The 60,232-nt window shown below is 52.1% G+C and overlaps 1 protein-coding gene across 1 annotated transcript; it reads left to right on the top strand.

The window, feature by feature from the left end:
- The first annotated feature begins 9,478 nt into the window (after positions 1-9,478).
- On the top strand, positions 9,479-49,490 carry LOC142360043 (MAP kinase-interacting serine/threonine-protein kinase 2-like). Its single transcript, XM_075412341.1, is given in 24 exon segments — positions 9,479-9,644; positions 15,055-15,154; positions 15,946-15,982; positions 20,402-20,446; positions 22,545-22,633; positions 22,746-22,842; positions 24,036-24,175; positions 25,087-25,259; positions 26,009-26,112; positions 28,884-28,996; positions 41,410-41,461; positions 43,551-43,589; positions 43,683-43,830; positions 43,977-44,074; positions 45,062-45,141; positions 45,667-45,740; positions 45,830-45,934; positions 46,265-46,320; positions 46,472-46,567; positions 48,091-48,291; positions 48,385-48,549; positions 48,656-48,699; positions 48,969-49,117; positions 49,120-49,490. Coding segments are annotated over 24 exon segments (2,490 nt in total). The 3' UTR covers positions 49,239-49,490.
- The last annotated feature ends 10,742 nt before the right edge of the window (positions 49,491-60,232 follow it).

The following is a 60,232-nucleotide window of genomic DNA, read 5'->3' as shown; positions in this document are numbered from 1 at the left end:
ACGGTATGCCATTGTATGGTCCTTAGGGTAAGCTACGGCATTGAGGTGTCTATGGTATGTATGGCTTTGTTTGGCGTGTATGGTATTGTATGCATGGTAGGTATGGTATTGACACAGGAGAAGAGTCAGAGATCACTCAGATCTGAGCTAGCAGTTAATTCATTCAGTTCTAATCACTACATTTCGGTATGCAAAATATTTAATAAAATACAGAAGGACTGGTGGTCAATACTCTGCTATCATCTGCTACACTGGAAGTCAGTATGGGAAACAACGACTATTGCGTAAGCTTACTAAGTGTATCTTAAATGTCACATGCATGCACAAAATGTCACTTACCAAGCCACCGGTGTGTGGGTCAGGTCAGGGACCTCTCAGCCCCGAGGGGTGACCTTGGGAGATCCAGGGGAGGTCACGGCCATGCAGCCAGCTGCTGTGGAGGGAGAGCTCAGCGGACCCTGATGACTGCAGATACTTAACGGCATAAAGTGGTTGATTTGTGGTCAGATTTTCTGCTGCGTTCATGCAGTTTCGGTCCCTTCTCAGGCAAGTCTCCAGCCAAACCACTTTTTTTGGTTTGGGTGCTGAGCTCCCACTGACCGCTCACACAACAGGAGTAACTTTGGCCAGGCCAACTTGCTGAGCATCTGCGTGGACCAGAGTTCAGTTAGGTCAGACAGGAGGAGGGCATCCGTCACAGGTAGGGATGGTGTGGTCTGGTGTGGTGTGGTAGGGTACGGTATGGCACTGTATGGTACAGCATGGAAATGTATGGTACAGCATGGTATGGTACAATATGGCATGGCACTGTATGGTATTTTGCTTTGTGTTATACGCATTGCATTATAGTTTGCATTGGGTTGTATGTATTGTATGATATTTTGCACTGTATGGTACGGTATTAATTGTATTTCATGCATTGTGTGTGTTGTGTTGTACACACTGTATTGTATGGTGTGGCAGTTATTGTTTTGTATTGTGTTCTGTGGCATATTGAATGTCTTTGTGTTGTATTTTGTACCGTATGGTATGTATTCTACAGAGTGTATTGCACTGTGTATCGTATGTATCATATGACGTTATCGTATTTATTGTATGTATTGTATTGTATTGCACTGTTTGTGCTCTTGGATTGTATCTACTGTACTGTATGCGTTGTATTTTATGAACCGTGTGGTATTGTAGGGTATGGTATGTACGTAGCTTACTCTATGCAGTGAATTGTATGTACTGCACTGCATTGTCCTGTATGGTATGTATTTCATGATATGTATTGTATGGTACGGAATGGTGTGCTATGTACCGTGTGCTACATATGGTATGGTGTGTCTTGTATGGCATGTATGGTACGTATAGTGTTCTGTATTGTATGTAATGCATTTTGTGTTGTTTGCACTGCACTGTATATTTTGTGTTGTTTAGTGAATGACATGGAATGTATGGTATGTGTTGTGTTGTAAGGGATGGTATTTATTGTACCGTATCTGTGCATTTTCATGTCCTGTGTGGTATTTTGTTATTTTACGTATTGTATTATCATACAGTATTTTTTAAATTTGATGTATTCCACTGTGCATTCTATAGTATTCTGTGCATTGTATTTTGCATTGCTTTGGTATTATATTGAAAAAACGGTACTGTGTTTTGTATTGTTTTGTATTGTCTTGTATGTACTGTATACCATATTGTAGGTATTGTATTGCATGTATTGTATTTTTTCTTGCATTGCCTTGTGTGTATTGTATGTGTCCTGTCCTAATGTATGGTATAGTATTTATAACAGTTTATTCATTCTAGAGTATTTAGTTTTCTAAGGTATTTTGTTTTATAATATGTTGCATGTAGTTTACTCTATGTAGAGTATGCATTGCACTGTACAGTATGTATTGTATAGTATTTATTGTTTTGCAGCTATTGTGGGTATTGTGGGTATGGTAGGTATGGGACTGCGCTATACAGTTTATTATTGTCTGTATTGTATTGTACCCTGAACGGGATGAACCTTTTCCAGAACCACCCAATGCTCCTGCAGACCCTGCAGCCCTGGGTCCATCAGGAGCTGGAGCAGATCTTTGACAACAGGGGGTTGGAGGCAGCCATGGTGGAAGACACCATCATGGCCACGTTGACCAAGATGCCCCCGGCCCCGCTGCCTCCTGAGGAGGGTCTCTGCCTCCCCCGGCAGCCCTGCGATATCCGGCACAGACGAGCTCCTCGGCACCTCATCCACCGCTGTTGGTGGGCACCCGCCAGCCACCCCGCTGCTCCTGCTGCCATCCCCACGGAGCAAGAAGAGCCCCAGGAGGAGTCCAGGGAGGCTGTGCCCAGGCTCTCCACTTCCAACCGGGACAGGGAACTCTCCTGGGGGGCCACGGCCACCCTGAAAGATGAGCACCAGCAGCTCTGAGGACTCTCCAGCCAACAAGAGGCCAGCACCACACCAGGGACACTGGAGGGGCCCTCACCAGACGACCAAACCGGGACTGGGCCATCAGCTGCGGCACGCGCTGGCCCTCAAGGGCTCCCAGCCCCCCAGATGCAATTATCCGAATAAAAAAATTTCATTAAAACGACAGAAAAAGCCTCAGTGTTACCAACAGTGCAGATGGCATTGCTGTCTTCACCCTTTTTAGCTTTCTTTTACAGGGAGGGGTGGGATGTGAATACTGAGGGGTCCTTCTCTGTGTGCCAGGCAGTGTTTTGTTGTTCTCCCCCAAGGCAAATGCTGCTCAGCTCCAGGCCTGCAGCTCTCGGCTGGTCCCTGGGCCAGTGTCTCCAGCCCAGGGGTCTCCAGGGCCAGCCTGTGCCTCATCGCTCACCACCCAGCCCATCCCCCTCTTCCCCACACCCTCTGCCCCCACATCTCGGGGCACTGCTCCCCAACCAGCCTGCACTGCTGGGTGCAGCCTCGCGACGGTGGCACCCAAACCCCAGCTCCTGCACGGAGTCATGATGTGGTGCTGCTCTCTGCACCAGCCCAGGGTCACACCCTGCCCCAACAGAGCCCCAACAAGTGCAGCCCAGGAAGCGCAGAGTCCTGCCCCTGGGGAGGGACAACACCAGGCACCAGCACACGCAGCAGGCTGCCCGGTGGGGAAAAGCCAGGGAGAGGTGCCCGTGCTGCTGCCCTCCAGCCAGCCTTGGTGCCACCAGCATTGCTTCTCCTCTGTGGAGAAAGGGCCCGGCATGGGCAGATGCTCGGCAGATGGATGCTGGGCAGCTGAGTGCACTGCAATAGTCTGGTTTGGAGAAAAAGAGCCTGAGGGGCCACCTCACCACTCTCCACAGCTTCCCGAGGAGAGGATGTGCAGAGGGAGGTGCTGAACTCTTCTCCTGGGGATCCAGCGACAGGATGCGTGGGAATGAGACGGAGGAAGAGGAAGGCAGAGGAGGAGGGAAGAGGAACAGGAGAAAAAGGAGGAATGAGAGAAAGAGGAGGAAAAACAAGGCAAAGAAGAACAGGAGAAGTAGCAGGATGTGGAAGAACAGGAGAAAGAGGAAGAGGATGATGAAGAACCAGAGGAGGAGGAGCAGGAGGAGGAAAAGCAGAAGGAAGAACAGAGAAGAGAAAGAGGAGGAGAAGGAGGTCAAAACATCTTCAGATTCACTCTAGAGTGGCAGCACATCAAAATCCTTGGAGGAAACACATTCTGCATTTGTTTGTCCATGGGCATTCGCTAACCCCAAGCCTACTGGGGAAGCCGTTACTCACGGGAGTCATTCAGCGCCGTGGCCATCGCTCCTCTGGGCACAGACAGGAAAGCTCTGGGTGACAAAGGCTCTCAGGTCGTGCTCCAGAAACAGCAGAGCAGCACCAGAAGATCCCCAGCACCTGATCATACAGACACAATTCCAACTCAGTGACACCATTACTGAAAACAAAACACCCAGAGCAGCACCTGCCATTACAACTCCTTCAGGGCAGCTTCAGCTGCTGCAGAGCTGCAGGCTGACGACCTTCCCACCACTGCCACAGGCCCCCACAGCAATAACGACTGGCAAAAAGCACCTCTGCCCGCGGCCCACACCCACCCGGCCTCCAGCGGCAGCACAGCTCAGCCCGCAGCTCTGAGGCACCAACCAGCCTGTGCTCACAGCCCGTGCCACCCACGGGACGGTCTGTGCAGAGTCAGCTCACCATGGCCTGCGAGAGAGGGGGGCGGGGGGGGGGGGGGGGGGGAGAAAACTCTGGGGAAAAGGGAAGGTGTGGGCAGGAAACCAGAAATCCCTGACAGGGCTGGGAGGAGAGGCCCGGGCCGCCTGTGCCCGCCCACTGGCCACAGCTGAGCCAATCAGCGGAGCTGTGAGGACAGGCCCGGACTGCCTGTGCCCGCCCACTAGCCATGGCTGAGCCAATCAGCGGAGCTGTGAGGACAGGCATGGGGCTGCCTTTGCCCGCCCACTGGCCATGGCTGAGCCAATCAGCGGAGCTGTGAGGAGAGGCCTGGGCTGTCTGTGCCCGCCCACCAGCCACAGCTGAGCCAATCAGTGGAGCCGGAGGCGGTCTGTCAGTCCCAGCCGGGCTGGGGCAGGGCCGGGGGGGGGCAGAGGCTGAGGGGCCTGAGGAGAAAGAGGTGAGAGATGGGGGGGGGGGGGGGGGGGCAGCCGGGGCGAGGGAGAGCAGGGCTGGGGCAGGGCCGGGCTGGGGGAGCAGCAGCAGCAGCAGCAGCAGCAGCAGCAGCAGCAGCAGCAGGGATCTCCCCGTGCGGAGGGGCCGGGGGAGGGAGCTGGAGCCCTTCTCCCCCCAGGCCCGGCCATGGCCCCGTTCCCAGCCCTGCGCCCCAGGGCTCAGCTGGTGGTGACAGACCGGGGCCTCTGCTGTCCCCAGGCTGTCGTGTGGGGCTCGTGCTCGTGGAGCACCCCTCTCTGCTGACAGCCTGTCATAAACGGGGATTTCCAGACATGGGAGTGGTTTCTCCCTCCTGGTGGGAGCACGCCCCAGGGCTGAGCTGTCAGAGAAGCCAGTGGGGAGCGCTCCTGGCTGGATGCGGCTCCCTTGGCAGATGTTTGTGCCTGAGTCTCGGCCCCGAGGTCTGATTTGTGCCTTTCCCCCCACCCAAGCTGTGCTGCTGGCTCTTGGGAAATGGGGGTACCGAGGGTGGGTGGATTTATAACAGCCGGGATGCTCCAGTCAGCCTGTCAGGGATTTTTTACTTCCTGGTTCCTGCAATAACAGTGAGATTTCACCCAGGAAAGTACGGTGTTTAGCTTTGGTTACTCCTTGTGTGGATTGTGTCAGTCCTCAGCCAGGTGCACAGTGGCTGTCAGAGGAGGAATGAGACTGTTCCAGGGTGAAATGAGCAATGGGGATCTCAAGCCTGTTTTGTTTAAGGCAATCAGGTGAAAAACTGCGGTTAGAGCTGTCTGCGTTGCTTACCCTTCTGATTGCAGTGCTGCCCTCTACTTCTCTGTAATACTCACTTCTACTACTCAGTTCCGTCAAGTTTAAATTTCTGTAAATTGGTACTACACTTTGCCATTGCTTCTACTTGATTCATCATCCATTTGAAAATTCCCTGTTCAGGTCTCTCTGCTTTCTTCTCTCGCCTGTCCCCCAGAACGGTATTTGACTGCAGGGCCTGCAGAGTCTGTGTTTCCTCCTCATGGTGAGGAAAATATGGACATGAAAAACAAAGAGGTAGTGATTGTGAGAAGACGCCTGCCTTTGTGCTCATTTTCACATTCAAGTCCCTGTTGTGTGTTCTTAAATGATGTGGGTTACTCTAAGTGTTAGCAGCCCCTTGTCTGCATCCCTGTGCTCAGGAGGTGCATCAGAAGCTCTGTCTGGGCATTGCTGGTGTCAGACAAGTAACCGTAACCCTTTCTGAAAAATAGCTGCTGGGTGAGTTATTTCCTAGGCCGTAACAGAAGGGTTTCTGGTTACATCTGCAGGAACTCAGGAGCAAACCCTGCTGACGGAAACCCTCAGAAGAAAGGGAAGACAGGAGAGAGAAGAGCAGGTCAGTAGAGTTGCGCTGCTTTACCCCAGATGGTGTCACACCTGCTGGCACAATGACTGTGGGTATGGGTGCTCTCAGGGTGTTTTCTGATCTTTTCCAGTGTTCACCACCAGAGAGGACCTATGGCCCTAGGGGAAGGACGGCTCCCCCTTCTTTGTGCACCCCAGGATCTCATCGTGATGCATAACCTCCTGTGCAAACAGAAGTAGCCGATAGTCGAGTTCTTTAGGGAGGCTGTTGTGGGCAGGAGGAAGATCCCGGGAGCAGACTTCATTCAAGTGGTCAAAGGGGTATGGAGGGAGCAGAACGGGAGTGAACTGCTGCCACTGCCCGATGTCCTTGTGTGCAGACCTGGGGTGGTTCCAGTGGGGGAAATGGTGGCGGTTTAGCAAGGGGCACTTTCTCTTGTCTTACCCTTAGAGGACAACTCCCACAGTCTGGAAAACTGGAGGGGAAAGGGAGAGCAGGGATATGAGAAGTGGGATGTCATTGAGGGCCAGTTGTGGGAGTGAGGGTCCCCGTTGCCTTATGGTCTCCAAAGAGAGTCACTGCTAAGTTCTGCAGCTGCCTGGATCCTGCTGCAGACACTGAACTGGCATCATGTTTCCCAGTGTCGATACTCGACCTTTTCCCCACCAATCTCATATATATATTCCCATTGTGCTGCCATCAGCCTGTATCTGTGCAGCACTGTTTACTCTGAGCCTCCCTTCCCACAGGGTGCAGGGGACAGAGCTGTGAGGAGCACACTCAGGTCAGCGAGGGTTCAGCAGTGCAGGTGTTAACTGATAGCCTAGTCCAAGCCAAAACAAGCCATCTCACATCCTAGGGGGCTGGGAAGTTTGGCGTGTTAACAGCCAAGAGGTCTGCAGAAGGCAGCAGAAGCCTGTTAAAGCCCAGTAAAGTTGTAAATGCTTAAACCTCACCAGGTTTCTTTGTGCTGTGCTTCCCTGCAGAACACCAGAAAATCTCACCCTGCCTACCTCTGGGGCAAGCCTTGATGCTTTTGTGATCACACTGCCATTTTCTGTATTGGCTGTCCGACTGAAGTTCCCATGAGAGACAAGGACCTGGAGAATGTGGTCATTTTGTTGACTTCCTTGAAGCGGGGGACTGTTATGAGCAGTGTGAATCTGAGGGAAGGTCAGAACCTGTGGCAGGAGATCAGAAACGGACAATGCAGAGAGACCAGAAGAGGTGAGAGGAGCACAGTGTGCTGGGAGAGCATCTCAGTAACGTTCTTGATGGGAGATGCCAGAGTGGGTCCTGAATATGGGTCCCTGAGACCCTATGGCAGCCTGTAGCAGAGTGGCCAGGAGGGGACTGCTGGGGAAGAGCTTGAGAAGCCAGGGCATGTGCAATGCTGCAGTCAGCCCGATGGCCAGAGACAGGTCACTCAGTCCTTCAGGCTGGGCTCAGAGTCTGCAGCCTGAGGTGTAATGTCCTCTTCTGGAGTTTGGCAGTGAGCATCGATCCTCCAGCTGATCAGCACCAGACCCTTTCTGCAGCTGTTGGCAGCAGCTGGAAAACAGAGGTGCAGAAGACTTTGCTTTTTAAAACCTGACTCAGACCAGAAGACTGGTCATGGTACCTGTGCTGTCTTTACCTGCACTTTTCACATCTTGGAGAGAAGAGGCGTTTGGCTGCCCGTTTGTAGTGCTGTTTTGCAGGTTAAACATACTCTGTTAGCGTGGAAGAGAACTGGGCGTAGACAACCAAAAGCTTCAGGCAACTGCAAAGTTGAGATGGGGGCAGTCTGTGATATTTCTGTCCGGATCAAAAGCTCAGGGGTGTTTCCATTCAAACAGTGGAGTCTGCTGGGAGCTCCAGTCTCCTGACTTCCAAACCCTGTGTCGTAAACAGTGACCAGCCACGATGTTTCTTTCTGCCACTCTCTAACGCAGTGTCTCTGGGCTTTTCCTTTGGTTGGTTTTTAATCTCTGGTAGGTGTACAAGCTCAGTTCTATCCAGCCTCTTGCAGACCTGCAGCCTGCCTGCCTTCTGCTGGGGGCCAAGCCAAAGGGGTGAAGTCTCGTGCTCGTACCAAGTCCGAAGCAAAGTTCAAGCACTGAGAAGTTCCCCAGTCAGCCCTGAGCCAGAGTGCAGCTACCTGAGCTGCGACGGGATGGAAGAGCCTGGAAAACAATTCATCGGCGCGAGGCGATGGAAGAAGGTGCGGTGAATGTGGCACTTGGGATGAAGTGACACGCTGGGGTTCGTGTCTGGGTTAGTACTGTACCTGCACACTGACTAAGGCCTTGGTGTCTCGAGTTTGGGTATGGACTCTTGCAGAGTACCAAGTTAATCTGTCTGTGAATAACCACGTTGTCTCAGGGTCGGCAGGGCCTGATAAACTCCATCCAGGAAGAAATCGACGGCGAGATGGCTTATCACAATAGGTTTTGTGTAAGGGCTTCTGGAGCATCTCCCTTCCACGTTCAGTGGATCTGGGGCATAGCAAGGTTTTGGAAAAATCTGTGGAGGAGTACCCGTTGCCGTTAGGCGTAGGAACAGATCTGTGGAACATGCCAGGCATAAGATTCCCCTTTTCATCTGTGTGCTCCTAAGACCAGAACTGTACCTTTCCATCCATTCTATTAATTTTAAGGGTCTGTTGGCATTTGCAATTCGCAGCCCTGCAGAGCGGGTAAGCTGGTCCATAGGTTGGCTCTCCAGGCAAATGCAGGTGTCTCCTTTCAGACTACAGACAAACCCCTCCTGGCATAAGGGCGGTATGCTTGCTTTCTTCAGTGAAGATTCATAATGCAGTACCTGTCCTGGTCCCACTGAGACTTTAAGGGGACAGATAGCAAGGAGAGGTGGTTTCTGGTAGAGGGTGGGCTTTGGTGCATATCCAACAGCCAGGCTTGTTTGCCTCTGCTGCTGGAGTTTGGACTGTGGCTATGGCCGACTTCTGGAATGAATACGTATAATCCGTATTCCGCCACAGGCTTATAAGCCAGGCTACCATGTGAAAACCTAGGCTTCCAAATCCCCGTTAACAGGAGAAACAAACAGACACAAAGAGCAAAAACCTCTATCCCTTGGTTAAAGAGGAAATGCGGAGGGTTTCCGGACTCTGGCAGCCCAAAAGGCATTGAAAGATGTAAACCCAGCAGTCGTGGAAGCTCCCTCGTTAGCCCTGCCAGACTACAACAAGCCTTTTTTATTATATTTAGGTAATATGGCTCTCAGAGGTGTTAGGAGGAAGAGGGCGGGACTCCCCGCCCGTGTCACGGGGCCTTTTGTCACAATGTGCTGGGTCACATGAGGCGCGGGGGGTGGTTGCCGTGTGCCATTGTGTGCACAGTGACGTGCTTGCGGCTGTCGGCCGGGAAACCCCTCACTGGAACCCTGAGGCAGGGGTTCTGTTGGTGCCGTCGCCAGCGGTCGTGCCTGGCAGCGCTGGGTGCACGAGAGGGAGCCAAGGCTGAGCCGGGGCCGTGGAGGCCTCTCCCCGTCGTCCTCCCGCCCACCAGCAGACGCCGTCGCGGAGCAGGCACCGCCTGGCCCCAGCCATGCCTGGCGTGCACTACAAGTTCTCTGCCAAACTGGACTTTGATACCATCAGCTTCCACGGCCTCCACATCTCCCTGCATGACCTCAAGCGCCAGATCATGGGCCGCGAGCAGCTGAAGGCATCCAACTGCGACCTGCAGATCACCGACGCCCAGAGCAAAGAAGGTGAGTGGGGCGGCGGGCACGGGGCCTCGGGGACCGCCCGGCTGGTGGAGTTGCAGACCACCGCATGGGGCTGCAGCCTGCGGGAGCCCCGCTCTGCTCTTTGCAGCTCAACTCAGCGTAGCGTGAGTCAGCCTGGGGCTCGTCCCGCCAGCGTGCGGGGGATCAGGAGGGCCAGCGGCACCGGGGATACGCGGGGTGGGCAGCGGTAATGCCATTCAGCCACGACCGGTAGCTGTGACTTGTGTTGAGGCCTCACAGAGCTGTTTGTTTGGGGTTGCTGTTCTGACGACGGCCTTTGGATCCGTGCTTTAGAGCAGAGCTAGGCATGGAGGAATATGTGGTTGATGGGCGACATTTAGCGCTCACAGAAGCTTTGGTGTCCTGGAATTCTTCTAGGTAAAATGCTAAAAAGGTTTGGGAGGATATCTGTGGGGATAATCAGGACCTGTTTTAAAAAGTGGGGGTGTGGGGGGGTGGCGTGCCCTCTTCCCTGCTTCCTGTAGACGCGTGTTCTGTAAAGGCAGAATTCCCTTCCAAAAGCCTGTTCTCAGGAATGATGCATTTTAACTTGCCTCTATTAAATTTGATGTGAATTTCATGACCTGTCTTTTATAACAGATGTTTTCACATTATTGTGGAAGAACTGCAAACTCCGTGACTCAGGTTTCTGTAACATTCTGACTCAGAACACTTGGAGAATGTGCTGTTCTGCTTATCAGGCAAAATCAACAAACTGTAACACCAAAATGGGCGTCTGAACTGGCCTTAGATGAATAGTTTTAGGGAAGAACAGTGCTCTTGGCAGACTGTCTCTTGAAGTCAGCCGTTGCTGGAGTTCAGTGTTGCAGCACGCACTTGAGAGCTGTAGTAGTGCCACGATGTGATGTCTTCAGAAAACCTCGTGCTAACTCTGAGTGAAACCATTTGGCCTCACAGCTGCTGTCTTCAAGACTGCGCAAACTGAGCATTTCAGAGCAGACACTTCAGCAGCTTTTAAGGCTTGCCCTTCCCCGTGCCGTTTTGTTGATGTGCTAGTGTGGGGGATTTCTTTGGTTACGCCTCAGCGTGCAATTAATTCCTGGGCTGCCAGGCAGCATTGCTGTGTGGAGCCTTCCTAAAGGGTTTGGAGTTCCCCGTTTCCCTGGGTGAACTGAGGGTAAGCCGTGTGCCCATTCCAAAACCATGATGTTTCAGTGGAGCCCATGCAAGGTCTGTCTGGGAAGGAGCTGCTCGGGCTCTGTCCCCAGCAGGGCTGGGACCTCTCGGGGCTGTGCGGTCAGCGAGGTCAGTGTCCCTTGGCCAGGGGCTTAGGGCAGGTGTCTTTTAGTTCATTACCACGGGGTGTCCAGCTCGGCTTTCGCTTTCCCAGTCACACGCTGAAGTGGCAAGCCATGCCAATAAGGCATTAAGGCATCAGGCAGTCTGTGTAATCAGATTAATGACTGAAAGTATGTTAGATTTTATTGACTCATCCTTTCAAAGCAATGCAGGTGCTCTTTTGGAGCACAGTACTGTATAATCATAATGCAAATCAAAGTTCCATGAAGCATCTGGCCTACTGCACTAGCTAATTCAAGCAAGGATGAGATACCAACTGTGGTTGGGATCCTCTTTTGGTGGAAGCTGAAAATGCAGAAATAGCAGTCCAGTCTATTAATCAGGATGTTTCGAGGCAGTGCCAGCGACACAGAGGACTGGTTTGTCACAAAGTGTGCAAGTGGTGCTGATTAGAACAGAGTTGAAAAATGAGATGAGGAGAAAGCATATTTTTAAGCAGCAGGGAGAAAATGTGTTCTTGGGAAGTACCCTGTTTTCTGGTCGAGGCAGTCTGGCATGTCAGCAGTCATTTTGATCTCTTACTCTGCAGATCGCTTCCCCAGTCACGTAACAGCTGGTGAGCAAGACATCCAAGCCTAATAAAGGCTTTTCTTTGTCGTTTCGCATGTAGGCTTGCCTTCTGATGACTTCTGCTGAGCTTCTGTCCTTTATCGGAGTGAAAATACTTCTCTAGACAGTGCTCAGAGAGATGCCTTTGCAATGCTGTCAGCATCAAAATGGTGGATTAAAGCAGGCCATAAAAGAAAGTAGGAACTTTTTTCAGTAACCTGTTTATACCGTATATATGACCCAAATTATTAAAACTAGCAGATTTTTAGAATTATAGGTGAATTGAAAAATGGAATTTTTAAGTGGTGCATTAAATGTGAAGCAGTATAAATTTCAGAGCGTGGCTTGAGTTGTTTGTACTTTTTTGCAGGAAGAAGGTTGTGGATACTAATGCAGTTGTTAATTTAAGCTTTCTAAGTCATCATGAGGCAGCAGTCAAAGTAGCTGTTAACTTGCCTGCCTCCACTCGTTCCTTGAAATACTTCTTTCCTGACTGTTCTGTCTCTTCTGCTCCTGACTTTACTATAACATCCAAATCTTCCTTTGCTTTTGCAAGCTTGCTGAATTGAATCCTTAGTTTTAATCTCAGGTCAGATTGAGAAAAGCCCAGTAGCCACTCACTGTCCGTCACTGGCAGTAAAACAAGTTTTGTGCTCAAAGGGAGTAGGAATCACCCATGTTGTTACCTCCAGCTTGCTGAGTATTTCTGTTGGAGCTCTGCTTGGACACGTGTGAAAAGTCGCCTTGTTGCGCAGGAGGTCACTGCTCACTTTGCAGAGGTTGAGGTGTGTGGTGAGGCCGAGGGACGCTACTTTGTAGGTCCTGGGAGTTGCCAAGTCTCTGCCAGGGGATGCTGCTGCCCTCGGGGAACAGGTTCCTGCTGGGAGATGCCAGTAGGCAGATTACAAGGAATGGCTGCTGACAGTGCTTTAAAATATTTAGTCATATCCAGCTATCCTCATATATTCAGTCTCTTTCTCGGAGAGGTGCTACCCTTTGTAGTCATCCGCAGAACAACCACCATCCTCAGTCCGGCACAGGCACAGCAAACTCCTGTCTTTTTGTGGAGCCGCTGTTGCTTATCCTCCGTCTCTGGAATCTCAGTCCAGTGGTTTGTGGTGTGGACCAAAAGGAGTGCTCTGTGTGACTCCGTTCAGCAGGTAGAAGCAGCTGCTTTGGGCTTTGAGAACTGCAGCTGGCACTATCTCCTGGCAGTGGTTTGTCTGGGCCCGACAGCTGTTTGAGCTCCTGCTCCATCACACAGCCCCAGGGCAGGCCTTTCTTGACAGTGGCTGTGTGGTGGTGAGATTTTCCTTTTGAGAAGAGCTCCAGCTGTTGGCTTCAGGCTAGCACTTCTGTAAAAGCTTCTGTTTTTGTCATTAGTAGTCCTTTCTCCTATGATTTGAAACTGCTCCAAAGTCCCGAGGAAGCTTGCTGTTCAGCTCCGTAGGGGTTAAGATCGGAAATTAGTTTTGTCTCAAAGATTTCCCAGTTTTCTGAAGAAGGATTCCATCATTTGGAAATAGAAGTAAAATTTTCATTTCGTTGTTGAAATACTGTCTTCTGATAGGTATGTTTTGGTCTGAGAGAGGTTCCTGCCTGTAGGAATAATATGCTGAAAAATGGAGTGTAAATTGTGAAATATTCCTGTTCTGTGTGTGATCACTGAGTAAAACCACCCTGACGGAGCTTGACTAGACATACATCATCTTTGGTTTTCAGAGTATCGTTCCGATTCGTCTGTCAGGGTAAGGGCTTTTGATATTGAAGACCGTCGGCAGATTACAGGGAATGGCTGCTGACAGTGCTTTAAAAGATTTAATCTTATCCAGCTTGTGTAAGAACAAGATAAACACTGTTCTCGTGGAGAGGCCTTTGCATTTTAAGCTTATTCAGTCGAAGTGTCACAGGTAGTGTTTTTTTTTGTTTGGGCTTTATATAAAAGGTCACAAGGCTTCCCTCCTCTGCAGAAGACTAGCGTGGTGAAAGCCAAGGCAAAGCATGGAGAGCTTCAGGCACACTCTGTTTTCGAAAGGCTGTTAAAGCCTGTCTTTGCAAGTGATTTAGTTTGAGTGTCTCTGCTCTGCGAAAAGTGAATCGAAAGAATTCACATCCCTTTGGTTAATTCAAACTAGACGATTAGCTTAAGAGGGGAGAGACAGCTTTACTTTGAGCCAATTCTGCCTTCCTTGTGAAAGCAAGCTGAAAAAAGCCCCAACATTTCTGTGATTCAAATCCTAGCACTGCAGTTTCATTACTGTCCTGGTTTTAGCTTGGATAGAGTTAATCTTCCTCCCAGTAGCTGCTGTGCTTTGGATTTAGTAGGAGAACAGTGCTGACAATGCGGATGTTTTCAGTCATTGCTATGAAGTCAGGGACTTTTCCAGTCTCCCATGCTCAGCTGACGAGCAGGTGCGCAGGAGCTGGGAGGGAGCACAGCCAGCCCAAGCTGGGCAGCGGAAATATTCCATGCCAGGGATGGCACGCTCAATTTGTAAGGGTGGCTAGCAGGGGGGTAGGCATCCTTTTTCTTTAATTCGCTTTTCTATGAGTTGGCATCCTCTCCTGTCTGGGAGTTCGAACTTTTGCAGGAGTTTGGTCTTCAGCGGGAATTTTGCAAAATTCATGAAATCTGCAAGTTCCAGGTTCTGTGATCGCTGCTGGGGAACTGGCTGGGAATCGGTCATTAGGTGGTGGGAACATTGTATTGTATAGAGTTTGTTTTGCATATTCAGTAGCAGTAGTAGCTGTAGTATTTCCTTTGTTGTCTTATTAAACTGTCTTTATCTCAGCCCCTGAGTTTCCCCTTCTGTCCATTTCTGCTCCCCATCACACTGGGGGGGAAGGGGAGGAGTGAGCGAGCGGCTGTCGGGACCTCGTTGCCGGCTGCTGCGTTAAACCCCAACAGTTTCCGTTGAAATGTGAAGCACTGCCCAGCTGATAAGTGTGGCTGTTGACGGATTAAGCTCGCAGAAGCAGAGTTGGCAGGCTCTCCTCTCTGTTCTGTCAGTCCTGAGCACTGGCAGCAGAAGGAAATCACTTTTAGTGAACACCTTGGAAGGCAATGGCACAGAGCTTCATGCTTTAGCCAAGCGCCTGTTTTGTTGCAGGGCAAGCCAGTCAGATGTTACAATCTGGTTTCTGCAGGGGAGACCTTGTTTTTCTCCAAAGATCTACTGGTTTTGTAGCCTACCAGAAGCAAAAGCAACTGAATCTCCATCAGGAAAGAACTTCATGCATTAGCAGACTCTCTTTTTGTGACCTCTGAGACCCTTTTGTTGTTGGCATTGAAACTACTTTTAAAAAAAAGAAAAAGATTTTGCTGCTTGTGTTTGATGATCAAACCCAAAGATTACTTGAAATGTACTGTTAGTGTGTTTGAGACAACAAAAGCGTGATGTTACATATAAAATGTTGCTTTCATAGCTGTAAAGGTATTCTCTGAAGTGCTATGTAATTACATACGAATATACATTCCTATGAATTCACAAAGGTTTTTTTTCTGAATTCATGTTTTTTTCAGAATACACTGACGATAATGCCCTGATTCCGAAGAACTCATCAGTTATTGTCAGAAGAATCCCTGCCAGAGGACTCAGAGCTATCAGCAAAACACATGCTGCGTAGGTATCTGTAAAGCATTGCCTGCTCGGTTAGGGGTTTCAGGGTGTTAACTTGGTTTATGGACGTCAGTTCACAGAGGCGTTCAGGTTGTACCTCTCCTGCTAAAGCTGCTGTTAGGTTTTGGTGGAATGAGGTGGATTTTAACCTGTGTCCACCAAAGCAGACAGACATTTTTAGGCCTGCTGGGACATGGGGTTCAAACTCCAACAATGGTAACTTTTAAGATGATGCTGTTGGGTTTGTTCTTGGGCTTGATTGTTCTGAGACCCAAGCTGTAGATCCCGTTTCCTCTGTGTGGAGAGATTCCTTATTCTCTGTGTTTGCTTTTACTGCTTTTGTAGTAGAGAGAGAGAGGCATTTGCATTGTAGTGTAAACTTACCATCTGCTCCATCCTCCAAAGAGTCTGATTCTCAGTGTTTGACTAGTTCTTGCATTTGGGGGAGGGGGGTGGGATATGGCAAGTGTTCTTACGCCCCAAATCTGGGTATTTTTGCACACGAGCCTATAGAGGAAAGACCAAGGCTTGCCAGCTGGTGACCCGTGCAAACAAGAAGTTTAGAACTCTTAGAGTAATTTGTGATGAAGTAGACATGTGACTTAGGGGTTTTGTTTTAGTTGCGCTGCATGTCCCAAGAGAGACCAGTTTCTGGATACAAATACATTTCGACATTCACTAGACTATCAGAACACATTGTTTTGGTTTTCAGGTTCTGTAATCTGCTTTCACTGCTTTAAGCTGGGTACAAGTGCTTTATTTTAACTTCTGATCACCTTTATTTCTTCTTCCAGAAGTCGAACTGAGCCAGGGAGTGGAACATCAAAAGCAGTACGTAAAAAACCAATCTCACACTTTTTTTCTGTAAAACTGCATTTAATTCTAAACGGTGTAGCCTTGTGCTAATTTTCCACACATTGCCTTAAAACATGGTATATGCTGTAAATGCACTGTATTCGATTCAGCATAGTAAAAGCTGAGGAATGCCATCACTGGCACAGTTCTAATGTGAATATTGGTATTTGTGCCTACTGATGCATTGTATTTCATATTGAATATGCTGGAATACTTCCTGTATGATTTTGTGTTGCACAGATAATGCAGGATCGTTTTTAGATCACATAGGTTCGAGGTTTGCACAGCTGAGCGTGGTGCCATGTTCTACACCTGTCTGTCTGTAGCTGGTTAAATGAACGCTTGCATAGCTTGTTGTGTGCTTTTTGTTTCTTGCAAGAAGAATTGTTTGGAGTGTATTTTTTTCCATTTTCACGTTGTATCACTTAGCTTTTGTTTTTAAATACCTTTTTTTTTGCCTAATGTTTTTTGACAATGTTATCAAAAACCATGGAGAACCTATTATTGTTAAACCTGGTGTCCTGTTTCTTACTTCTACCTTGGGGGTTCAAACAAATACAAACCCCAACTTACCTGATATGTTTTGAGGCCAGTTCTTGCAGCTAAATGATTTCTTTTCACGTCCTTAAAAAGTGGGTATTTGTTCTTAAGCCTGTGTAATTGAAATGATATTGTTTGGGCCCCGCTGAGTACATCAATGTCTTTCATAGATTGGCGTGAATGTAAATGGGATTATCACGTTCTGCATCTAATCTTTCCACTTTATCTGATGAAGCAGTTTAGTTTCACAGTTTGCCTGCAAATGAAAGCATATAAAGCAGAATGTACAAATTCTGGCAGCAGGTTAGAGCCTGGTGCTTTTGTGGGTAAGAGCCCTGTCCTTTTTCCTAACTTCTGCCTGCTGTCCGTTTTTGGGTGTGGGTGACTTCAGGGTTGGACGCTGCTTTAATTTCCCAAAGGTTCAGCCTTTCTTTAGTATGCCACCGCTTTGAAGATATATTTGGAAAAGGGGCAGCATTGCTCTTCAGGTTTCAAAGCACTGTCATTCTGCTGCTGAAATAGAAACAAGTAACACAAGGAAATATCGAACTGGTAATGGTCTAGACCTTGATTTGCCATTTGGCTCGACGACTATGTGTAACTATGCATGTCAAAATAGCCCTTATGGTAAAAAACTTACTATGTGGTGATTTGTATTTTTCATCTTTATTTGAAGTATGACTGCTTTTTCTTCACTAGAATCATGTGAGGCATTACACTAACCCTGGATCACTGGATCTGATCACTTGATTAGCTGTTAGGATAATTTAAATCAGAAACTCATGAACTCTGGGTCTATGTTTTCTGAAGCATACAGCCTCTGATTTCCTTGCAATGGTATGCAATTAACTTCATATGGAAAACTTTTTGTATGTAGGTCTGAAAACACCAAGTCTAAACCTGACTTCTGCAATTCTACCACTGGTGGGTTCAAATTCCTTTTTGGACATCAGTGCCTCTCTATTGTGACTTTGAGTAAGTTGAACTGGCCCTCGTAGTAAATTTCATGCATTTACATAAACCACGTTTATGGTATTTGATATAATTCAGATGGGGTTTTATTTCTTGAAAACAGTATTTTTCTCTTTGTTTACTGCCATGCCTATAAAGACAAGTCCCAAGCTCATAAATAAAGTTCACATTCTTTTAGCCTCGCGTGTTCCCTGGCATGTCCGTATTACCTTTCCAAGGAGCATTTTCCCATAAACTAACAGAGACGTCTCAGAAAAAAACAACAAAAAAACAACCAAACAGTCCTGGAGCGGGAGAGAAGACTTAGTGTGAGATAGAACTAATGAAAGGTAGTGAAGGACAAAGCAAAACCATGCCCTTCTTGTTCGCTCTGACTGTCCCTGATTTGGGTTGTCAAGCCAAGGTGCAAGCCGTGCGTCTCTCTTTACAAGTCCCCTCTCCCTCTTGCACTGTAAAAGCGCTGCAGCCTCAGGTGCTGCTAGTGCTGGAGACACAACTAGCTTTATTCTTAAAGTTAGCTCAGGTCTTAGTCTAAAGTGTGGGGTTTGGGGTTTTTGTTTGTTTGTTTGTTTTTAATACACATATTTCTGTACACATTTCCAAGGAGAACCTGCATCTTAGTGTGGTAGGAAGAAGTCACTGGACAGCTTGTCAATTACTGTAGAACAGTAAAGCAGCAAAATTAAAAGGAGTTACGATGTTTTTTAGAAGAGCATGCACAAGAACTTATACTTTGAACATTTCTTCCTTGTCTTGCTCTTCTGTTAGCTATCATTCTACACTTCCAAATGTGCGCTGCTGTCCCACTGTTACTACAGCCAGAGCGAGGAAGTGGATACTTTTTGATTTAGTGTTCCTATTTCAGACTGCGAGGATCTCGAGGTGGTATTTGTCCTCAGAGGCTGCAGAAATGCAGAGAGTCCTGGCCATTGTCTGAGCACTGTCAAGCACAACGGTGATCCTTCCTGGCTGAAGTTTGAGTGCAGTCAGGCTATCAGGTTTTAGGAAAGCACTGTAATCTAAATGTAGCCCTCCAGCAGTGAGGTTAGCCTTTTCCTCCTATTTTCTGTGCCCCTTCCCACTCGCTTTATGTCAGTTCCTTTTTAGCCTTCTGTTGGAAATGGGAGTTAATATATTGACTGTTGATTTTGGGTGTTTGGGGTTTTTTTCAAATTCTTCTGCAGTATTTTCTTAAGGTTGTATACAGCTTTCGCAGAGATGTTTTTTCTACTTGACTGATTGGAGGAACTGGCAGGAAATACTATAGTAGAAATTTCAAGGGAAAAAAGGCACAAGATTGTGGGATCATTGGAAGATGGCTGTTGGACAAACATAGTAAATAGTACCCAAGTTACCTATTTTCTGATTTTGAGAACTGTTTAGTAGAAAGGAGTGCTATTACCTCCTTTAAGAAATTAGACCATATCCTGCAGGCCACATAACAACTGCTTCCTGGCAAAAAACGCAAACTAGGTAATAGTTTATGAACAGCTGTGTTTCAATTACTGGTCAAGAGGAGACTGTTCAATGCTAGACTCCAACAGAGAGCTTTCCTAATTTCTTGTTTGCTTCTGAAAAACCACAGAATTATAATGGTTGTGCTTCTGTGAGAGAACATAGGCCTGTCTTTCCACATGTAAAAAGCAGTGTCATGTGGAGCGTGAAGCTTCAAAATACACGATCAGGCTTCCTTTTTAACAGAACTAGGTACGAAATGTTCTGAAGAGAAGGGAAGTCGAATCCTCTGGTCAGACTTGAGATGGAAAGACGGTCTCTTTTTGCCGTTCTGCATGTGATTTGAGTGTCTTTCTGGCATCATTTTACCAGTGTAAGCTGTACTGCTGCTGGTGGCATAATGGAATTCAATATCCTGGAAAAACAACCAGATAAGTGTTACCCTTGGAAAAACTGCACTTTGATGTTAGTTCTCAATAAACACCGCAGCCCTCAAGCGGCCTGAGGACTTCATTCCTGCAGCTGCTCCAGTAGGTATCTGGGAGAGAGGAGTGTGGTTGCAATGGAGAGAAAAATTCCAGGATTGTGCTCTGAATCCATGCTTTCATCATCATTAAAAACTGGTTTTGGTCTGACAGCAAGGAGAATAAGATTAAATTCTCACACTTTCCAAACCAATTTGGGCAGTATGGCCCGTGGTCTAATAAAATACAGGAAATCAGTTTTCTCAGTTTTTATAGGCTACTCTGTCATGGGAAACACATTTATTTCAACACTTCGAGCAGTTTGTTTTTTTCTAGACAAAGTGGTGGGTTACTTTTATGGCTAATGTTTCGGATTGGTGCTTTTATTGGGGTTTTGTGGGGTACGGTGAGTTTGGCATTTTTACACTTACTGGCAGGAGGGGCAGCGTTCATGTCTCAGGGCTGATATGCCTGGACTTTGTTTTGACAGGCAGCTACTGTGTGCTTAGAAGCCTAACCTTGTGCATTTATGAATGATGAGACATTAACCGATTCATTTAAAAACTACACTGAAAAAAAGTTTCCTGAAGTGACGCTTCCTTCTCAAATAAACTTAATTTTTTTAAAATCCCTTTTAGCTGAATATTGACAGCTGCCTTACTCCTTTGACTTTTAAGCAGTGTTGAGCATTTGGCAAGGGTCTCTCTCCGAGATATTCTGGAGGAATGAGTAGATCTCAAGTGGCTTTGGTTGTTTTAGTTTCTTCTCCTTCATCACATCGGCACTCTCAGGCTGTCAAAGGTTTGGACTTTGTTTGGAACAAGTACAAATCACACCAAGTTGGAAATGCCTCTTTCAGTGACGCTCAGAGGATATAGTGCAGACTTTCAGACTACAGCAGAGGTTAACTATTGTTGTGTTTTGGTTGTAGAACTTCAAAATGTGTTTCATTTTTTGTGAACAGGTTGATGACTCTTCTGCATCTCTTCCTCTGGCCCAGCTTATTAAGGTACATATATATTCTTGTCAAATCCTTAAAAATCAAAAGAGTTTCCTTCATATTTTTAAATCTTATACTGTGATCTATAGCTGGATCACTGTTTCAATCTGAACACAACATTACTTTCATTTATAATAGTTTAAAATATTTATTTGAATCTTAAAATATGAGTATCTTTTGACACTGTCCTTTAAAGAGAAGCTCCCACTTTGGGAAGGTAGAAGGTGAGCACCTTGTCAGACTCAACGTGATGTGGCACTATTACTCATCTTCAAGACACAAAGAAGAAGAACCTCAGATGCCGTTTACCGTTTCTAACACTTTTCATTAATTTTGCATTGGAAACTACCACAATTCTCAGCGAAGAATTCAATTCCTGTAAGTTGTGGACATTTCAGTGGGGTTTGCAAGAACCAAAACAGAGGCGTTTCTGTAACACAGACAACAGCGCTGTCGCGAAACCTGTCTGTGGTTCTGTAAACTCCTGTGAAGTTTGGCTCTAAAATGTGAAACACTGCCCAAGTGGTGTACACATTTCAGCTTTCTGGAAAACGCAAATATTTCCAAAAAGTGCAGGAACATAAGATAAAGCAGCTCAAAACTGTTACGTACTTGACCTCTTCAGTGCAGACCGGCTTAGCATGGAGGCAGTGTGTTACAGTCAAAAGTTTTCTGGTTTATTATTACTGTGTATTAAAGGGCATACTTGAATTGTGGTCTATTCCTAGAAATATTTTGTGGGTTTTGGATGTCTTCTGGAAACTCTTTGGGTTCCAACAAATTAGTCAGGTATCCATAAAGTTTTCTGTAAGAGTTCATGGAAATGATTTCAAAGATGTTGGTCTGGATTATGTTACTGTTCAGAAAAAATTGTGTGTATGAAACAACCATTTAATACAACGCTGAAACGAGTGGGCACTTTTCTGAATGAACGTGTATAAAACCAAACCCACGAGTGACTGATCTCAGTGATAGGTGCTTGAAGGTCCAGACCATTTACAGTCGCTCCCTTAGAGCCTGCTTGTATCTGGAATCACAGAATCACAGAATAGTAGGGGTTGGAAGGGACCTCTGTGGGTCATCTCGTCCAACCCTCCTGCCGAAGCAGGGTCACCCAGAGAAGGCTGCACAGGACCTTGTCCAGGCGGGGCTGGAATATCTCCAGAGAAGGAGACTCCACAACCTCCCTGGGCAGCCTGTTCCAGGGCTCCGTCACCCTCAGAGGGAAGAAGTTCTTCCTCGTGTTCAGACGGAACTTCCTGTGCCTCAGTTTGTGCCCATTGCCCCTTGTCCTGTCACTGGGCACCACTGAAAAGAGCTTGGCCCCATCCTCCTGACACCCACCCTTCAGATATTTGAACAAAGAGGACTTTAAAACAAATCAGCTGGCTTCACTGATTTGAAGATCTAGTTCTGCATAAGGCTCTATTACAATTTGTCTATTAAAAGGGCACAATCAACTGGAAGAAAGTGCAGGTTTTTCTTACAGTAGTTCAAGAAGTTAGCAGGGGGGGAGCTTGGTCAAATTTCTACTGAAAAGAATCTTTTGTCTTGCTGAGTGACTTTAAAAAACTTGATTGTTTTTAATGCTTCCGTGTCTGAAGCTGAATTTCATCAAGCAGAAACAACTGCCCCGACTCTTCAGCTGGGTGTCCTTTCAATGCCGTAAAATGGAAATAAGGATACTTGCATACGTCTTTCTCAGTGAAATGTGCAGTGGATGTCTTCTCCTTCAAATAGTCTGGGGCTTAAAAACCGGTTTAAAAACACTGAATACTACAGGTTTTTCTACGCACAGGTTCAGTCCACTCGGAATAGAATTGGATTGGTTACACAAGTCCTTCTGTAAGGCCCGAACAGAGCCTAAGGACTGGAGTGCCCAAGAATGCTCCTGTCAAGTAGATTGACAGGTACACAAAGACCATGCTGTGGCGTGAGGACTCCCCAGAACATCTCCAGGACAACTCTCTTTTGTAGAAGCAGCTGTCTTCATGCCCCCCACCTAGCGCTGTGCTGTTCTTTGCAGGATGGGATGAGTGATGTTGTCTTTGCTGTGTGGGCTGAAATGTGTTTCCAGTGTGTGTGCCAATAACTGTCTGCTCAACAGACTGCCAACCTGGCTGCGGCCAATGCTTCTGAAGAGGATAAAATAAAGGCCATGATGGTGCAGTCTTGCCAGGAGTACGATCCCATCAAGTAAGAGAATGCCAAATCTTTTCTTTGGAGATTATGGAAAGGTTGTAGAGATGTTTGTTTTAGCAAGAGAGACAAAGCATACCTTTTTCTTTTTTTCCCCAAAAATCTCCAGTTACATGAAAAGACCCGTGGGTCCACCTCCATCATCATTCCCTTGCCGTTACTATGGAAAACCAGGCCACTATAGAAGGAACTGCCCGACAAGTGGGGTAAGGTGGTGGGGGACTGTTGCGGTGGGAACGAGGACTCGATCAATATGATCCATAACAGTCACCTTTATTAGCAGAGAATCTTTATTATATGGACAGCACTCGGTACAGCACTCAGTTATGACTGGTCACTATTCATAGAGCGTCTATTAATAGAACACCCGGATTATATAGGCAGAACTTGACTATGATTGGTTACTATTCATAGAACGTCTGTTTACCTGCAGCCAGCCTTGGGGCATCTGTTTATCCACAGCCGGCCTCTCGATGGCCTTGAGGCCTGTGCTGCTGCAGAGCGATCAAGTCCATATTCAGAGTGTCTGGGCTGCTCACAATATGTCCCTGTTCTTCCAGAAATCCCACAGGGGACTTCTGGTGTTGCTCGGGTTTTCATATTTTCACCTTGGCAGTCACAGGGCAAATGCACGAAGACTCCTGTTAAGAATTGTTTCTCTTGGGGTGAAGTACAGAGGTTCTAGGGCAGTGTTGCAAAGCTCCTCAAAATTCAAGGGAAACCTGGAATGATAAAAGCAAAATTTTCTTTCTTCTGGATCATAGACATTAAAGATGAGCACAGATCTTTCTTGGTTAATTTTCATGCCTATTTTTATCTATTTCACTATTACTGTAAATTTTTCTGGTTTGAGCTCTTTTTAATGACAGTTCATGGTTTCCAGTGTTCCGTATAAAACCAAGATGATTCTGTTGACCCCATCCACTGAATATTTGCGTGTTTTAATTACACAAGTCTCTGCTTGAGTTTTCATGCCACTGAACGTTAGTCACTGACTGTACACGCGTGAGGTGTGAATCCAGCCCTCGTATAGGGACGGAGAACAGAAGTTTCTCCGGTGACTGATTCAGGGCACGGAATTGAGCTCTGGCTCTGAGCTGCGCTTTGGAGGAGGAGCGGGTTTGTGTCTCTCCCCTGCGTGGATGGTGAGCTCAGAGATATTTCACGCTTAAGGAACCTGAAGTTAAGCCAAAGAATGTTGACTGAGTGCAAACCACTGCTCAAGCCTTCGGAACATCCTGGCTATATTCATTTAGGAAAAGAAGTATTTTAGCTGAGCAACCCCTACGCTAGGTGAAAGGAGAGGATTACAGGCTTTTGCTGCTTCAAATCAACATTGAAAGGTCATTTGAAGTGTGGGCCTTAAGATGAGATATGTCTGCATTTCTTTTCTGAACAGGACAAAAATTTTGTGCCTGCTCCCAGAATGAGAAGGAGCACAGGAATTCCGAGGAGTTTCCTGATTGAGCTGAAAGATCCCAACACAAAGGGCGCGATGCTGACAAAGACGGGAAAATACGCAATACCAATTATTAATGCGTACGTATGGCCTTAAGTGGACTGACCAAAAGGAGAAAAACCACGCGTAAATGTCTGAGTGGTAATGCAACCATGTTGGCCGGCATCTGTGATTACGAGGGAGGAAGCATTGTCGTCGTATCTTCACCTTAAAATCTGTGATACTTTCTAGTATTAAAATCGCGGGATCCTGCCCCTGGAACTTGGGTCAGCTTATGGCATTTCTGTATTTCTGCAAAACATTTCAGTAGTGTTGACAGTGGGAGTCGTTCTCTTGGAAGGCTCATTTTGCTTCTGGTTTATGTTTCAAAGGCTTCTTGCAAAATTTAACAAGTGGCTGTTGCACTGAGGTTTCCGCCCCCTCTGACTTTGAGCAAATCCCACATGTGAAAGAGACAAAAGTTCTCCTCTTGCTCTAAACTAAGAAAATACTACTACTGTGTACTGACAGGAGTGGCTGTTTTAAAAAGCACTTGGTAGCACTTCTGCTTTTCTGTCGTGGATCTCCTTGGGTGGAAGCTGTAACACAGACTTCCTTTGTTTATAAAATGTAATTACTCGGAGACTAACTTTATTGTGAGCCTGCATTTACTCTTACCCCCTGGAAAAAGAGAGGTGGGATTCATTTCACCTGCTCTCTAGCTGTCAAAAAATCATTTTTCTTGTCTGAGCTAATTTCTTAGTGGATCCAACAAATGGGAGAGTTCTGCAGAAGGAAAATTGTTCCCCCTCCCCCTTCTAGTCTTGTGGCTATAGAAAAGTAGTTGAAACTGAATGCCTACATTTCAGAAGGCTGATGTGGAGTGAGAAGAATTCCATCTATTACCTTCCTTTGATAAAATCCACAGCTTGGAGAAGTTTTCCTTTACCCGCCTTTAACTTTTTTCCTGTTTCCTTACCCCCTGCCCCCCCCCCCCCTCCCCTTCCCGCAGGGAAGCTTACGCCCGAGGCAAGAAGGAGAAGCCTCCCTTTGTGCCAGAGGAGCTGCCCTGCTCCTCCTCCTCCTCCGATGCCCTTCCGGATGAGCTGCTGTGCCTCATCTGCAAAGACGCAATGACTGATGCAGCCGTTACTCCCTGCTGCGGCAGCAGTTACTGTGACGAGTGTGAGTGTTACTGCCTTGTTTGTTAGCTCAGTGCATCGCGTCTGATCTTCTGAAGCGGAAAGAGGAGATAACAAAACTACTTGGTTACCCGTTCTGTTTGATACTTAGGGATACCCTGAGTCGGGAAGGACTCTTCTTGTACAAAGGGGGAAAAAAGACAGAAAGCTTCTTCCCCTTTTCACCTGTCCAGTTGAATCCTCTTCACGCGCGGAGGGACGGCTATGAGAAGAGTGCACACCTGTGCAGGTGCTGACAGCGTTAGATACCCAATGCATTTAGTCTGTCCGCAGCCCTTTCTCTCGTAGAACGTTACATAGCCAGCTCTGGTGACTTTCTGCAGCCTGCAGCAAACGGATCACTGGGCATTTAATGACCATTCTGCTCCACGGGAAAGCTAGCTAAACCCTTCAGAATGCAAAGATCCTCATGGTCTTTTGAGATGTGTTTTCTTCATTAACCTTGAGGAGGGTGACTTCTCACTGTACGAGACAAGGGAAAACAGACCAGTCAAAACATCAAGGCACAGCCTGCTCTGCATCTTCAGATGTGACAACAGTGAAATACCAAAACTGTACAGTTCTTTGCTGCGTACTAGAAATCTTCTGCACTCTGGAACCTTTATAGCTTCATGCTCTGAACTGAAGACCATAGTAACTCATTAACTGTATGGTGTTTTTACAGCTGATTAGAACCCCCAGCATTTCCGTAGCTTTGCTAAAAACTATTTGGATGATTCTAATTTTTCACAGGTATTAGAACAGCATTGCTGGCATCTGAGGAACATACCTGCCCAGCGTGTCACCAGGCAGGCGTTTCTCCTGATGATTTAGCTGCCAACAAGTTCCTACGCCAGGTAACATGATGACTTTTAAATAAACTGTTTGTAAGCAAAGCCTGTCTGCAAAAAGCTGAAAGGGAAGAAAACATTAATTGACAGCTCCTTCAGCAAGGCTAAATTGAATAAAGCTAAATGTTCTTTTCAAATGCATCGTTTGTTGTTACAGCAGCTCACAACTCTTCAGAGATGCTCTGGCAAATTGAGGTCAGGCTTTTGGTTAACAGGATTGCCTCCCTTTCAGCTCGGTATTAACACTGAAGTACTGAAATACAGACACTCGCGGTTACCAGTGATTAACATCAGTGTTTAGTGGGATGCGTTCCTCTATCTGTCTGTTGATGTATTTTAGGATTGATAGCATTTACAGGAATACACAAGGAATTTTACTCTCTGGAGGCTTTTGTGCATCTATGTACTCAAGTTTTCTGTTACCTTTTTGTAAATGTTCTTCTGCCTCCAGGCTGTCAACAACTTCAAAACCGGAGCTGGCTACACCACAAGGTTCCTTCAGAAGATTCAGCAGCAGCAGCAGCAGCCACCACCACTGCTGCCTGTCGCACCTCCTGGACCCTTTCAGTAAGTAAATCTGTAGATCAACCTGAACAGAAAAGACACCAAAACGCTGCAGTTAGAGTCTTCTTCTTGAGCTCCCCCGCTAGCAGTTTGTGTGTCACTAGTGCCAGTCCAGATAATTGTGGGAGTTCTGGCTGCTGCTTCTGCTCGGAGAGAGGACACTTTGAGATGCTGGACGTGTGCCTCATGCAAGAATTTTCTTAGCAGTGTTGCTTGTGTGGTGCCCTTCTCAGTCCTTCAGTGCAGGTTTACCCTGAAGGAGGAACTTTTTCCACCTGATGCCTGGAATGCAAATAGCCGCTCTGTCCAAAGCCTGTCAGGCTCCTCTGTGCCATTGAACGCAAAGGATCGCAATCCAAAAGAAGCTCTGAGGCAGCCCCTGAACTAGCACACAAACCTTTCCTCGGAAAGCTGCTGTTATCGCATCTTCCAAAACGGAGATGCAGCGTGGGGGCTTTACATATTCTAATGCTTTCATGCGCAACTGGCTTAAGAAAATATCTGGTGTAGATTTTTTTTTTTTTCAGTTTACAGTAGTCAGGCTTTTCACACCTTGGACTTTATATTTCAAGTAGCTCTTCAAAACCCTGTGTGAATCATAAAAATTTGGTTGTTTGTTTGTTTTTTTTGTAGTGCTGCCAATACCGCTGTATCTTCTCCTGCTCTGGTGACTGCCACCGAACGTTCTGAATCTTCCTCTCTGTCAGTGAGCCGTTTGTTGGAAGAGGAGGTAAGTTGATTTCAAGAGATGCAGGGATTCCTCTATTGTAGTGGAGCTTATTTTCCACCCCTTTGCATTTTTTCACAAGGGCTATCAGGTTGCTGTCCTAAGACAAGCAGCATTACCGAGTCTCCTGGGCCCCCAAAGGCAATCAATCCCCACCACTGGTAAGTCAGTATTACTTTAGAATTTCTTTTATCAATGATCTTCAGGTAAAGTGAATGGGATTTTGTTCTGTTTCCTCTCCCCGCTCCCAAAGGTCATCCCACGAGAGCCGGTACAATTCGCCCAGCAGGTGCCAGACCAGGCTGGGAACTGTGAGTATGGACAGAAATTCGGTGTATTACTACTTGTAACCTGTGAAATGAGGCTGTAACACGTAACTGATGCAACAGCAGATTTATAGTGACAGAAGTGTGCACAGATAGTTGTGGAGAATACAGATGGTAATTAATTTTTAAATGGCTTAACTGGAATTGGCTTTAACAAAGGGGATCTGTGCTTGCAGTAAGATTATTTCAAGGAAATCTTTTTGAGGATCTCTTGAATTGGTGAAGGACTTTGACAGGAGGCGTGATGCTAATGAGCATACGCAGAATAATGGGAAATGATTCTTTAAAAAATCAGAACAGAAAAACTTGTGAAGAAAAAACTCAGGGTAGCTGACGTTTTCTACCCCCAAAAATCGCTGGGGCAGGAGTCTGGCTAGCTCTCTGCTGGCGATGCTGTCAGTCTCTTTCCGAGAGCAGTGGCACTGAGTCCTGGTACGAGAGGCCGAGTTGAGAAGCTTTTTGATACGACTCTTGTTGAAATGCGGTCACTGTCCCTGGGTAGAGCTAGCGGTGTGTGCAGCATTTTGCTAGGACAGCTGGCTGGAAGTGTTGGTTAAGTAGTCCTGTCTGTAGGAGCGCAGTGCAAGTATTTTACGTCCCGCACAGACTGCCAAAGAAGTAGTGAAGTTCAGCAGACTGAGCTGGCATTTTAAAATGGAGCTTTACTGACTTCAGGCTAAATGCTGTTTTCCTGATGTTTGATACTGCACTGTAGCCATTCAGAGTTGCTCTTTCTGCATCTCACTGCAACAAAAACGATTTGCACTGCGAGTAGTGGTGGAGTCGTTAAAAATGTGCGTGCTCACGTACCAGTAAGGCCAGTATACACCACCTTGAATCAATCAGTGGCTGTGGTAGTTCATGCGCCAGAGGGGAGTGGAAAAGACTGACCCTTCCTGCATGTTTTCACACTAACAAGCAGCAGCTGTTCTGTCTGGTGAGCAGAACCTTTCCCACGTCATCAGGTTCTGCAATTTGCAGTAGCATTATGTTGGCAGCTGCGTGAATCTTTGACGTGAGCATATAGACAGGAAAAATAAACCCCAACTGAATCTGGGAGGAAAAAAACTGTCGAGAGTGACTGTTTTGAATGAACTTCTATTTTTTTTTTCTTTTTTTTTAAGGTCCAAGTCTCCGTATAATACTTCACCTTGCTGCAGAAGATCACATACCTACTCCAAGTCGAGATCTGCCCGCTCGTGCTCCTCCTCTCGATCATTAAGGCATTCCTACTCTCGTTCCCGCTCACCATCGCCGCCGTATCCAAGAAGAGGCAAAGGGAAGAGTCTAAAGCATCGCTCTCGGTCAAGGTCACACAGGTCTCAACATTCAAGGTCACGCTCACGCCCATGCAGAGGACAGCTTTCACAGTCAAGGTCTCCAGGGTTTAGAGGCCAGTCTCCCGCCAAATGGACTGCAGCTCGAAGGGGAGGAGAGAGGGAGCGTTTTAACAGAGGCACAGAAGGTCCATCCTGCGATCTGAAGGCTTACTGTGGCACTGAAAGCAGTACTGTTATTTCCAGTTTGACTGACTTTAGAATGGCCTTACTCTTAGTAATGGAATGACTTCAGATGGTGATAGCAAGTAACTTATTTCTTTTGCCTTTAATAAAAATATTAAGACATGATTTCAAATAATAAACAACATACAACAGAAAGAAACTTGATTTGATATGTTTTTAATTAGATGTGTTGCATATTACAAGCCATGTCAGGTCACTGGTAATCAGCCTTGACTTTGCTGTTCAAAAACAACAGGGCTAAACTTGATCAGTTCCCTGAAATCATTAATTAAAATAATAAAAGTCCCTGGAAAAAAAAATAGCAAAGAGTCATTCACAGCTCCAACAGATACCAGAGCAGGCCATCTGCACAGATTCAGTACAGCTGTATTTTTCAGCCCTTTGGTGACATTTGTATTGCATATGCACACCCCCAGCTCGTCCAGAACATCACACCGCAGGCAGAGTCAGGAGAGAGAAAACGTCCTTTTACTGTGGACACCGAGTGCGGGAGCCTGGCAGTCACAGGGGCTCCTCCAGGAGCAGGAAATCAGCACCTGCAGCGACACGGTCAGACTGCACGGATCAACGCGCAGAGGCAGCAGCAGCCGCGGCTCGGTTCCCCTGTCTCTGGGAACACAGCGCACAGGGAGCTGTCGACAGCCCAGCAGACAGAGCTGCTGCCGGCAGTGGCTGCGCGGTGGCTCTGGCGCCTTGTCCCCACGGGCGATGCCCTCGCAGAGCTGTGCGTGCGCAGAGAGGCCCCGTGCCCCTGTGCCAGGCAGCGGGGCTCCGTCGGGAGCCCCCGGGAGCTGCCGTGGGGTCCTTCCCAAACCCTGCGCAGCACCAGCCCGAGCTGCACTGCCTCAGAGCAGCGCTCAGAGCCGGGAAAGACGGGCAAATGAGCCCGGCACACACCTGGGCTTCTGCACTCGCTGGACCCTCCTGCTTTTTTCCACTCCCCGTCTTTTTCTCTCTTGCTTATTTTCTTCTCTTGCTGGCATTCCCTCTCCTCTGCCCACACCTCTTTTCTCTTTCTTTTTCTTCAGTGTTCATGTTCCTGGGGGGAGCCTGCAAACCTTTCCATCCCACAGTGGGATTAGATAGGGGAAACCAGGACCCACTGGAATCAGTTCTGCATTTCACCAGAGCTGACTCCTTTTACCTGCTTTCGTCCAAAGGCTCTTTGGTCCTTCCGCACATACCGGGGAGTCGAGCGGTGTCCCTGGGCTGGCAGGAGGCGAAGTGACAGGTGCCTACACCAGAAATGGCGGCGTCAGCAGGTGGCAAGAGGCGCCCGGGAGTCGTCAGTGACCGTCTGGCAAACAGGCTTTGCTTGGGAAATAGGTCTTGCTGTAGAAAATTTGGAGGTATTTCCTTTGATTAAGCACACGCCTAACACATTTGAGGAACAACCTTTCCAGTTTCACCTACAATGTATCACCCCAAAGAAAAAAAAACACCAAACCCACAGAAACCCAGCAGGGATGGAACGCCAGGAAGAGGCCCAGCAGCCACTTGGACTCATCAGGAACCACCCTCCCACACCAGACACATTGTCCCAGTGGTGGTGGAGCTGCCGTACCTCTGCCGTTTCCGATCCCACCACCGCTGTGGATGTGCCCATGGGCGCGGGCGACTGCTCAGCTGGGGGACCAGACAGGTCAGCCACCTCCTCCCCAAAGATTTCTCCGCAGTTCTCGGTCATAAACTCCACCAGTGTCTTCACCTGCACACAGCAAAGCCTTGCTCTCAGCGCAGGGGCAGGCAGGCAGCCTCTCCCACTCCTGACCCTTGCTTCCACGCAGCAGGCTGTCGCTGTGGGGCTGCTCTTCCAGGCAGCCACCCCACCAGCGTCTGCTGGAGAGAGGGGGCAGCCAGGGACCTCTCCACAGCCCAGCTCTGATCACCATCCGGCTGCAGCCGTCCCGCTTCAAGAGAGCGTACCTTCTCCGTCACCTCCAGCATGGCCTCCAGCGGCAGCAGCTCCTCGTTGGGTGGGCTCAGCAGGTTTGGCCCAACGCGGATGGCCAGGCTGATGACGCTCATCCTGCTGCTGGCTGCGTGCTGGTCGATGTGCTGGAGGAGGGACAGCAGCCGCTTCAGGAGGACAAGATTTGCTGCAGGCAATCTGCTGGCCACCCTGAGGGAACAGGAACACCACGATGACAAAGCAGCTGTTGCCCCAGCCCTCCTCCAAGCTTGCCAGAGGCAGCTGGGAGCCAGTGGCTGTGTTGCGCAGCTCTCCAGGGGCTCTCACAGAATCACAGAATCACAGAATGGTAGGAGTTGGAAGGGACCTCTGTGGGTCACCCAGCCCAACCCCCTGCCCAAGCAGGGTCACCCAGAGCAGGCTGCACAGCACCGCGTCCAGGCAGGGCTGGAATATCTCCAGAGAAGGAGACTCCACAGCCTCCCTGGGCAGCCTGGGCCAGGGCTCCGTCACCCTCAGAGGGAAGAAGTTCTTCCTCACCACGCAGTGCACAGGAACACAGCGCAGAAATCAGGAACATGAAATAAAACGAGGAGCTGGCATGTGACTGCTAGTGACATGTGCTGTGACAGTTAACGAGTGCGTCCCGTGTGACACAATTCCTTCAGAGGATGATGTCGGAGTAACCCAGAGGTGTTTTTCTCCCCTCTCCCTGTTCCAGGTTTCCTCCAGTAATCGCCAGTCTGATGCGACTCATCCAACGGAAGCTTGCCAGCAGCCGTCACTGTTCCTGCTTGTGGAGGTGAGTTTCTTGTGACAGGGCTGTCTGCCCCAGCGTTTCCTTTTCGGAAGCATCTGATGTTCAGCTGAAAGAGAAATCAGAAATCTTCCACTAAAATTCACGCTTTTCTTTGTTCGTTCTGGTTGGGTTTATGGTCCTGGATCGTTTATCAGCTGGGTAGGTGCAGGAGCGCGTGTGTAGGAACACGGTGGAAACCCTGGAGCAGTGATGGAGCTCTGGTTTCAGCAGCAATGGAGGGATGTGTCATGCCTGCACCCAGTTTTGAACCAGCGTCGCAGTAACTAAAGTTTTTGCATGTGTTACATGATGGATGTTACATGATGTCCTTCATCTGTTGTGGCTGCTTTAGTTCTTGACTCCATCAAAATCAGCTGTAGTGCTGGAAGTTGCAAAATGTTCTCCTCTTCTTGTGTTATTTGGTGGTTATTCCAACCACCAAACAGCTCTGTGCGGCTGTGCTTTAGCTTTGCAATGTGCAACATTTATGTCAGCAGAGTTCCAGTAATTGCTAGAAATGCAACTGTGGTGTTTGGTTTGGTTGTTGCTTTTTTTTTTAAAGTATAAACTATTTCCTCAAAGTTTTAGTGGATTTCATTGGCCAAAGTCACAAGGCATGATTGCACCTTGATTTCATTCAAGCTGTTCCAAGGGAAAGTACTGAAAAATGCTACAGAACCTCTTTCAGCTTCCCCTCCTCCCCACCCCGCTACTAAAGCTGCTGTTGCTCTTTCAGACAGAAGGGCTGTCATTTTCACAGGGTGTCTTTGTCAAGTTTGGCAAAAATCCCGTTCCCGGCTGTGCCACTCCTTCCTGGGTCCTGTCTGTGTGCACACACGGCTGCATTCAGTGGGCGGAATTACGGGAAGGAGTTTGCAGCAGGCTGCTGTCGGCCATGGGCAGTGCTATGGAGTAGTTATTTCTGCAGTAGCCAAGTAGAGCTGTGAGGAACTGGGAAGCGTGCTGAGGTCTGACGTGCCTGGAGACGTTTGGTGATGTAGACGTAGCATGGGGTTCTTTCTTCCTTACAGCCTCTCATCTGTCTGTCTGTCTGTCCCAAGGGCTGGAGGCGTCAGTTAAACCCAGTGGCTTTCCACCACAGATGGTGAAAATCTCAGGAGTACGACTTTGGTGGGTCCTGTCGGCACGCGGGCAAGGGCACTGGTCTGCCAAGATGATGTGACATCCTCAGAAGAGTTTGGTGTCTTTTCTCACTTTTGGAGTGTTGCCAAGTTACACTCTGGGCTTTCTCATTCTGCTCTGATATTGCAGAAGCTCGGTCCTTCTTTGTCCCTCTCCTGGGTACCTTTCTGGAAAGCCATTCCAGAGGCCCATGGTGCCTGAGCAGGGCCTGTGTCCCTTCGCGCGGTGGCTGTTGGCGAGCTGCCAGCTCACAGGGGCTGGTGGCTGTCACCCTCCTTGCTGTGTGAGGGACAGGGAGCAGATGGGACCCCGTGCTCTCCTGGGCTGCCTGGATGTGTGCTTGGCAGATGTGAGCAGATGGAGATGGCTGCTTTGTTGAGAAGAAACAAGAGTACCTCTGAGATTTAGTCAGTTAAATGCTCAGGTGTTAGGAAAGAAAGAAAAGGCTTCCAGAGGGTGGAAGGCAGGGTGTGGGGGGGCGCCCCGGGGCATGCTGGGAGCTGTAGTCCTGGGGCCTGCCCTGGGGCAGGGGCTGCTGCTGGCCATGTTGGTTCCCGGGGCATGCTGGGAGCTGTAGGCCTGGGGCAGGGGCTGCTGGGTGGCCATGTTGGTTCCCGGGGCATGCTGGGAGCTGCAGGCCCGGGGCAGGGGCTGCTGGGTGGCCATGTTGGTTCCCGGGGCATGCTGGGAGCTGCAGGCCCGGGGCAGGGGCTGCTGGGTGGCCATGTTGGTTCGCGGGGCATGCTGGGAGCTGTAGGCCCGGGACAGGGGCTGCTGGGTGGCCATGTTGGTTCCCGGGGCATGCTGGGAGCTGTAGGCCCGGGACAGGGGCTGCTGGGTGGCCATGTTGGTTCCCGGGGCATGCTGGGAGCTGCAGGCCCGGGGCAGGGGCTGCTGGGTGGCCATGTTGGTGTGGCAGGGACAGGATCCACTGCAGGCCGCGGCTGAGGTGAGGGCTGGGGCTGCCCGTGAGGGGAGCGGGGCCGTGGGGCGGGCACTGGGGGCTGTGCTGCCTGCTGGCCACGCGAGGGGGGCGGGGGGGAGCTCCCCGCTGGAGCTGGGCCCGGCCGGGGCAGCCCCGGGGGGGAGCCCAGAGCTGGGGAGGGGCAGGGGACGGAGACGGAGCCCCCGGGCACAGGCACCAGCGGGCTGTGGGCTGAGCAAGGGAAGGCAGAGCTGCTTCTCTGTGTGTTGCCTTTCCCTCTGCTCCCTTCTCACCTCCCTGTGTGTTGCCTTTCTCTCTGCTCCCTTCTCCCCTCCCTGTCCCTCGGTGAGGCTGGTGTCCTTCCCTGGTGTCCTTCCCTGGTGAGGTGAGCTCCCAGCCCGGGCTGAGGGAGAGAGAAAAGGGGTGAGGGGGGAGGGGTCGCAGCCCTGAGTGTGCAAGTTTCATACAGACGCCCGGTTCTGAAGATACAGCGTGTGTGTGGGTCAGCGTTCCTGAAGATTTTTTTTCCTGGTTGATTTGATGCAGCGTGGTACATTTTGGTGGGAACACGGGGATGATGTATCCGAAGTTGCTGAAAATGAGGTGATCCTGGTCATAGGTTTTTTTTCTTTGCCTGTTCTGGGAGCATCATTCTGCATGTATTGCTAAATGTATGTCTTCATTTCATTGAAACTGCAGTGTAAAACTGGAAATATTGTACCTGCAAAAGAATGGGAACAGCTGTCCTTGTTCGCCAAGGTGAGCAGAGAAGCAGTGGGGAGCAGTTTGCAGGATCAGAACTTCAGCCTGCTCTGGGTGATAGACCCTCAGGTGGGTAAAGAGAAACCTCGCTTTTTGAAATACAACTCTTCCTATCATGGTATTTCTTTTGTTCGGTTGTGTTGGCAGTCAGACTCTAAACATGTGATTAAACTGTTAAAAATCAAGCTATTTAAGGATTCTTTACTGTCTTAAATTCCATTACAAGCAGTGCACTGTGTTGCCCTGTGGATACTGCATTCTCATGAGTGACCTGACTGGAAGTTTTCCTTTCCTTTTCTAGTACAGGGATGCATTTATGAAGGCAAATCCAGGGTACAAGTGGTACCCCACAACAAACCACCATGTGACGGCTCAGACATCCCCTGTTGCAAACAGGAGAAATCCATGGGCTTTGCCTCAGACTCTGGGAGAGATTCACTAAGCCTGAGGAAAGAGACTACAAGGTGAAGAAATGCCCCAGCGTCACTTCAGCGTGGCAGGTGAGATTTCCACCCATGTTGCTCAAACACAGCAGCTTCAGTTTGTTTGAGGAAGCGGCGTTGGAATTGAACTGCAAGAGCAGTTTTCTCTACTGCACGTAGTACTGTAGTGCTGATACCTTTCATGTCCCAAATGCGGTTGCCAAGACTCGAGTTAAAACTCTGCATAACAACCTAAAATTTTCCTTAGTGCATGATTGTTTTGAAGAGTCAAGTCCCGATCTGTGGCATATCATAACGCACACCCTGTGTTGGGTCCAGATTTGACTGAAGCTTATTTCAGGGCTATCTGCTGTTGAAGATTTTCATTTTCTAGTCAAAAGGGAAAACGCTGGTTAGAGTGATTCACAGATCCGGTAATAACCTAACAGCACAATGTATGCTGTTAACCAGGTGTCCTTTATTACGGCGCCGGGCACATGGGGGATCTCTCCTCCAAACGTGTGCGCCAAACACCCTTTAATTTCAGGTTAAATAGAACTACAATATGCATATTAATCGTTATATTTTTGAGAGCGTATGAATCTATTCCAATTCTCCTTTAGCAGGTGTATTAGAGCTCCTGGGTAGTCTCTGGTGGTCTTAGGTCGTTACTTCATCTCTTTCGGTAGTCTTCCTCACTTGCCCGTGAGTTACATCCGGGGCGCTGCGCATGCTCGGTTCGTTCTATCTCGTTGCAAAACTGCAAAGCTGCTTTTCGCTGGTTCTTGGTCGCAGCTCCTGCTCTTGTCACAGTCTTGTCCTTGCTAAGTTTGCTAATCTATAAGGAGAGCTTGCAACTTCCACACAGGTGCTTTGTTTAAAACTAGAAAATACCACTGCAGCTAGTTTGGTAAAGTGTCATGTTTCTTATTATTCCTTCTATCAAGAGGTGTTAAAGTTCTCGTGGATGAATGTACCACAGGCGAAAACTTTTTGTATTTAAATCAGTAGAATTGCTATTTAACTTCACTTAAAGAGTGCCCTGTTGTCTATTACATCTTGGAGAGGAAAACATAAAAAAAAAAATCAGATCTGTGACTAAGTGTAGGTGCAGTGCCTGAACGAATGAAAAGCAGGTCATCTCTCACTGGTGTCCACAGACAGCAGAACTGTTGCAGTCCTGACCTTGAAATACAGAGACATTGACATTAAATACTGGGACCTTAAGAATCTTGGCTTTTACATTGTCTTTCTATATCTCATTTTAGTTTGCTGCCACTCTTTTGTTTCGTTTGTCCCTTCACTTCCTTCATCCTCCTCCCTACTGAGATCTTGTTGAAGGCTAAGTTTTTGAAATCATTGCCTGTATTTGTGGGTATTGCTTGTTTTGCTGTAGATCTCTAGCTTTTTGCATAGCCTTGCTATGTCTGTGTTCGTGTGCTGCCCTCAGGTTTTTAGGTTTTGCCTTGACTTCCTTAATCTTCCTCCCTAATTAAGTTTTCTAAGTCGAAGGGTTTCCAGAGTGCCCTTGCTTTCTACATTGTGTTACTGCAGCGGATTTAGTTTGCTGCCATGGGTTATTAGATTTGCCCTTCCTTAATCTTCCTCCCAATTTCAGTGTTCATATGAAGTCTTAGGATTTCACATATTGTTGTCTTCAAGAGTTTTGTGTCATTCCTTAGTGCTTACCTTTATTGTTCTATTATTTTTTTCGGTTTTCTTTTAATCTCTGTCGGTTTTTCACTTTTTGACATTCATTTCTTGGTCTTCCTTTCTGCTGTAGTCATTCTGTCTTGGTTTGTGTCTTTATCCTGGCTTTTTGCATTGTCTTTCCACAGCTGTCTCAGTCTGCTGCCACTCTTTTGTTTCGTTTGTCCCTTGACTTCCTTCATCCTCCTCCCTATTGAGATCTTATTGAAGGCTAAGTTTTTGAAATCATTGCGTGTATTTGTAGGTATTGCTAGTTTTGGTGTAGATCTTTATCTTTTTGCATATAGCCTTGCCATGTGTGCCTTAGTGTGCTGCCCTCGGTTTTTAGTTTTTACCTTGACTTCCTTAATCTTCCTCCCTGGTTAAGTTTCTTTCTAAGTCGAAGGGTTTCCAGAGTGCCCTTGCTTTCTACATTGCGTTTCTGCAGCGGATTTACTTTGCTGCCATGGGTTATAAGTTTTGCCCTTTACTTCCTTAATCTTCCTTCCTTATTTTAATGTTTGTGTGAAGTCTGAGGATTTCAAATCTGGTTTTCTTCAAGAGTTTTGTGTCATTCCTTAGTACTTACTTGTATTGTTCTATTTTTTTTCCTTTGTTTCTTTAATCTCTGTGGGTTTTTCACTTTTTGACATTCTTTTCTTGGTCTTCCTTTCTGCTGTAGTCATTCTGTCTTGGTTTGTGTCTTTATGCTGGCTTTTTGCATTGTCTTTCCACAGCTGTTTCAGTCTGCTGCCACTCTTTTGTTTAGTATTTCCCTTGACTTCCTTCATCCTCGTCCCTATTGAGATCTTATTGAAGGCTAAGTTTTTGAAATCATTGCCTATATTTGTAGGTATTGCTAGTTTTGCTGTATATCTCTAGCTTTTTGCATAGCCTTGCCATGTGTGCCTTAGTGTGCTGCCCTCGGTTTTTAGTTTTTGCCTTGGTTTCCTGAATCTTCCTCCCTATTTCAAGGTTCATTTGAAGTGTAACGTTTTGAAATCGCTGTCTTCAAGAGTCTTGTGTCATTCCTTAGGTCGTTAGTATTACAGATTTTCTTTCGAAATCTGTCTTTTAGTTTGTGGTCCTTGTATTTCCCTATAGTTTTTCTTTTGTTCCCTAATCTCTGTTGGTATTTCACTTGTTGACATTCATGTCTTCGTCTTCCATTCTGTTCTAGTCACCTTTTTGTTGTTTTTCCAGAACACCTTGGCTTTGTACATTGTCTTTCTACATCTCATTTTAGTTTGCTGCCACTCTTTTGTTTCGTTTGTCCCTTCACTTCCTTCATCCTCCTCCCTACTGAGATCTTATTGAAGGCTAAGTTTTTGAAATCATTGCCTATATTTGTAGGTATTGCTTGTTTTGCTTTAGGTCTCTAGATTTTTGCATTGTCTTTCTATGTCTGTTTTAGTGTGCTGCCCTCAGGTTTTTAGGTTTTGCCTTGACTTCCTTAATCTTCCTCCCTAGTTAAGTTTTCTTTCTAAGTCGAAGGGTTTCCAGAGTGCCCTTGCTTTCTACATTGCGTTTCTGCAGCGGATTTACTTTGCTGCCATGGGTTATAAGTTTTGCCCTTTACTTCCTTAATCTCCTTCCTTATTTTAATGTTTGTGTGAAGTGTGAGGATTTCAAATCTGGTTTTCTTCAACAGTTTTGTGTCATTCCTTAGTACTTACTTGTATTGTTCTATATTTTTCCTTTGTTTCTTTAATCTCTGTCGGTTTTTCACTTTTTGACATTCACTTTTTGGTCTTCCTTTCTGTTGTAGACATTCTGTCTTGGTTTGTGAAACTCCCCCAGGCACCAGTACAGGCTGGGGCGGCCCTGCTGGAGAGCAGCTCTGCGGAGAGGGACCTGGGTGTCTTGGTGGACGACAGGCTGACCATGAGCCAGCAGCGTGCCCTGGCTGCCAAGAAGGCCAATGGCATCCTGGGGTGCATTAGCAGGAGTGTGGCCAGCAGGTCAAGGGAGGTTCTCCTTCCCCTCTACACCCTAGTTAGGCCTCATCTGGAGTGCTCTGTTCAGTTCTGGGCTCCCCAGTTCAAGAAAGATGAGGAGCTACTGGAGAGAGTCCAGAGGAGGGTTAGGAGGATGATGAGGGGACTGCAGCATCTCTCCTACGAGGAAAGGCTGAGGGAGCTGGGCTTGTTCAGCCTGGAGAAGAGAAGGCTGAGAGGGGACCTTAGAAATGCCTCTAAATATCTGCAGGGTGGGGGTCAGGAGGACAGGGCCCAACTCCGTTCAGTGGTGCCCAGCGATAGGACAAGGGGCAACGGGCACAAACTGGAGCAGAGGAAGCTCCAGCTGAACACGAGGAAGAACTTCTTCCCTCTGAGGGTGACGGAGCCCTGGCCCAGGCTGCCCAGGGAGGCTGTGGAGTCTCCTTCTCTGGAGATATTCCAGACCCGCCTGGACGTGATGCTGAGCAGCTTGCTCTGGGTGACCCTGCTTGGGCAGGGGGTTGGACTAGATGACCCACAGAGGTCCCTTCCAACCCCGAACATTCCGTGATTCCGTGACCCACAGAGGTCCCTTCCAACCCCCAAACATTCCGTGATTCCGTGACCCACAGAGGTCCCTTCCAACCCCGAACATTCCGTGATTCCGTGACTCACAGAGCGCCCTGGCAACCCCCAAACATTCCGTGGTTCCGTGGTTCAGTTGAGTGTGCAGGGAGCGTGCAGGGAGTGTGCAGAGAGGCCAGGCGTGCACAGGGAGCAAGTCGTGAGCGTGGAGCGTGAGCAGTGACCATGCAAGGAGCATGCGGTAAGTGTGCATTAAGCGTGCAGTGAGTGTGCAGACAGGCCAGGAGCGTGCAGGGAGCTTTCTACGATGGCACGACTGGTTGGGTAGAGGAGGGGAGAGCCGTGGGTGTTGTCTGCCTCGACTTCAGCAAGGCTTTCGACACAGTCTCCCATCACATCCTCCTAGGGAAGCTCAGGCAGTGTGGGCTGGACGAGTGGTCGGTGAGGTGGATTGAGAACTGGCTGAATGGCAGAGTTCAGGGGGTTGTCATCAGCGGCGCTGAGTCTGGTTGGAGGCCGGTAACTAGCGGTGTGCCCCAGGGGTCAGCACTGGGCCCAGCCTTGTTTAACTTCTTCATCAGTGACCCGGATGAAGAGTTAGAGTGTACCCTCAGCAAGTTTGCTGATGACACCAAACTGGGAGGAGTGGTGGGTACACCAGCAGGCTGTGCTGCCATTCAGCGAGACCTGGACAGGCTGGAGAGGTGGGCAGAGAGGAACCTGATGAGGTTCAACAAAGGCAAATGCAGGGTCCTGCAGCTGGGGAGGAACAACCCCATGCACCAGTACAGGCTGGGGCGGCCCTGCTGGAGAGCAGCTCTGCGGAGAGGGACCTGGGTGTCCTGGTGGACGACAGGCTGACCATGAGCCAGCAGCGTGCCCTGGCTGCCAAGAAGGCCAATGGCATCCTGGGGTGCATTAGCAGGAGTGTAGCTAATTGGGGCGCCCTCGTTAGCAGCGCTAATGTAGAGCAGGGCGCTGATTGCCCCGGCTGCGAGGGGGGCGGGATTTGGGGGGGCTTGGGGGGTCCCGACCCCCCCGCTCTGGCCCCACCGGCACTTTGGGGGGGGGGGGGGCACACCCGAACTGCGGGGAGGGGGGCGGAGCGTGACGCGGTGCCCGGGAGGGGCGGGGCACGGGGGGGCGGGGCGATGGCGGCTCGGGAGGGGGCGAGCAGCCAATAGGCGGTGCAGGCGGTGACGTCATGCGCAGCCATTGGCCGAGGCGCCGCCGCTCGGCGCGTGCGTTCTGAGCCCGGGTCGGCGTCAAGCGATACGTGGGGTGGGGGGAGGGGAGGGGGGGGGACACCCGCGCCGTGACAGGCTCCCACGGTGCCACCCAGCCGGGGTGGGGCCGCGGTGGGGGGGGCTGTGCTGTGACCCCCTGCCGCGCGCAGGCCTCGCGGCTGAGCACCGCCCCGCTCGTGACATGTGTGGGCTGTGGGGAGGGGGGAACCCGGGGGGTGTCTGTGGGGCTCCCCGCACCCCGCCTGGTGCAGCCGGGGGGGGGGCTGTGGGGGTCCCCGCCCCTGGGCGCAGCGTGGGGGGTGGGGTGGTGGTGTGTCCCCGCGGGGGGGCGGTGTCACACAGTGGGGGCGGGGCGGGGGGGCGGAGCCGCCGCCATAAAGCTGCGGGGGGGGGGGCGGGGGCACGTCCCCTCCCGGCGGTGCGGAGCGATGCGGAGCGGAGCGGGCTGCGGTACCCCCGGCAGCGGCGGCTCTGCGGGGCCGGTGAGCGCCGGGGGGGTTTTGGGACCAGGGGGGCTCCGTGCGGGCCCCGTGCGGGCCACAGCCCCCTGACACCCGCCCCCCCGGGCTCCTCTCTCCACAGGTCTCGGCCTACCCTCGGCCCCCCCCCGATGCCTCTGCCCGCCCCTCCGCATCCCTCCCCCCCCTCCTGGTTTATTTTCCTGTTTTTGTTGGTTGGTTGGTTGGGCTTTTTCCTACCCCGCACCCCTCCCTTGTTTCTCCCTTCCCCCCGCCCGCAGCAAGGTGGTGCAGAAGGAATCTGAGATCCCCGGTTTCCACCGCTCCTTCAAGGTAAGGGGGTGCTCCCCGCCCCCGTGATGCTCCGGAGGGGGTAGGGGTTTGGGGTGCTCCGGGGGGGGATGGGAGAGTGCGGGGTTGGGGTGCGGGTCCGCGGCGGTTGGATCCCCTGCCCGGAGTGGGGGGGGGGGGCACGGACACACATCAGCGACCTCCCCCTTCCCCCCCCCCCCCGAGGAGAGAGGGGAGCGCCCAGGGTGATGCCACCCAACCCGGGCCGCAGGACCCCCATGTCCCGCCGGCCCGGTGGTCGGGGTGCTCCCCGAGGGGGGGTCAGACACCCCACACACACCCCCCCCCCCCCCCCCGCAGCAAGGCTTTGCTCACCCCGCTGCAGCTCCCACGGGTGTCCCCCGTGGGGTGGGTCAGCGGGTGGGCTGCATGTTCCCCCCCCCCCCCAGCTGCACTCATTCACCGCACGTCTGCGAGCAGGGGGTGGGGGGCTGCCGGGCCCAGCCTGGGACCTGTTGTGCGAGGGCCAGATCCTGGCAGGGGGTCTGCAGCCAGGGCACCAGGACCCCCGTCCCTCCCGGTCACTGTCAGGCGAGGGGGGTGCGAGGGGGGGGTCTGGGTCCCCCAAACGCTGGCTCTCGTCAGCCGGGCACCTTCGTGGGAGCTTTGTTTAGTTTGGCTCCCGGGGCTGCGAGGGATGCTGGGACCTCACCCGAAACCTGCCCGGCTTATTTTAGCTGACACCTAATCCTGCTCTGAGGACTTCTGGCTGGGGTTTGGGCTCCCCCCTCCATCCCCCCCTCCATCCCCCCCCTACGTTCCCCCACCCCGGGTGGTTGGGGACCAGGACGGGGGGGACACGGGGGACACCTCGGATGCGCTGCCGGAGCCGCCGCGCAGCGTCTGCCCTGTGTGTCCCATCCCCCAAACCTTTTGTGCGCCGGTGCTGCGGCAGCGGGCAGGGCCCCCTGTCCCCCGTGTACACCCCTGGTGCCCCCCCGGGAGGCCTCATCCTGCCCGCGGTGCAGGGACTTGGGCCCGAGCCGCTCATCCCCGCCATGACATGGGGGCCTTGGGGGGGGCTGGAGGGTGACACCGCACTCCGCAAACCCTGATACTGTCTTTTTTTAGGGGGGTGAGGGGGGAATCTGGCCAAACGCTGCGCAGGAGCGTTTTCAGGCATCAGGAGTGGTGCTTGGTTGGGGGGAGATGCTCGTGGCATCCCCGCACCGCGATGGGGACCCCCCGGCCCCTCGAGAGCCGCCCCGGCAGCAAACAGGCGCTCTCGGGCTGTTTCTGGCGGCGGTGGCCGGGGCTGGCTGCTCCCGCGCCGCGCTGGGGCTGGCAGCCGGCCTGGGCACCGGGGCACCGGGGCGGGTTGGGGAACGCCGCCGGGAGCTGCTGCCTCCACCCAAACAGATTTCGTAACCCCGCGGAGGACGGGGCCCTTTCGCCTCGCGGCCGGGTGCCCCCAGCACTGCCCCGTCCCGCGGTGGGGTGGCTCGGGGGGGGCTGAAGTTCCCCATGTCCCCTTTGGGGTGCTGGGGGCGGAGGCGCTGGGTTTGGGGTGGGGGAGGCAGTGGTTCCCACACCCATCACCCATGCGGGGTGCAGGGAGGGTTGGGAGCGGGGCCCGATCCTGCCAGGTCACGGGCATCACGCAGCCACGGGCACGGCGCTCACCGGAGCGGCGCTGAGTGGGCTCCGGCCCCCCGTGACCTTGCGGGGAGGCGGGAGGACGCGGTGCGGTGGCTCCGGAGCCCGTCCTGCCCTGTGGCTCTTCTTCCTCCCCCCCTCGCTGTAGTTCAGGTCAGGGTGGATATTCGGGGCTGGGTTGGTACGCGCAGCCCCAGTCCCTCTCATCATCGCCCGCGTGCCGGCCTGGGGCTGCTGGCACAGAGGCATGACCCCGCGGCAACATCCCCGGCAGGAGACGTGGTCAAACCCTTCCTCCTCCTCCTCCTCCTCCTCCTCTTCCTCCGGCTCTGCTGCATCCCTCTGGCAGCAGGGCCGTGAGCCGGTGCCCTGCACGAGCAGAGCGTGTGCCAAGGCCAGCGGCGTGCCTGGACCGGGTGGGCGGCGGCGGCTGGTCCAGCGACTGCCGTCTCACTCGTGTTCTTGGCCCTTGCAGGAACAAAACCCCTTCGAGCTGGCGTTTGACCTGGAGCCCGTCTTCGAGTGCCCTGGACCTCGGGATGTCGGCCCTCTGCATTCCCTCGAAGGCGTTGAGGGGCTGCCCCGGGGGTGGCGATGCTGGGGGGAGCGCAGGGTGGCTGGGGGTGACTCAGGCCAGTGGCTTTGCTCCGGCGCAGATGTGCCTTTGAGTCAGCCCATCGACATCCCCAGCACCAAGAAAAGGAACAAGAAGCAGCACTGCAGAGCCACCGACAGCTTCTCCGGCAGGTTCGAAGGTGAGCGGGGCTGCCCAGGGACCCCAGGGGTCCCCCCCCGGGCTGCGGCAGGGCTGGGGCCCTCCTGGTGTCCCCAGGCTCGGGGACAGCCGTGGTGTCCCGTGCCGCGGTGGGGCCGGCAGCTCAGGCGCCCTCTCTCCTGCCAGATGTTTACTGGCTGTGCGACGAGGTGCTGGGAGAAGGGGCCCAAGGCAGAGTCCAGTCCTGCGTTAACCTCGTCACCAACAAGGAGTACGCAGTGAAGGTAAAGCTCTGCGGCTTGGGGCTGCAGAGCCGGCTCCTGCCCACCCCCTGTCTCAGTTTCCCCTTCTGCCCTCCACATCCTGGGCTCCTGGCTCTCCTGGCTGTGCGGAGCTGGCACAGGACGACAGTTTCACGGGGTAGAGGGGATGGAGAGGGGCAGGAGCGGGGCAGGGCCAGGCCACGCAGGTGGCACGCTGTCCTCTGCCACCGCCCAGCTGCAGGACCTTGGTCAACCCCCTTAGCCACGCTCCTATCCCTGTAAATTAGGGCAGACACGAGATTAAATTAACGCTTGCGCCGCGTCTAGGGACTTGGGGCAAGCAGGGGCATGTGGTGCGGCAGGGTGGCCAGCCCCAGGGAGGTCTTCGTGCCCCCGCGAACACTAGAGGGGTCAGGGTGAGCCAGCTGCTTTTTGGGGCTGGGGATGGTGGTGCCGCGACCCTGCACCCCACAGGCTCCCAGTCACGGCGTGGGGGGGCTGGGACAGGCCCTGTGTCCAAACGCAAGGGGCACTTGGCTTCCCCTGTTGCCCCGGGGTGCTTTTGGGTGCCCAAGGAGGGAAACTGAGGCAGGGGGAGGGCTGCATGGTGGTTGGGTGTTCAGTGTGCCCCAAAGGGCTGGGGGTCAGTGAGACCACCCAGCTCTCCCCTGCGGGTGGAGACCCCCTGCTCACCCCATGGCACGTCCACCAGGCACCCACTGTGCCAGCGCCCAGCGGGGCGAAGGGCCGTGCTCCGCTGCCGGGGCGGCTGCGCCGGGGCTCGGCCGCAGAGCTCGCCTTGGCTGCGGGCCCCGGGAGGGAGCGGCTTGGCCCTGCTGCCGGGAACAGCCTGTTCTGCTTCTTTAACCCCTTCGGGCACCCCCCGCCTGCCTCTGCCCGGCCCCGGGGGTCCCCAGCGCCGGGTGGGTTGGGGCGCGGTGGCTGCCGGCCCCGGTCCCTCCCCAGCAGCGGTGCCTCTCCCTGAGTCTCGCCCGCTTTGCCTTGCAGATCATCGAGAAGCGCCAGGGCGACGTCTGCAGCGGGGTCTTACGGGAGGTGGCGATGCTGAATCTGTGCCAGGGACACAGGTACCGCAGGGCAGCCGCCGTCCCCATCCCCCACCGTGGCACAGGGCGCGGGCTGAGACCGGGCTGGCGCTCGAGACACCCATGGGCGGCAGGCAGGCCGCCCTCCTGCGCGGCTCTCCCTCTGCGTGGCCTCGCCGGGAGCATCCCGAGGCGACGTGGAGCCGCTTGCCATGACGACGGGGCCACGGCGGCCGAGTTGGAGCAGTGCCGAGGGGCGAGCCGAGCTGCCGCCGCGGCGTTCGCCGTCCCGCCGCGGAGAGCTGCTGAGCGGGGCAGTTTCTGGAGCGGGGCGAGCGAGCCAGGAGGGTCTGCGAGCAATTAGGGAGCGGGGCCCGGCGCTGGAAGCCCCTCTCCCCACTGGAATGTGGCCGGGGGCCCCAGCCGCGTGGTTTCAGTCGCTGGAAACCCGATTTTCTCCTCCGTTGGCCCTGCCCCGGGGAGCCGTGTGGGGTGGGGGGCTGCGGGGAGGGGGGGACCCCGCGATCTTTTTGGGGGGATGCCAGGCTGACGCCGCTGTCCCCGCAGGAACATCCTGCAGCTGATCGAGTTCTTCGAGGAGGAGGAGAGGTTTTACCTGGTGCTTGAGAAGATGAGGGGAGGTGAGTGCGGTGCCGGGGCGGGGGGAGCGGGGGCGGCAGGAGCCCCCCCAACACCCACGAGCTCCCACTCCGCTCTCGCCCGGCCGCAGGCTCCATCCTGACCCACATCCAACAGAGAAGCCGCTTGAACGAGCTGGAGGCCAGCACGGTGGTGCGGGACATCGCCAGCGCCCTGCACTTTTTGCACAGCAGAGGTGAGCCGAGCCACCCCGGGGTGCAGCCGTGCCCCCCCCAGCCGGGGGGTGCTGCCCCCCCCTCCTGCCCGGGGAGCAGGGGCCGGTGCCGGCCGCGGGCGCGCAGGGTCAGGCCCGGCTGCGTCGTGTTGTCGCGGTGCGGAGTCTGCTCCTCCGGTTTGGCCGGGACTCGGGGCCAGCAGCAATTTGTGCCCTTCGCCATGACGCGGGCGGTGATTTGGGGTGGGGAGGGAGAGGTCCCTGCGCCGCCCCCAGACCTTCTGCTGTGGAAATCTTGGGGGGAGGGGGGGGCAGGCTTTTCCACTCATCGCCTCTTCTCCCCCCTCCCAGGAATTGCTCACAGGGATCTAAAACCGGGAAATATTCTGTGCGAGCGCCTGGACCAGGTGAGCGGGGAGCAGGGGGTGGTGCCGGGGCTGGGGGGGCCCTGGTTCCCCGCGGGGGATGCTGCTGCGGCAGCTGGGGCGCGAACGCGGGGCTGAGGGTACCCGGGGGCTGCTGGGGGGGGTCACTGACCGCTGCTCCCCCCCTCCCCAGGTCTCCCCAGTGAAGATCTGTGACTTCGGCCTGGCAAGTGGCATCAAACTGAAGGGGAATTGCTCCCCCATTTCCACCCCGGAGCTGCTCTCGCCGGTAAGCGTGCAGACCATGGGGCAGGGGGGGTATAATGTTGATGGGGGGGGTGCTTGGGGGGGGGGTGGGTGTTGTGGAATGTCCATGGAGGGGGGAATGTCCCTGGTGGGGCTCCCCCAGGCTTTGGGGCTGTGTGCAGCCCCCCGCTGCTCGTCACTCCCGTCACTGCAGGAGCCCCCTCGGCGGCGGTGGGCGAGATGCGGTTCTGTAACGCGGGGGGGCCGGGCAGCGCAGGGGGGGCTGGCGCAGAGCCCGGGCTGCCGTGAGCCTTAGCAACAGCCGGCCCCGGCGGAGGCAGCTGCACGGAGGCTGCGCTTTTGGGGAGAAGTGGGTCAGGCGAGGGGCTGGGGGGGCCACCGTGATCCCCCCCACTCCGGTTGTGGGTGAGAGGGGGCTGGGGCTGCTTGCGTGCGGTGCAGCCCCTGCAGGGTGGGCACCCGGAAAGCTTCTGGGGTGCCCCTGCGTTGCAAGGAACTGTCTCACATTTGGGGGGGGGCACATACCAAGCCTGCCCCCCCCTGCAGAAAGCCGTGCTCCCCTTATCACCAGCAGCAGGGCCCCCCCCCGTGCAGGTGTTGCCCTGTGCCCCGCTGTTTTCGGGGTGCTCACGGTGTTTCCAGGGTGCTCACGTGCTGGGGGGGGGCAGACCCTGGCCCACGCGGGGTGCCCAACAGCAGAGGGGGGGCCAAAACACCCCCCCCCCCTTGTTCCTCCGCGTTTCCCCTCCCCCAGGGGGAGGACCTGAATTTCTGAGGTGTCCCGAGTTTCCCGTTCTCAGCAGCGGGGGCAGAGGGGGGTGGGTGCTGTGGTCCCTGCCGGGTGGAAGCCCATGCAGGGTTGCTGCGGGTTGGGCTTGCGTGGGTGTTTTTCTTCTTCTTGCGGTGGCATCAGCTGCCGAGGCCGGCGAGGCGTCTCGTTTGGAGGCCTCTCGTTATGTTACGGGGTGATTATCTGCTGGCTGCAGCTCTGCTCTCCCCTGGTCACGAGGTGGTGCGGGCTGCGGGTCGGGTCACGTGCGCTGGAAAGCCCCAGAGCCCCGGGAGCCGTGGGGGAACCATGGGGGAACGGGACCGCTGGCTCTCGCCTCGCGCCAGCGTTAACTCCTCCGGCACCCGGATCCGGCGCCCGCTGCGGCGGCCCTGCCCGCGTCAGGCGGGGGAACAGGCAGAGCCGGCTCCGTCCCCGCCGCCCGCCCGCCGTGTCCCGGGCGATGGGACGGACGCTGCCCCGCTGAGCCGGCCCAGTGGTGGCAGTGCTGGGGGGTGGTCCGGGGGGGTGTTGCACCCCTTTAGGGTTTTATTTTTTTTGGGGTGGCAGGGCTGTGACATCCCCCGCGTGGCGATGGGAAACCTGGCCGGGATGATCTGCCCTGCCAGGACCAAACCCGGGAAGCGGCCGTGTCTGCACCCTCATTTTGGAGGGGGTAGCCCCTTAGTTCTGGCAGACACCCCCCCGTCCCCGTCTCTCAGCTCTGCCCCATCGCTCCCCTGTCCTTTGGGGCTCACCCCCGCCTCTCCCCGCAGTGCGGCACCCCCGAGTACATGGCCCCGGAGGTGGTGGAAACTTTATACGGTTACGAGGAGATGCCCACCTACGACAAGCGCTGCGACCTGTGGAGCCTGGGCGTCGTCCTGTACTTCATGCTGAGCGGGTACCCCCCCTTCGTGGGCCGCTGCGGCTCCGACTGCGACTGGGACAGCGGCCAGGCGTGCTACACCTGCGAGGTGCGTGGCGGACCCCGGCAGTGCCGAAACCTGCGGCTGGTTTGGCAGCACCCCTCCCAGCTCAGCCCCTTTTTTATTTACCCCCCCACCCAGGAGATGCTCTTGGAGAGCATCCAGGAAGGGAAGTACGAGTTTCCTGACAAGGACTGGGCGCACATCTCCTCTGGGGCCAAAGATCTCATTTCCAGGCTGCTGGTGACAGATGCCAAGAAGCGGCTCAGTGCGGCCCAGGTCCTGGAGCACCCCTGGGTGCAGGGGGTGAGTGCTGCTGCCCCCCCCTCCCCCCCTCCACTCCCCAATGCCGGGGTGGGGGGACACCCCATTGCGGGGTGCTTGGCTCTGACCTGGCTGCGTTTCGTTGCAGTGTGCCCTGGATAACACCCTGCTGACCCCCATCATCTTGCAGAGGTGAGCGTGGGTGGCCCTGGGGTGGGGGTGGGGGACACATTCCAGCCCCCCAAATCCTGGCTCCTCTCCCCAGTGAGCTGCTCTCAGCTCTGCTTGGCTGCGGCTCTCGCCATCTGGGCAGCTGTTGCTGCACGTGATTCGGGCTGGAGCCGTGTTTTTGGTGCCTGACCCATCTGGCGTGGCATGCGCGTGAGGGGACACCCCGATATTTGCCCCCCAACCTCCCTGCAGCCCCCCGCATCCCACCCTGAGCCGCTTTCTCCCCGCAGGAAGAGCAGTGCCAAAGAGCTCACCTCCTTCGCCGCAGAGGCCGTCGCCGTCAGCCGCCAGCTGACATGGTGTGACAAGGATGAGGAAGAGGAGGCGGAGGAGGAAGCACGGCCCGTCACCATCAGTGCTACCTCATGGGCCATGCAGCTCTACCCCCTCCTGAGTCCAAGCTGGTGGCCAAGCAGCGGCAGAAGTGCAACCTGGTCAAGGCGGTGGCTGCTGGGCAGCACCTGGTAGCCCCCGTGGTCGTGGTGGCTGACCAAGCGTGAGCTGCACCCCTCGGACCTGCTGTACCCCACGTCCCCCCCATCCTCCTTCTTTCTTCCCTCCCCCCCCAGCCCCCACCATTTCTGGCTAGTGACAAGATCAGGACTCGTCCCTGTGGCTGGTTTCCAGGGTTTTGCTGATCTTGTAGGTCTGGGGTTGGGAGGGTTTCTTGAAGATCTGTTTTTTAAGGTATTAAATCATTAAGGTTGCTTCACCCAGGACATCTGACTGACACACGGACTTTTGTTTCCCCGACTCTTGGTTTCTGCTCTGAGATTTTTTCCTCCCTCCCTGACACCAAAGGACTCTTTGTATCCGAGGCCGCTTTGCCGAGTTCAGCTCATTTCATGCTGTGAACAAAAGGCCCTCGGTCGCGTTTTCGACAACGGGAGTTGCGTTTTAACCTCGTCCCTCCCTTCGGAGCTGCGGGTCTTTCTCCGATGTTGGGGTCGATCCCACAAACCCCCCCTCCCGGGGGTCTGGGAGGCATCTCCCGGGCGCAGGGACCCCCGCCGTCCCGTGCTCGGGGGCATCCCCGGCTGCGCTTCGAGGGGCTGCGGCGGGCAGGGAGCAGCTCGGGCCGGGGAGAGACGGTGCCAGCGAGGGAGCAGCTCCCCGTCCCACTGAGCCACCCTCTCTCCTCGGCAGCCTGCTTTCAGAGTAAGCTGTTCACCCCTTTTTTTTCTTTTTTTTTTTCTTTTTTAAATGTTTTTAAACTGCTAGCTGTGCTTTTCTGCAGGGCATGGAGAAATGTCTTCCTTTCCTCCCGCGCTCCGGCCGGCGGCTCCCTGGGGGTAAGGTCAGAGCCGGGGGGATGCTCAGGCGCCTGGGGCCGTGCTCTTGCGCTGGGTCGGGCGTTGCACCCCTGTTTGTGGAGGGGGGGGCTCACCAGTGGCTGGTGGAGGTGCAGGGCAGGATGAGGTCTCCAGGGCGGCTGGAGCAGCCAGAAAATATTACCCCTGCGGGAATAGCGGGGTGCTCTGTGGGAAGGGAAGGACCCCCCTTTAAAGAGCACTGGGACTCGTTGCAGGGCAGTGTGACCTGGCGTGGCTTCGAGCTGTCCCCGAGGCTGCCGTGGCCGGAGGGTCTGGGGGTGCCGAGGGTGCCGAGTGCCCCAGGATGTGCCGGTGGGCGAGCGGCCGGGCTGGCGGCAGCACCCGAGGGCCACGGCACTGGGGAGCAGCTTGGGAAGGGCTCGGGATGCGGGGCCGGAGGGTTTGGGGTCGCGGCGGCAGTGCAGGGTGGGACGGGCGGCTGGGGAGAGCTGGGCATGCGTGTTCATGTGTGTGCATCCGTGTTCATGTGTGTTCATGCATGGAGTCACGCTTTCCTCGGAGCTTGCTTTGGGGAAGGGAGGGAATGCTCGCGGGGGAGGGCCTGGGGGTGCTGAACTGGGACGAGGCCCTTGGCTGGTTTCTGCGGAGCGGGGCCGGATCTGTCCGGGTGAGCCAGCAGCGCCCGTGCTGGGGGCCAGGCTGGCCTCCAGCTCGTCCGAACCCCCCCTGGCACCACGCCGGAGGGGCAAAGCCCCGCTGCCTGCCGCGCGTCGTGCCACCGAGCTGCGCCCGCCGCCGTCCCCGCGCCTCACCGGGAGGGAGGGTGCCCCTTCGTTAGCGATCTCCTCTCCCTTCCAGCTGAATGCTTTGAGCTTTATACTCTGAAAAAGCAGCCTCGGCCCATGGCGTGCACAGGGGAAGGCTTTGGGAGCTTGCTGTGAGCCGGGGAAGAGACTCCCCCCAGGTCTTCAGCCGAGGGCAGTCACTGTCTCTGAAAGCAAAACAAAGTTCTCCTTTTTGTTTGAAGACTGCTGACAGCAAAACTATGCAATATCTGTTGTTTTTTGTTTCAGGGAGGTGTGTGTGAGTGAGCTTGGGACATGGTGATCTCGGGTGTTGATGGAGCTTGGGGCAGGGACCGTCTTTTCTGGCCCTTCCCGGCCCTTCTGCCGAGCGGCGTCGGTGGGTTGGGAGGGTGCTCCCCCCAAAACCGCCTCTGCCTTCTCCCCTGGGTGCCCCTGGTCCCACCACACAGGGTGGGGAGGAGCAGGGCAGCAGCGAGGGGAGACCCCCAGCACAGGCACCGCGACACCCCAGAGAAGCCTCCTTTAAAGGAAAAAAAAGAAATCCATCTTGATTGTACATTGTTACTTTTTATAGCTTATTTTGTCTTATCAGTTGTCGATAATTCCTTATTGTCTTATAGTAAGAAATACCGAACGCTGTACAGTACGCGGTGCCTTGAGCTGGTGTTGTGGAAGCTGTTGTTAATGCTGCACGCCGCAGCCTTTTTTAAAAAAGAAAAAAGTCTCGGGAAGGGGATGGCAGGGGGAAGTCTCTCCCATGTTTTTTTGGCCCCCGTGCTGGTGTTGGCAGACTGAATTTCCCTCTCTTCCCGTGCGTAAGGCCGAGCTCTTCCACAGAGAAATGCGGTACACGCTCTGCCTGCGGCGGGTGCGTGGCCGGGGGGCCGCGTGCTGGGCCGGAGCTCGTCCCCGTGGGCGCGTTGCCCACGCGTGGGCATCCTCGGCCGGGTCTTTGCGGCGAGGCGGTGGACGTGCCGGCGAGCATCCGAGCTCTTCGCTGGTCGCTCGGCCCAGGCTTGGCTTTGCGTTGCGGCTCGGGGGGGTCGGTTTTGGACCCGGCGCTCCTGGCGTGGCACTCGGGGTCTGGAGGGGACCTGTGCCGTGGGGCTGGCGAGCTCCTGGCAGCTCCGGCGTGCGGGGCAGGGTCGGCGTCTCTAGAGAAGTTTTAAGGAAGGGAAGGGACCGGCATGCCTGAGCCGAGACCGTCTGGTCAGACCAAAGGGCAAGAGGGAACTGCCCTGGCAGTGGAAGCAGGGACAGGTGTCTTGGGAAGAGTATAGGGATGCTGCCCGGTTGTGCAGGGACGGGGTCAGGAGGGCCAGGGCGTGGCTGGAGCTGAACTTGGCAAGGGATGCACAGAATAACCAGAAGGGCTTCTACAGGTACGTCAGCCAGAAAAGGAAGGTTAAAGAAAGCGTACCCCCCTGATGAACAAGAGTGGTGACCCCGTATCAACAGACGAGGAGACGACTGAGGTACTCAGCAACTTTTTTTGGCTCAGTCTTCACTGGCAGCCTCTCTGCTTGCCTGTCCCGAGTCCATGGACTGCAAGATGGGGACCGGAGGGGCAAAGCCCCCCCCACTCTGAGGAAAGGTTCGTGACTACCTGAGGAACCTGAACAGACATAAGTCTATGGGACCTGATGAGATGCATCCCAGAGTCCTGAGGAAATTGGCTGCTGTAGTTACCAAGCCACTCTCCATCATATTTGCAAGGTGATGACAATCACATGAAGTCCCTGGTGACTGGAGGATGGGAAACATGGTGCCCTTTTTTGAAAAGGGTAGAAAGGAGGACCCTGGGAACTACTGACCTGTTGGCCTCGCCTCTGTGCCTGGGAAGATCATGGAACAGATCCTCCTAGCAGCTATGCTAAGGCAGGTGGGGTCAGGGAGGTGATTTGAGACAGCCAGCATGGCTTCACCAAGGGCAGGTCCTGCCTCACCAACCTAGTGGTTGGTCTTTCTATGGTGGAGCGACTGCATCAGCGGACAAGGGGATGTCATCTACCTGGGTTTCTGTAAAGCCTTCGACACGGTCCCCCACAACATCCTTCTCTCTAAATCGGGGAGGTATGGATTTGACGGGTAGACCATTCAGATAGATAAGGAGTTGGTTGGAAGGTTGCAACCAGAGGGTGGTGGTCAATGGCTCGATGTCCAAATGCACAGTGGTGACAAGTGGTGTCCCTCAGGGGTCTGCACGGGGACCGGCGCTGTTTAATGTTTTCATCAATGACTTAGTGAGATTGAGTTCTCACTGAGCAAGGTTGCAGACAACACCAAGCTGAGTGGTGCAGCTGACACGGCACAAGGACAGGATGCCGTCCAGAGGGACCTGGACAAGCTGGAGAAGTGGGCCTGTGTGAACCTCATGAGGTTCAAGAAGGCCAATTGCAAGGTCCTGCACCTGGGCCAGGGCAACTCCCCGCTATCAACACAGGCTGGGGGATGAAGGAATTGAGAGCAGCCCTGTGGAGAAGGACTTGGGGGTCCTGATGGATGAAAAGCTGGACGTGATCTAGCAGTGTGCGCTGGCAGCCCAGAAGGCCAACCGTGTCCTGGGCTGCATCAAAAAAGGGTGGCCAGCAGGGTGAGGGAGGGGATTCTGCCCCTCTACTCTGCCCTGGTGAGACCTTACCTGGAATCCTGCATCCAGCTCTGGAGCCCCAGCACAAGAAGGACATGGACCCGTTAAGGCTGGGTTGGACTGGGCTCTGAGCAAACTTCTCCAGCTGAAGATGTCCCCGCTCATTGCAGGAGTTTGGACTTGATGAGCTTTAAAGGCTTCTTCCAACCCAAAAGGTTCTATGATTGTGTGATGTCTAAGGACTCTTGTCCCTGTCCAAGAAATTGCTAAGAGTGAAATCACCAGGATCTTCCCGCAACCCCTTACAAAAGTTCGAAATAGAATATAATCGAATAATTCCGGCTGGAAAGGAAGCTGAAACCATCATCTAACGCGGCTGCCTGACCGCTGCAGGGCTGGCCGCAGGCTGAAGCCTGTTGTTCAGGTCACTGGAGACCGCAGCACCGGGAAGAGGGGGCGGGAGCAGCGCTGGTGCCATCGTGAATAGCACCGGGCGGCGGGCGCTGCGCCTCGGCCCGCGGCTGCCCGGCGCCGGCTGCCCCGGGGCCCGCGGCGGGTGAGGGAGGGGCGGCCCGGGCTCCGGCCGGAGCCGCGCGGCGAGAGGGCCCGGCTGGCGGCCGGAGGGCCCGGCGGGGAGCGAGGGCGGCCGAGCCGGGGCGGTGCGCGGCGCCTGCGGGAGCGGGTCCCGGCGAGGGCCGGGCGGCCGGGCCGGGGGGCCCTTCCCCGGCGGGGGCTCCGTGCCCCGGGCCCGGCGTGTTCCTCCGGGGCCCGTTCGCCTGGGGAGGCCGCGGGCGGGGCGGGGCGGGGGAGGCGTTCGCTGCCGCCGGGCCGGGGCTTGGTGAGGGGGAGGAGCGCTCGCCGGTGCGGCCGGCGGCTGCGGGAGCGCGGGAAGGCGGCGAGCGGCGACGGGCGCTGCCCCGCGGCTTCCGGCCCCGCGCGCTGCCGCGGGGGGTTCGGTTCCCGCCGGCGTGCGGGGCGCGGGGCGTCTGCGGCGCGGGGGGGCGGGAAAAGGTTTCGAACTGAGATGGTTCGGGGTGGGCGCCGCAGGGGCGAGGGTTGGCGGGGCTCTCGAGTTATGGTGATTGATCTGCGGTGCGGTCCTGGGGCGTGTAGGGCAAAATAAGTGACGGCAGGCGTGGGGGGATTGTTAAAATTCATGGAGTTGTTAGTGTTTAGCGTTACGGAATGCATTTTAAATTAAAAATTTGTACTCCGTAATGCAGTAAAATGAGTTGAAGATTTCTGTTTTCTGTTTGCTGATAGGAGGAAGAAGAAATGGTGCCATAATGGCGGTGAAAGCAGTGCGGTTGAAGAAAGGATTCTTATTTCACCTGAAACTGGAGGAAGAGATCTTATTTTTAAAGATCAGAGGATAAGGTAACGTAACGATAGCAGATTAGTGGGGGAGAAGCTGGAATTGCGAGTATAGAAAATGCTTCCCGCAGGTCGGCACAGACAGCACGACCAGAAGTTTCCAGCAATTGGGAGGAAGAATTCGGGGTTCAGTTCCCCGTGGTGCTTTTGTAGGTTATGTACAGCTGAGCAGGTCTGGCTTTCGTGTTGTAGTTTATCTGTCAGTGCACGGGAAACAGTATTTCTTGAATATTTTTATATCAGTGGGACTTTTTTTTGTAAGGCACGTTGAAGCCTTTAGGGTTTTTGTCCTAATTAATGAGAAGCCGTAGTGAGTCCGTGATGTCTTCTGGGTTTAAAGCTGCTCATGTGCTGTCCGGATTGAACCAGAATCCCAATACACCGTTAGCTTTTCAAAGTTTGAGCTGCATCCCAGTTTTGTGCGCTTGGTTTTTGTGGTTTTTCATCATTTTTTCTTCTTGGTTGAGTCTCTGGGAACGCTACTGTGGTTGCAAGCCACTAGTCTTGACCCCTTTTAGACTCCGGAGAGAATATGAGTGTCTGTGCTGTTAGAAAAACCTCCTGGTAAGTGGCCGTGGTGTTTTGTTTTTTTAATCTTTCTTAGAACTGCTGTGCATGTTGTGTCTTTGTCTGATTTGGGAATTTTAATAGCTTTTCTGGTCTGGTAATAATTGTAATTTCATTCAGCAAAGGGTGTGTTCAGTAGATTAGTGGCTCGTGTCACTGTGTGTTTTCTGTAGCAGCCGTGCTGCCTTTCGTGTACAAGCATTCAAAACACACAAGTTTCACAGCGTGCTGCTGTCGACTGCAGTCCAAAAGATGCTCGTGGAGGACTGCCCAAACCATCGCATGAGTCCAAATTAAGTTTACTAGCTAATCAAATCTCTGGCTTCACTTCATAGCTCTTTTAGTTTATGCGAGTGATTAAATTAATGGACGTTTACTTCTTCATTTCAGCAATCGCATGATGGCCATGATTCCGGCAGACCATTCCAGAGCAGCATTTTATTGCGTGCACCGAGTGTTACTCATCGGACAACCAAAAGTGTGGATTCAAGTGATGAAAGCTTTTCTGAATCTGCTGATGACAGCTGTTTGTGGAAAGGAAAACGGCAGAAATGTTTCAGCTTTCCTCCTGCGAAATCTGAGCCTTTTCAGCTTGGCCAGAAGCACCAAAACCAAACTGCTCTCGGTGGGTGTGGTGCTCCAGGAGCAGAATCGGGATGCAGTGGCTACTGAACTTGGGATTCTAGGCATGGATGGTAGTATTGACAGAAGCAGGCAGCCTGAGACTTACAGTTATTTCTTGGCTAAAAAGCTGATGAAGGAAGCTCAGCAAAAGGAGGCGGAGACTTTAGGTAAAGAACTGGATGAATACATGCACGATGACAAGACAACATTGCCAGTGGAAGAGGAAAATGGGCAAGGCTTTCTCAAACGGGAGCGGCCTGTGAAAGATAGACTGGGTGAAAGACAAGAAATGAAATATAAAGGAAGGTATGACACAACAGAAGAAGATTCAGAGGAAAAAGTGGCAGATGGCTTATCGGTAAGTTTAGTAACCCCATATCTTCACTTCCTTAAGTGCTGGTAAACTGCTGATGGAGTAGTAGTTTTCCCCCTCTTGGGGGAAAAAAGCTTTCTTTCTGCTAAATATGTAAGGTGTCTTACCAGATTACAAAAAGTGTGAGTGCCTTGTGTGTATTTCCAAAATCTGGGATTAAAATGCAGCATTAGGGCTGGTACCTTGTAGAAGCATCCAATAGTACTGTTCTAATTTCTTTTTTTTTTTAAAGATCCACCAGATAGTTTGTTATTTGAGAACAGTGGCAAGGAAAAACATTGTTTGTCACGATACAGATTTAGTAGTGACATTTTTAGGAAACACCCCGTGAGTAAAGATGTGTGTTTGGAGCTGGACACCAGTGAACACCTGCAGTGGTCACCATGAAAGTCTGGCTAAGTTATAAACCTTTGGAACTGTAGGTGACTGGGCCTGTGTACTGTTTTGGAGAGCACAGCTTCTGAAATCCCTGTTCTTTACGTGGAACCTGCTTGTCTGAACAAAATGTTTTGCTGCTGTAGTAATGAAGGGCTGCACCAGGATGAGACAGCAGAACTGAAATCCAGCCTTGCCTCTGCTCTGTTGAGAAGCTGAGCTGCAGTTCTGTGCTAGGTCATGGAAGCCGCTGTTGGGGTTACCAAGCTCCAGCCGTGTGCGCGCTTGCCGCGCTCCAATTCTTTTTCACAGTCCTGCTATTGAATTGTTGTACACTGAGCTGAGTCAGAAAACTGAACTGTCCAAAAGCCTGTTGCTTTTTTTAAGGAGTTAGTTTGGAGAGAGATTTGTTTCCTTACCCAATTTGCTGTACAGTTTCCTTAGAGCTGGCACTGGCAGCGCTGGTGGTGTGAGAGAGGGCACCTGACTGCAGTCGTTCTTCCTTAGATTGACTTAAACAGCCACACAATCCTTTTTCGGTGGTTCAGGGGAAGACAATGATGTTAAACAGGGGAAAAGCAGTTACAGGATTTACTGACCCTAAGTTTGATGTTTAGATGAAAGCTGGGTTTATTGATCATTGTTGATTTCTTACATGGGATACATAGTATTGCCAGATGCTGAAATACAGCAATTAGACCATTATTGAATTATTGATGCTGGTATCAGTTCTCGGTAGCTTCTCCTTTATGGATTTGGAAAGTTTGAGTATGTCTCTTGTAATAAACTCGTCTTTGTTGTATTGAGCTTCATCAAAATAGGGCAGAAGGCTCTTTTTTCTGATTGTTTATAGCAGTAGTGGCACTGAATAGCATCAGTAGGATTGTGTTTATAGGCATCACGGCACTGTTGCTTGATCTGTGCTGCACCGTCTGTGCCTGGATTCCTGACCTTTTGTTGTGGTGGCCCACACAGGGAACTGAAATCCAAGGGGTTTTCTGACTGTCTGTTGCAATGTTTTGCCCTTTCTCTTGTTTTCCTGTTGCAGTGCACAGCTGCTTGTTTAAAGCAGCGTACGGGAGGGTTGCGCAGGGCCACAATGAGCGCGGGGTGGGGATTTGACTGTTTAAGCTGCTGCTGCTACTAACAGAAGGTCTATTTCACCAGCTCTCTGAGGACTCCAGGTTATCTTAAAGTTCTCTCCATCTTTGAGAAATGCTTCCATCTCTTCCAATAATTCATAATTTAGAACTCAATCCTATAAATATTTAAGAAAGCATGTACATGCTGGTGCCTGATCATTCATTGAGCTCAGTGAGACTAAACACAAAGTGTAAAGTTGAGCGGGTTGGGTAATCCTTTTGTGATGAGGACAATTGTCACTAAAATGTGAGTTTTAACATTTAATTTCAGGTAACTTCAATCATACGGTTGAAGCTAGGCTGGTTGTTCACATCTGCGGTCAGATCCCTTCTGTTATGCAGTCACTGTAATGTATGCAGCTGTAGAGCATGGCAATGTCATCTGAAGCAAGGAGGCCAGACAGCAGTCTTCAAGAAACTTAGGAGGTGGTGGTGGCCTGTTGGTCCCTGAAGTGTGAAACCACTGAGCTGTCGTGCTCGGGACTGTGCTTAGTGAGGAGCTTTGCCACTGAGAACATGAGACTTTAGCATCTGAACTCTTGCTCTGGACAGGAGGTGTTGGTGTGTGGGGTGATGATGTTTTCCAGTGGGAGCACGTGCTTCGGCACAGTGAATTGATGCTGTGAGAGCCTCTCCCTTCATGCAGACTGAGGATGAGAACTTTTGTACGAGGACGTTGTTGCTAACAAAAGAACCCAATTTAACTCGGTCATATTGCAGTGTTTTGTTCTTGTTTGCATTTTGTAGGTTGTCATAGATCAGTCAACAGAATGGTTTAATTTTTATTCTGTATGTTTGTCTGAATGGCACACGATACAGGAGAACTTCAACAACTAGCTACAGACTACAGCAAGTGTAGATTTAACTATAAAAGGTGCTGTACTGTCAACTGCTAAATGCACAGCAGACTTTTATACTTCAATTTCAGAGATTTATACAGGTCTTTAGAGTTTCTCATTTGGTTTAATCTTTCACACATCAATAGAAAATAATAATCACTCAGTGCATTTTAATTGAAACAAATTTTTAAAATGCATGCTTTAGAAAAAGAAATCTGGTTCAAGGAGCCACTGAAACACATTGAAATGTATGGACTCTGTCATTTTAGCACAGTTTTATCTCCCACAGAATGAACTACTCATTATGGAAGTTCCATGGTCAGTTTTACTCAAGAAATTATGCTGACAATAAGTGTATCTTTTTTTTCCCCGCCTCTCAGGCTTTGTGAGCCAAAGAAAGATTTAATTGCCCGAGTAGTGAAAATAATTGGGAAGAGAAAAGCTATTGAACTGCTTGTGGAAACAGCTGAAGTGGAACAAAATGGTGGACTGCTCATAGTGGTAAGAAAAATGTGATATTGTGGGTTTGCGGGGACACCCCCCCCCCCCGACTTTTTACTTGTAGAATATTTACGTAGTATGATTGCGCAGCTTTCACATTGTACAGGGTTCTCCCAGAGCCTCGTGGCCTTCCCTCCCCATGGAACTTGCTTAATAAATGCTAATGTAACCTTCCAGCGGGATTTGAGTGAGCAATGAGGTGAATGTGCCTGGAAATTGCCGCACTTTTGTATTGAGATTGGTGTCTGTTCCGCAGTGCTAACGCTGTATCTGTTACTCTGCCCCCCCTCGGGGTCTCTTGCTGGCAGACTGAAGAGTGGAGGGTTCTGAAGCTTGAATCAAAGCTTGTGGTGTTCGGATGGAGGTGAAGCCTCTGGCCCAGTGCTGCCGTGAGTCCGGTGGGTGTTTGGCAGCACGGACAAGCCTGCTGGGTTAATCAGCGTGCCATCAGAGGCCCGCGGGCCCCGGGAGCATTTCTGATGTCGCATTTGAGGAGTGACTTTCAGAAGGGAATCTGTTAGCTTGATTAGAGGACCATTGGCTTGTGTTATCAGTAGATCAAAGCTCAGTACTGACTTCTGTTACAAATCATGGTAAAAATCCTATACTTAATGGTTAGGTTATCAATTTCTCGGTATGTTTTGTGGCTATTAAATAATGAGCCTCTGCAAAAGTTCAGAAACAAAAAACGTGGGAGGAAACTAAGAATTACCTTCAGGCTTTTGTTCAGAATTTACATCTGTTAAGTTCTGTCACTGGAAGTAGAGAGGAGGAAAAAAGGGGGGGGGGGAAAGGCTGTCAAAAAAAAAAACCCAGCACAAAAAAATTACCACCTCCCGCCTCAAAAACGAGATATTGAATTGCTGTGACAGAGCTCTGGTGAAGTTCAGGCGGAGCTGGGTGCCGGGAAGGCAGTGAAATTTGTGCACTAAGGACAGGAGAGGAGGAGCGAGCCAGCGCGCAGCCTCCCCCCATCTCCCCCGCTGGCCGAGGGAGCTGAGTTTGTTCCTCGGCCGCTCTGCCGCAGCA

Source organism: Opisthocomus hoazin, unplaced genomic scaffold (genome assembly GCF_030867145.1).
Source record: "Opisthocomus hoazin isolate bOpiHoa1 unplaced genomic scaffold, bOpiHoa1.hap1 HAP1_SCAFFOLD_56, whole genome shotgun sequence".
NCBI lineage: Eukaryota > Metazoa > Chordata > Aves > Opisthocomiformes > Opisthocomidae > Opisthocomus > Opisthocomus hoazin.
Note: the sequence above shows the minus strand (reverse complement) of the source record. Positions and strands in the feature narration are given on the sequence as shown.